The sequence below is a fragment of the Ornithorhynchus anatinus genome, chromosome 3 (genome assembly GCF_004115215.2).
Source record: "Ornithorhynchus anatinus isolate Pmale09 chromosome 3, mOrnAna1.pri.v4, whole genome shotgun sequence".
Classification (NCBI taxonomy): domain Eukaryota; kingdom Metazoa; phylum Chordata; class Mammalia; order Monotremata; family Ornithorhynchidae; genus Ornithorhynchus; species Ornithorhynchus anatinus.
Window position 1 is genome coordinate 20,471,786 of NC_041730.1, and position 51,868 is coordinate 20,523,653.

General features: G+C 42.3%; 7 protein-coding genes across 7 annotated transcripts; all 7 read right to left on the reverse strand.

Moving 5' to 3' along the window:
* Positions 1 to 781: 781 nt before the first annotated feature.
* Positions 782 to 1,720, reverse strand: LOC100680576 (olfactory receptor 4P4-like). The gene has a single exon (XM_029059214.1). It carries the CDS (start codon positions 1,718 to 1,720, stop codon positions 782 to 784), a length of 939 nt encoding a protein of 312 aa, XP_028915047.1.
* Positions 1,721 to 7,997: 6,277 nt separating this feature from the next.
* On the reverse strand, positions 7,998 to 8,936 carry LOC100083249 (olfactory receptor 4P4-like). Its single transcript, XM_029059215.1, has one exon. The coding sequence runs from the start codon at positions 8,934 to 8,936 to the stop codon at positions 7,998 to 8,000; it is 939 nt and encodes a 312-aa protein (XP_028915048.1).
* Positions 8,937 to 12,546: 3,610 nt separating this feature from the next.
* Positions 12,547 to 16,786, reverse strand: LOC100682242 (olfactory receptor 4P4-like). The gene is made up of 2 exons (XM_016227210.2): positions 15,888 to 16,786; positions 12,547 to 12,589 (listed from the first exon to the last, which is right to left on the reverse strand). The coding sequence occupies exons 1-2, from the start codon at positions 16,784 to 16,786 to the stop codon at positions 12,547 to 12,549; spliced, it is 942 nt and encodes a 313-aa protein (XP_016082696.2).
* Positions 16,787 to 23,348: 6,562 nt separating this feature from the next.
* LOC100077922 (olfactory receptor 4P4-like) lies at positions 23,349 to 24,290 on the reverse strand. Its single transcript, XM_029059217.1, has one exon. It carries the CDS (start codon positions 24,288 to 24,290, stop codon positions 23,349 to 23,351), a length of 942 nt encoding a protein of 313 aa, XP_028915050.1.
* Positions 24,291 to 29,958: 5,668 nt separating this feature from the next.
* LOC114810010 (olfactory receptor 4P4-like) lies at positions 29,959 to 30,891 on the reverse strand. The gene has a single exon (XM_029059222.1). It carries the CDS (start codon positions 30,889 to 30,891, stop codon positions 29,959 to 29,961), a length of 933 nt encoding a protein of 310 aa, XP_028915055.1.
* A 6,135-nt stretch (positions 30,892 to 37,026) lies between these two features.
* Positions 37,027 to 37,956, reverse strand: LOC100083188 (olfactory receptor 4P4-like). Its single transcript, XM_001513725.2, has one exon. The coding sequence runs from the start codon at positions 37,954 to 37,956 to the stop codon at positions 37,027 to 37,029; it is 930 nt and encodes a 309-aa protein (XP_001513775.2).
* Positions 37,957 to 47,239: 9,283 nt separating this feature from the next.
* LOC100082203 (olfactory receptor 4P4-like) lies at positions 47,240 to 48,172 on the reverse strand. Its single transcript, XM_001520022.4, has one exon. The coding sequence runs from the start codon at positions 48,167 to 48,169 to the stop codon at positions 47,240 to 47,242; it is 930 nt and encodes a 309-aa protein (XP_001520072.2). The 5' UTR covers positions 48,170 to 48,172.
* Between the last annotated feature and the right edge of the window lie 3,696 nt (positions 48,173 to 51,868).

Below are 51,868 nucleotides of genomic sequence, written 5' to 3' on the forward strand. Positions count from 1 at the left end.
GGAATTAATCTAACGGCATAGGTTGGCATCAGAAGATTTGGTGATACCCAACCCTAAATAGTCTCCTAAAGTTCTAAAAGAGTTAGTGAAGCTCCTTCTGTGCCTCACCCATCATCAGGGAGTGACCTACGCATATGGTACAGAAGAAAACAGTGAAAACTACCATTTGCTGACACCACCCAACCCATATCAAAACATCATTTCTGTTCCATAGAAGCTTACAATTAATTTTAGCATCATAATTAATTTTTCATCTCATTAAGCAGAAACTTTTCTTTTTACTGCCAGTCATTTCAAATTTAATAAGGAAATATACAATCGGGTAAGATACCCTCCCTGAGTTGGAGGAAGAAGCATCATGGCCTAATGGAAAGAGCAATGGCCAGGAAGTCAGAGGCCCTGGGCTCTAATCCCAATTCTGCCAATTGCCTGCTGTTTGTTTGACCTGGGGCAAATCACTTAACTTCTCTGTGCCTCAGTTCTCCTGTTCTTCCTCCTACTTAGACTCTGAGCCCCATGCAGGACAGGGATCGTGATCAACTTCATTAACTTACACCTATCCCAGTGCTTAGAACAGCACTTGAATCATAGTAAACACTTAACATATACCATAAAAGAAAGAATTGTAATCTGAAACACAGGTAGACATTGTGTTGTTTCCAAGCCTATGGATAAAGAAACCTGTATTTGCAGTGCAGTGGTTTGCAATGTATTTGGAAAGTACCCAAATGAATAGTACACCAAGGATAGCTAGGAGTGGAGAGAGTCAAAGGAATACATTTCACCTGCAAGATTTTCTCTCTAAACGCAGTTTACAGCACCACACCTTCCTCATGGCCGTTTTCATCGCTCTGTTCCTCAGCGTGTAGATGAGGGGGTTGAACATGGGGGCGATGACGGTGTAAAAGAGAGCAAACACCTTATCCTCGGGGAAGGTCTGGGCCGGCCGGAGGTAAATGAAGATGCAGGGCAAGAAGAGCAGCGCCACCACGGTGATGTGGGAAGCACAGGTGGAGAGGGCTTTGCGCCGTCCTTCCAAAGAGCGGGTCCTCAGACTGGCTAAAATGGTGACGTAAGAGAAGACCAAGACTACAAATGAGATCAATACAATTGTCCCTGAATTGGCAAGGACTAAATATCCAGTCACGTCAGTGTCTGAGCAGGCCAGTTCCAAGAGAGGGTAAACATCGCAGAAATAGTGATCGATCTTATTGGGGCCACAGAATGGCAAAAAAATGACAAGGAGCCACTGGACGATGGAATGGAGAAATCCTCCTCCCCAGCAAACTCCAACCACTGTGGCACACCGCTGCTTGTTCATGATGACCATATATTGCAAGGGTTTGCAGATGGCAACATAGCGATCATAGGCCATCCCCACGAGGATGAAGACCTCAACTCCACCAAATAAGTGCATGGTAAAGAGCTGCATCATGCAGTCGTCAAAAGAGATGGTTTTCTTCTCAGACAGCAAATCTCTGACCAGTTTGGGAATAACCGTGGAAGTGTAGCAGACGTCCATGAGGGATAAATGGCAGAGAAAGAAGTACATGGGCTGCTTGATAAGGGAACTGCCTCTGACGGTGATGAGGATGAGGAGATTCCCTAAAAGGATTGCAACATAGCAGGAGAGGAACAGCCCAAAGCAGAATATCTGCAAATATCTGTCACAGGATAGTCCTAAGAGAACAAATTCTGTGACATTGTTCCTATTTTCCATCCTGGGAATGAGGAATTCTTATCTGAAATGATTGCAGTAGGAAACACTGTAAATAACATTTAGAAAATTGCAGTGGCCAGTTCATTGCCCATATCATTGACTATGACTTGCAATATCGTTTCAATGTGTATGAGAATAGCACAAGAGAAATTTAATATCATTGCTGAATATACATCCTTTTCATTGGTAGTGAGAGGTTAAAAATATTTTTTTTTAATTAAGCGCTCACCATGTGCCAGGCATTGTGTTAAGAACCGTAATACAGGCTAACCAGATAGGAAACTGTCCTTCTCCCATATAGGGCTCACAATCTAAGAAGTTGGGAGAGAGGAAATTTTACCCCTCATTTTACAGCTGAGCAAACTGAGTCACACAAGAAGAAGCCTGGACTAATGGAAATAACATGGACCTGGGCGTCATGAGATTTGGGTTCTAATTCCAGCTTTGCCACCTGCCTGCTGTGTGACCTTGACCAAATCATTGAACATCTCTGTGCCTCAGTTTCCTCATCTGTAAAATGGGGATTTAATCCTACTCCCTCCTACCTAAAGTGAGAGCCCGAGATGGTATAGGCACTGTGCCTGGACTGATTATCTTGTATCTGCCCCAGTGCTTAGTGCAGTGTTTGACAATAGTATGGCTTTAAAAAAATCATGATTAAAAATAATAAAAATAATGATTATCCTTCGTTTACCCCTGTGCGTAACACAGAGTAAGTGCCTAATAAGTACCCTATCACAAATCAAGCAATCAATCATATTCATTCATTCGATCGTATTTATTCAGTGCTTACTGCATGCAGAACACTGTACTAAGCATTTGGGAGAGTACAATATCACCAAATTGTTAGACACATTTGCTACTTTATTATCACTATTGTTATTAAGAGGTCAAGTGGCTTGCCCGAGGTCCCCCAGCAGTCCAGCAGTCCAGGGGAGAGCTGGGACTAAAATCCAGGTCTCCCACTCACAGTCCTTCGATCTTCTCACTGACCCATGATGGCCAACAATAAATATATGCCTCCACGTATATCTGTCACATGAGGAGTTTTCAGAATCCCAACAATCTGATTTCCTGTCTCTAACAAAGCCGATCATTCATGGGATTCCATTAAGGACCACCTGATTAGGACCAAGAAATCACATGAAAGTGTTTATTCAGATACTTTTTAAACAGACTCTGAGATCTGCCAAAAGAGATATGGTGGGCTAAAAGATGAGTCTCGTCTGTCTCACGATGTATCAGAATTAAGATCGTGATTTAAATGAAGACCAAAATTTACAATCCATGCTCAACTTTCCAAAGAGAGTCAGCCAATTCAGACCTAGGTCTTTGCAACATGGCTTTCTTTTTATACTAAAATGACCAGGAAACTACATAGAATAATCCATGAACTAAAGCATGAGAACTGAGAGATCAAGAGAGAATGCTCATGTTATAAAAAAAGAAAAAAAAACTTACTCCTTTCTTAGTCTTCCCAAACTGATGCATTTCTGGGTGCTTGGATCTTTATTTCCAGTCATGTGAACCAAAAGGCTTTTCACAGCTGCGTCAGGATAGAACTTAAATCTCGATGGGAGTTCAACCTTCACAGTGGCTGGAGGAAGATTCTGAGAAACTGGCGTTTCTGAATCTCGAGGCATCTCTGGTTTCCCAGAAGTCAAATTTATTTCCTTGGGGTTGTCTGAGACATGATTGACCTCAGAGGAAAAAAAAAAAGAGACAACTACAAAGTTTTCTCCCTCGACCCAGCAAATATTTGGAGCAGAGCTATCTTTGGGAAGAGTTTTGCCTAGATGATGCAGCTAGCTGTTAAAGGTCCAGGGACCCTACCAGATCCCAAAGTCCCTGAAGATCTTCTTTTGAGATTGTGAGCCCCATTTGGGACAAGAACTGTGTCCCACTCAATATGCTTATATCCACCCCAGTGCTTAGTACCGTGCTTGGAACGTAGTAAGCACTTAACAAATATCATAATTATTATTATTATCAGAGGTGGTGGTGGAACAAACCTAGGAGCTTTTCTTCATCGTGTTGAAAACAAGCTTCATAAGCACTGCTATCAGTTCTTTAACTTTGCCCATATTTTTGACCTTAATTGAACTCTTTTCTGATCATTTTCTTCTCCCCAGATTATACCCTCCTAACTACACACCTGGTTCCTTTGTGGCCATCCATGCCAATTAGGTACATAGATTAATGTATGCTATTATTTAACTACTTAATGATTCATTTATCCATCTTTTCATTTTCTTTTTCAACCAATTGGAAATTATACTTTGCCAATCACCCCCAGTAGATTGTAAGATCTTTGACAGCAGGGATCACATATTTTACCTCTCTTGGAATCCTTCATTGGTTTAGAATTCTGTCCTGCACACAGTCAGAACTCAATAAATACTATAGATTGTTTCATGAACCAGCTATAGAAAGTAAATGTATAACCCTAACGGTCAGCCTAAGGAATAAAGGTTGATTCATTCTTAACTTCGAACTATTTCATTTCACCAGTTGGCTACAGAACTACACACTTATGAAAACACTGAAGGAACTCATAAAAAAAAATAAGAAAACACCATATAGAGGAACTGGTAAAGTTATAAGTAACATAAATTCTGTGGTGCTGGGCCAATATAATCCTTAATGGGTATAGACCCAAAAGCACTGGGGTAAATGGAGCGAGGTTTGAAGGCCAAGGTCTAGTATCTGGATCAGGATTTATGTTAGTGCCCTTACACTTTACCTGTTCCTCTAAATAATTGTTTTCGGTTTTTTGTTTGTTTTTAATCTCCTTTGTATCCATCTAGACTGTAAGCTCTGTGGGCAGGAATCACGTCTACCTACTTGGTTGTACTGTATACTTCCAAGTGCTCAATACAGTGCCTTGTACACGGTAAGCACTCAATAAGTAATAATAATAATGGTGTTTGTTAAGTACTTATTATGTTCTAGGCATTGTACTAAGCACTGGAGTGGATAGAAACAAAAGGGGTTGGATACAGTCCCTGTCCCTCATGGGGCTCCCAGTTTCTATCCCCATTTTCCAGATGAGGTAACTGAGGCCCAGAGAAGTGAAGTGACTTGCCCAAGTTCACATAGCAGACAAGTATTGGAGCTGGGATTAGAACCCAGGAACTCCTAACTCCCAGGCCCGGGATCTAGCCACTACACCATACTGCTGCTTCCCAAGAAAACCTGATAGGTTGAATGATGGTAAGCAGAGATGCTTCCAAGCTAAATCCCGCTCAAAGCCTGCACAGCAGCGTCGGGCTCTCCTCAGCTGAGGCCGGCCCGGCCCAGCTCCCCTCAGCTTCTCCGGGTCCAGCCCGGCCCAGCCCGGGTCTCCTCTGCTCTCTCGCATCCGGCTCTGCCCTGTTCCGCCATGCTCATTGCTGTCTCTTCAGGGTGTCGCCCCACATATCTTAAGAAAAGCCAGTTTGATGCTGCATCCCAATTCTCTCCTGAGATCTAAACACAACTTGAAATCTAGCCTAAATTCAATCATTCAATTGTATTTATTAAGCACTTAGTATGTGCAGAATGCTGATTTAACTGCTTTAGAGAGTACGATATAACAATAAACAAACACATTCAAATCATAATCCTAACTTTTGCAGAGTGATCTTGTGGATAGAACACGGGCCTGAGAGTCAGAAGGACCTGGGTTCTACTCCTGCCTCCACCACTTGCAGTCAATGTGATGATTAGACTGTAAGCCCATCATTGGGCAGGGATTGTCTCTATCTGTTGCCAAATTGTGCATTCCAAGTGCTTAGTACAGTGGTCTGCACATAGTAAGCACTCAATAAATACTAGTGAATGAATGTTGGACAAGTCATTCAGCTTCTCTGTGCCTTAGTTACTTCAACTGTAAAGTGGGAATTAAGCTTGTGAGCCCCATGTGGAACATGGACCATGTAGAACCTGATTAGATTGTATCTACTCAGCAGTAGATACAGCAGTAGACTCGTCTCTCTCATTCACCCCACACATCCTATCCGTTACCAAGACCTGCCGGTTTCACCTCTACAATATCGCCAAGATCCGCCCTTTCCTCTCCACCCAAACGGCTACCTTACTGTTACAGGCTCTCGTTATATCCCGGCTAGACTACTGTGTCAGCCTTCTCTCTGACCTCCCTTCCTCCTCTCTCGCCCCGCTCCAGTCTATTCTTCACTCCGCTGCCAGGCTCATCTTCCTGCAGAAACGATCTGGGCATGTCACTCCCCTTCTTAAACAACTCCAGTGGTTGCCTATCGACCTCCGCTCCAAACAAAAACTCCTCACTCTAGGCTTCAAGGCTCTCCATCACCTTGCCCCTTCCTACCTCTCCTCCCTTCTCTCTTTCTACCACCCACCCTGCACGCTCCACTCCTCTGCCGCCCACCTCCTCACCGTCCCTCGGTCTCGCCTATCCCGCCGTCGACCCCTGGGTCACGTCCTCCCACGGTCCTGGAACGCCCTCCTTCCTCACCTCCACCAAACTGATTCTCTTTCCCTCTTCAAAACCCTACTTAAAACTCACCTCCTCCAAGAGGCCTTCCCAGACTGAGCTCCTCTTCTCCCTCTACTCCCTCTGCCATCCCCCCTTTACCTCTCTGCAGTTTAACCCTCTTTTTCCCCTTTTCCCTCTGATCCTCCACCTCTCCCTTCCCATCCCCACAGCACTGTACTCGTCCGCTCAACTGTATATATTTTTGTTACACTATTTATTTTGTTAATGAATTGTACATTGCCTTGATTCTATTTAGTTGCCATTGTTTTTACGACATGTTCTTCCCCTTGACTCTATTTATTACCATTGTTCTTGTCTGTCCATCTCCCCTGATTAGACTGTAAGCCCGTCAAACGGCAGGGACTTTCTCTATCTGTTGCCGACTTGTTCATCCCAAGCGCTTAGTACAGTGCTCTGCACATAGTAAACGCTCAATAAATACTATTGAATGAATGAATGAATCAGTAAAGTACAGTGCCTGGCACATAGTAAGCTCTTGACAAATGCCATTTAAAAAAAAAACCACTGACGTTAACACCCCTCATTACGCTTCTGAAAATTAACTGATATTTTACCTGCCAATGAGGGACAAATAAGCTTCACATTATAACATAAAGTGGTGACAAAGATATCTGAACATTCTCATGGGGGTAGCTCCTTATTGGCCCTCTGCCTTCTACATTTTAATCTTCAAACTTCATGGATATGTGCATTATTGCCTCTAGACTTATAACAGCTACATTCCCCAGTATTTATTATCCTTTCTAGTAGGTATTCCATTTTTTTCCCATTATCAGCAGCCATCTCCCCATTCTGAGTTTCTTTCTCTTTCAAGTCCTAAATCCTTAAATCACAGTTTCAAGTGCAGAAGAAGGTACACCTAGAACACTTCCTCCTTTCCTTAAATGAAAAATATGATCTCAAACCCCTTCCACTGAGCAATTCCAGCCCTCCCCAATGCCTTTAACCTACCTCAGCCTGGTGAATTATTCCCTTAGCAAATATACACCAATAGGCTGAGGAAAGTGAAGATGACTTTTTTTTAATGCTATTTAAGTTTTGATCATGTGCCAGGCACAGTACCAAGTGCTGGAGTAGATACAAGATAACTAGGTTGGGCACAGTCTATATCCCACATGGGGCTAACTGAGGTACAGAGAAGATAAGTGACTTACCCAAGGTCACACAGCAGCCAAGTGGCAGAAACAGGATTAGAAGCCAAATTCTCTGACTACTAGGCTCGTGGTTTTTACACTAGGCAACACTGCTTCCCATTTAAAATCCTAAACGCCACCTCTCCTATGTCTGAAAAGAGTTTTCCAACCACCTTCTGTGCCTCACCTACCAGCAAGGAGGGACTGAAGCAATTTTATGAGTAGATCCCAAAGAAGACCCTGCTTTGCACATAAACATATACTAGAGACCATAACTGCTAAAACCCACGTCTGTCACCACTGCACAGCAAATACCAAAGACATAATTCCCGCTCCCTGAAGCTTACAATCAATTTCAACATCAACTGAAGACTGTAATTAGTTTTCCATCCCATTGAGCAGGAGTTATTCCTTTTTCTGAAAAGATTTTATTTGAAATGGCATTAGGTAATGTATGGCTTTATTAAATATAGACATTGAGGAGGAGGAAGATGTTTACAGACTGATAAACTGTTACAATTCACAATTCCCCTGAGCCTAAGAGAAAACTCGTGTCAAGTGTACAGAAAAGAGCTGGGTAGATGGAATAAACCAAACATAGGTGGGGAAGGAGAGGTAGCCATCTGTTTCACCTGGCAGATTTTCCTTCCAAAGTCAGCTTCCAACACCACACCTTTCTCATGGCCGTTTTCATCTCTCTGTTCCTCAACGTGTAGATGAGGGGGTTGAACATGGGGGCGATGATGGTGTAAAAGAGAGCAAACACCTTATCCTCGGGGAAGGTCTGGGCCGGCCGGAGGTAAATGAAAATGCAGGGCAAGAAGAGCAGCGCCACCACGGTGATGTGGGAAGCACAGGTGGAGAGGGCTTTGCGCCGTCCTTCCGAAGAGCGGGTCCTCAGACTGGCTAAAATGGTGACGTAAGAGAAGACCAAGACTAAAAATGAGATCAGTGCAATGGTCCCTGAATTGGAGATGACTAAAAATCCTATCACGTCATTATCTGTGCAGGCCAGTTCCAGGAGAGGGTAAACATCGCAGAAATAGTGATCGATCTTATTGGGGCCACAGAAGGGCAAAAAAATAATAAGGAGCCACTGGACCATAGAATGGAGAAATCCTCCTCCCCAGCAAACTGCAACTACTGTGGCACACCGCTGCTTGTTCATGATGACCACATAGTGCAAGGGTTTGCAGATGGCAACATAGCGATCGTAGGCCATCCCCACGAGGATGAAGATCTCAACTCCACCAAATAAGTGCATGGTGAAGAGCTGCGTCATGCAGGCACGGAAGGTAACGGTTTTCTTCTCAGATAGCAGATCTCTGACCAGTTTGGGAATTACCGTGGAAGTGTAGCAGAGATCCATGAGGGACAAATGGCAGAGGAAGAAGTACATGGGCTGTTTGATGAGGGAACTACTTCTGACGGTGATGAGGATGAGGAGATTCCCTAAGAGAATTGCAAAGTAACAGGAGAGGAACAGCCCAAAGCAGAATAACTGCAAATTTCTATCACTGGACAGACCTAAGAGAACAAATTCTGTGACGTTGTTCCTATTTTCCATCCTGGGAATGAGGAATATTTACCTGAAATGATTGTAAAATGAAACATCGTAGATAACACTTAGAAAATTTCAGTGACCAGTTGATTCTACTTATAACTGAATATCACTTACAATACTGTGTCAGTGTATATGAGAATGCTGCAAGAGAAACTTTGCATCTTATCAGGATATACATCCCTTTCATTTCTAGTGCGGTGATCAAAGTATTTTTTATTCATTAAGTGCTCACCATGTGCCAGGCATTGTGTTAAACCCCAGAATACAGGCTAATCAGGTAGAAAACAGTCCTTCTTTCACATAGGGCTCACAATCTAAGAAGTAGGGAGAGGGAAAATTTTATCCCCATTTTGTAATGGAGAAAACTGAGGCACAGGAGAAGCAGTCTGACCTAATGGAAAGAGCACAGGCCTGGGAGTCACAAGATTTGGGTTCTAATTCCAGCTCTCCCACCTGCCTGCTGTGTGAACTTGACCAACTCATTTAACGTCTTTCTGTCTCAGTTTTCCCAACTGTAAAATGGGGATTAAATTCTACCTCCCTTCTACTTAGACTCAGTGCCCCTATTTTTTTATGTTATTTGTTAAGTGCTTACTATGTGCCATTCACTATTCTAAGCACTGGGATAGGTACAAGCTAATCAGGCTGGACAGGGTCTGTGTCCCACATTTTGACATGTTGAAACAGCCCAGCTATGTAGAAAGAGGCCGGGGTTGGGAGTCAGGGGTCATGGATTCTAATCTTGGCTCCGCCATTTGTCAGCTGTGTGACTTTGGACAATCGATTAACTTCTCTGTGCCTCAGTTACCTCATCTGTAAAATGAAGATTAAGACTGAGCCACACATGGTACAACCTGATTACCTTGGATCTACCCCAGTGTTTAGAACAGTGCTTGGCACATGATAAGCACTTAACAAATACCATTATTATTATTATTATGTTTAGTGATTTGCCCAAGATCAAGCAGCAAACAAGTGATGGAGCCAGGATTAGAACCCTGATCCTTCTGATTCCCAAGCCTATGCTTTATCCAATAGGTGATACTGCTTGTCTGTACTGATTATCTTTTATTTATCCTAATACTTAGTACAGTGCTTAGCACATAGGACTTAACAAATACCTTAATAAAAATTATAAAAATAATTATCCTGAATTTTTTCCGCCATATACACAGAGAAATACTTAACAAATACCATAACTATTATAGAACAAGCAATCAATCCTATCTATTGAGCGCTTACTATGTGCCGAGCACTGTACTAAGCACATTGAAGAGTACAATATAACAGAATCGATACATACATTTCCTGCCCAATTATTATTATCATTATTAAGAGATTGAGTGGCTTGTCCAAGATCACCCAGCAGTCCAGGAGCAGAGCAGGAACTAATTATAAGAATAATAAGAACAATAATAATTATGGTACTTGTTAAGCACTTCCTATATGCCAAACACTGTTCTAAGCTCTGCGGTAAACACAAGTTAATGAGGTTGGACATAGTCTCTGTCCCACATGGGGCTTGCACTCTTAATTCCCATATTATAGATGAGGTATCTGAGGCATAGAGAAGTAAAGTAACTTTCCCAAGGTCACACAGCAGCTATGTGGTGGAGCCTGGATTAGAGCCCAGGTCCTTCTGACTCCCAGGTCTCTGCTCTATCCACTAAGCCATACTGCTTCCCATATCCAGGTATCTCCCTCCCAGCGATAGTGCCCAGCAATAAATATATTCCTCTAGAGAACATCTCTTTTGCATGAGGATGTTTCAGAATTCAATCTGATTTCTTTTTTCTAATAAATCGCACTCTCCTTTGAATCATGCCTTATCGAGGCAGTAGAGTTTATGTATGCTGATGAAGTTTAGAGCTTAGAGCTAGAAAGATATTATCTCATCGGGGTTACCCACAGTGGAAAGGTCTAAGCCAAAGCATCAAACAGAGTGGATTCACCTGTGCTGAGCAGCAGCAGAATGAGAAAAAGGGCAACAGAAAAGGGCTTCCATATTTTTTACCAAGAAAATGCTATGGACTACATAACAGAACAAGTACAGGAGAAAATGGCATGTTCTGGAGAAAACGTGTCCAAGGGGTCACCATGGCATTCGACAACAACAATAAAGCCCATCAGTCACGGGATTCCTCTAAAAACCACCTGATTAGAACCAAGAAATCACATGAGGGTGTCTATTCAGATATTTTTTAAACAGTCCTGGAGATCTGCCAAAAGAGAAACAGTGGGCCAAAAAAATGAATTTTATCTGTCTCTCAATACTTCAGAATTAAGATTGTGATTTTGGTGAAGACCAAAATTCACAATCCATGCTCAATTTTCCAAGGACAGTCAGCCAATTCGAACCTAGGTCACTGCAATCTGACTTCCTTTTTATATTAAAACAACTAGGGACCTGCACAGGAAAAACCCATGAATCAAAGAATGAGACCTGAGAAATTAAGAGAAAACTTTTGTTATAAAAAAGAAAAAAAAACCTTACCCCTTTGTAAGTCTTCCCGCAATGATGCATTTCTCTGTTCTTGGATCTATATGTCCAGTCATGTGAATCAAAAGGCTTTTCAGAGCTGCATCAGGACAGAATTCCAGTCTCAGTGGAAGCCAACTTTCACATTGGATGGAGGCACTTTCCAAAAAACTGGAGTTTCTGAATCTCAAGTCATCTCTGGTTTCCCGAGAGTCAAATTTATTTCCTTGGGGCTGCCTGAGCCGCGCAACCTCACCCATCTAGGTCTGAGCTCAGAGGGAGAAAAAAAAAAGAAAGACAACTACAAAGTTTTCCCTCTCGGCCCAACATATGCTTGGTGCAGAGTTATCTTTGGGAAAAACTTTGCCTTGAAGATGCAGTTGCTAAAGCAAAACATTTTAAAGGTCCAGGGACTCTGCCAGCTCCCAAAGTCCCTGATGATCTTTCCTATCAGAGGTGGTGGTGGAACAAATCCAGGAACTTTTCTTCATCATGTTGAAAACAAGTTTCAGTGCAGCTTCGTAGGCACTGCTATCAATTCTAAAACTTTGTCCATATTTTCTATTATAATTTAACCATTTGCTGATCATTTTCTTCTCCCCAGATTATACCCTCTCAACTACCCATTCAGTTCAGTTGTGCTCACAGCCAGCCATACAACATAGACACTATTAAAGACCTTAATGATTCATATAACCATCTTTCAATTTTCTTTTTCATCCAATTGGAAATTATTCTGTACCTCTCATTGCCAATAGTTCCTTGGGGCCAGGGATCGTGTCCTTTATCTTTATTATACTCACTTAAGGGCTTAGATCTGTGCTCTGCATACAGTAAATACTCAGAAAATACTACAGATTGATTGTTTTCTGAGCCAGTTACACAGAAAGCATATGATAACCCAAATGGTCAACAAAAAGGATAAATGTTCATTCACCTTTAAATTTCAAACTATTTCATTCTACTAGTTGGCTACAGAATTATGCAGGTGTCTTGTTCAAAGAGAAGCTTGTAAAAATGCCCTTTGGAAATAATGTTATACATCATCAAAGTGCATTGAAACTCAGGTTTACCTATTTCTAAATCATGGAAGAACTCAAATTTAAAGGAAGTGGCCTTTAAATTTTTTCAGAATTAAAGAATCAACTGGAAATTTACTCCTGGATTTTGTTTGCCCCTCCAGAGCAAAACCCACACCAGCACCCAGAGCGAAAAGCAAGTCATAAATACACAGACCAGCTGTGAGTGCAGAAGGTCTCCTCCAAGAAGCCTTCCCTGAATAACCTCTCTCTTCATTTACCTTCCCCACCCTCCCCTCCACAATAACTCTGCACTTGGCTATGTAACCTTTAAAAACTTCGGTTTTTGCCCCAGCCCCCATCATTTCTAGTACATCTCCTTATACTCTAATGTTTCCCCAGCTGTAATTTATTTTAATGTCTATCTTCCCCTGTAAACTGTCAGCTCATTATGGGCAGGAGTAATGTCTACCAATAGTAAAATGTTCCAACTGCTTAGTATAGTGGTTTGCACTCAGTAAACACTCAATAAATACGATCGAATGAAGTCCGTTGTGGGCAGGATTGTCTCTGTTCCTGTACTGTACTTTCCAAGTGCTTAGTATAGTGCTCAGCACACAGTAAGCACTCGATAAATACAAGTGAATGAAATGAATGAATGCACCGCACATGGTAAGTGCTCAAAAAACTGATTGATTGATTGATTGATTGATTGATTAACATCATCTCCTCCTGAACTCGTGTTGTGGTATTCTCACCCAGCACTGTTTTCCCAAGGGAATACTAATAATTATTATGGTACTTGTTAAACACTATGTGAGGAGCAGCATAGCTTAGTGGAAAGAGCACGAGCTTGTGAGTCAGAGTTTGAGGATTCTAATTCCCGCTCCACCACTTATCAGCTCTGTGACTTTGGGTAAGTCACTTAACTTCTCTGGGTCTAGGTTATCTCATCTGGAAAATGGGGATTAAGACTGTGAGCCCCACATCGGACAACCTGATTACCTTGCATCTACCCAGCACTTAGAACAGTGCTTCGCACATAGTAAGTGTTTAACAAATACCATCATTATTAATATTATGTGCCAAACACTGTTCTAAGAGTTGGGGTAGATTCAATTTATTCTGAGTGAACACAGTCCCTTTCCCACATGAGACTCACACTCTTATCCCCATTTTACAGATGAGGTCACTGAGGCACAGAGAGGTTAATGACTTGCCCAGGGTCACACAGCAGACAAATAGCGGTGCTGGAATTAGAACCCAGGCCCTTCTGACTCCCAGACCCATGTTCTATCCATTAAGCCATGCTCCAGTCATCCAGGTCTTAAAGGGAAACAAAGACTTCTCTCATACCCTCCTATATTCCTGTCCTTTTTGTAAGGGTTTTCTATAGTTACTGGAGGCCTAAGAGAAGTAGTAGTAATGTGATATTTGTTAAGTGCTCACTATGTGTCAAACATGTTATTTAGCACTAGAGTAGATATAAAATAATCAGCTCAATCACAGACCCTGTCTCCCATAGGACTCACAGTCTAAGTAGGAAGTAGAACAGATACTGAATCCCCATTTTAAGGACAAGGAAACTGAAGCACAGAGAAGTTAAGGGATGTGTCCAGTGTCACACTGCAACCAAGTGATTTTTATTATTATTATTATTAATAGGGTATTTGTTATTTGCTTACTGTATAAATACAAGCCGCCCCTTGCTCCTTAAGGGAAGCCGGGGTTGACATTGTATTCCATTTCTCTCCTGGGATCTAAACTTGAAATCCAGGCCAAATTCCAACCAGTGTCCTAGTTTAGTCACAGTCCTAACTCTTGCAGCATGGCCTATTGGAGATAACATGGGCCTGGGAATCAGAAGGAACTGGATTCGTATCCTGCCTCTGTCACTGGATGTGTGTGACCTTGAACAAGTCACTGAACTTCTCTGTGCCTCAGTTACATCACCTGTAAAATGGGGATTAAGTTTGTTAGTCCCATGTGGGACACAGACCTTGTCCTACTTGATTAGCTTGCATCTACCCCAGTGCCCAAGTACAGTGCCTGACACAGAGTAAGCTCTTAACAAATACCATTATAAAAAAGAAAAAAAGAAGAAAAACTCTGACCCTACTACCACGCATCATGCTTGCAAAAATCATCTTGTAGACAGTACACTACTGATTGCCAACCTGCCAAGTGAGGGGAGAATTACCTTCACATTATAACATAAAACCACAACAAAGATATCTGAACATTCTCATGGGGATTGCTCCTTAATGCTCCTCTTACTTCTACATCATATTTTTCAAACTCCATTGATATGCACATTATTGTCTCCAGCACTCTGAAAGCTACTTTTCCCAGTATTTATCTTCCATTCTAGTAGGTTTTCCATTTTATCTAAACGGCAGCCATCTCTCTATTCTGAGTTTCTTTTCCTTTCAAGCCCTAAATCCTCCCATCATAGTTCCAATTGCAGAAGAAGGTACCACCGAGAAAAGTACCCCCTTTCCTTAAATGAAAAATTTAATCTTAAATAAATCCCTTCCACGAAACAATTCCAGGCCTCCCAACTTGTTTAAAAGACCTCAGCCTGGTTAATTAGTCTCTTAGCAGTATTAGGCACCAATATTAATGCACTAAGTGATGCAAAGATGATTTTTTAATCCTTTTTTTAAGTGCTTACTGTGTGCCAGACACCGTACTAACTGCTGGGGTAGATATAAGATAATCATTTTAGACATAGTGTAGATTCCACATGGGGCTCAGAGTCTCAATTTCCATTTTACAGGATGAGGAAACTGAGGTACACAGAAAGAGGTTAACTGACTTGTCCAAGGCCACACAGCAGGGAAGTGGAAGAAAGAGGATTAGAGCCCAAATCCTCTGACTTCTAGACTTGTGGTCTTTTCACTAAGCACACTACTTCCCATTTAAAATCATAAATGCTGGTCCCCATGTCTAAAAAGAGTTTTCAACCCCCCTTCTGTGATTCATCTACCAGCAAAGAGGAACTGAGAGAATTGTATGAGTAGATCCCACTGAGAACCCTGCTTTGCCCATAACCATTTAGTAGAAAGTCTATCTGCTAAAACCCACATCTGCTATCAAAAACCGTAACTCCCTCTCCTTAGAAGCTTGTAATTAATTTTAACATCAATTGAAAACCATAATTATCTTTCCATCCCATTAAGCAGGAGTTATTTTTTTTCTTGAAAATATTTTATTTGAAATGGCATAGGATAATGGATGGCTGTATTAAATATAGGCATTGAAGTGGAGGAAGGGATGTTTACAATCTGATAAACAGTGAGAATTCTCGCTTCCCTGAGCCTAGGAGAAAAACTAGGTTGATTGTACAGAGAAGAGTTGGGTAGGTAGATTAAGCCAGATGCAGGAGGGGAAGACAGGAGATGTGGAAATCTATTTCACCTGCATGATTTTCTCTCTAAACACAGGTTACAGCACCACACCTTCTTCATGGCCGTTTTCATCTCTCTGTTCCTCAGGGTGTAGATGAGGGGATTGAACATGGGGGCGATGATGGTGTAAAAGAGAGCAAACACCTTATCCTCAGGGAAGGTCTGGGCTGGCCGGAGGTAAATGAAGATGCAGGGCAAGAAAAACAGTGCCACCACGGTGATGTGGGAAGCACAGGTGGAGAGGGCTTTGCGACGTCCTTCCAAAGAGCGGGTTCTCAGACTGGCTAAAATGGTGATGTAAGAGAAGACCAAGACTGCAAAAGAAACCAACACAATTGTCCCTGAATTGGCGAGGACTAAAAATCCAGTCACGTCAGTATCTGAGCAAGCCAGTTCCAATAGAGGGTAAACATCGCAGAAATAGTGATCGATCTTATTGGGGCCACAGAAGGGCAAAAAAATAATAAGGAGCCACTGGACCATGGAATGGAGAATTCCTCCTCCCCAGCAAACTCCAACCACTGTGGCACACCGCTGCTTGTTCATGATGACCATATAGTGTAAGGGTTTGCAGATGGCAACGTAGCGATCATAGGCCATCCCCACGAGGATGAAGATCTCAACCCCACCAAATAAGTGCATGGTGAAGAGTTGCATCATGCAGTGGCCGAAAGAGATGGTTTTCTTCTCAGACAGCAGATCTCTAACCAGTTTGGGAGTCACCGTGGAAGTGTAGCAGACGTCCATGAGGGACAAGTGGGAGAGGAAGAAGTACATGGGCTGCTTGATGAGGGAACTGCCTCTGACGGTGATGAGGATGACGAGATTCCCTAAGAGGATTGTAACGTAACAGGAGAGGAACAGCCCAAAGCAGAATATCTGCAAATTTCTGTCACTGGACAGTCCTAAGAGAACAAATTCTGTGACATTGTTCCTATTTTCCATCTTGGGAATGAGGAATATTTATCTGAAATGACTGCAAAATGAAAATATATATTTTATATTTTATATATGTAATTAAATATGACACAGTAGTGTGTTGATGTATATGAGAACCCCACAAGATAAATTTAATATCTTTGCTGAATATACAACCCTTTCATTTCTAGTGAGATGATAAAAATATTTTTATTTATTAAGTGCTTACCATGTACCAGACATTGTGGTAAGTACCAGAATACAAGTTAATCAGATAGGAAACAGTTCTTCTCCCATACACAGCTCACAATCTAAGAAGTAGGAAGAGTGGGAATCCTAACCCCGTTTTACAGCTGAGAAAACTGTAGTACCACAGAAGTAGCCTGGAAAAAACAGGGTCCTGGGAGTCACGATTTTTGGATTCTAATTCCAGCTCTGCCACCTCCCTGTTGTGTGACTTTGTCCAAATTATTTAACATCTCCATGCCTCAGTTTTTTCATCTGTAAAATGGGAATTAAATCCTTTCTCCTTCCTACTTAAACTGAGAGCCCCACATGGTACAGGGACTGTTCCTGCAATGATTATCTTGTATCTACCCCAACGATTAGCGCAATGCTTTGCATATAGGATGGCCTTAACAACTACCACAATTAAATAATAGGGATAATAATAACAATAGTGATAATAATAATAATAGTGATAATAATTATCCTGCATCTATTCTTAAGAGAAACAGTGTGGCTTAGTGGAAAGAGCCCGGGCTTGGGAGTCAGGATGTGGGTTCCAGTCCCAGCTCTGCCACCTGTCTGCTGTTACCTTGGGCAAGCCACTTCACTTCTCTGGGCCTCAGTAACCGCATCTGTAAAATGGGGATTAAAACTATGAGCCCCATGTAGGACAACCTGATTACCTTGTATCTACTCCAGCACTTAGAATACTGCTTGGCCCATAGTAAGCACTTAACAAATATCATAATAATAATAATAGTAATAATAATAATATTCTTGTGTATAACACAGAGTAAGTGTCTAACAAATACCATTATATATCAAGTAATCAATCATATTTATTGAGTGCTTAATGTTTGCAGAGCACTGTACTAGGTTCTTGGGAGGGTACATTATCACTTAATTGGTAGACACAAGCTTTGCCTGACTAGTAATATTGTTATTATGAGATTGAGTGGCTCAAGGTCACCCAGCAGTCCAGCAGTCCAGGAGCAGATCTGGGACTAAAATCCAGGTCTCCAACTAGCAATCGCATGATCTTCCCACTGGGCCCTGGTGACCAACAATAAATATATTCCTCTAGAGATCATATATGTCACATGAGAAGGTTTCAGAATTCCAACAATCTGATTTCCTGTCTCTAATAAAGCCCATCATTCATGGGATTCTTTTAAGGACCACCTGATTAGAACCAAGAAATCACATGAAAGTGTTTATTGAGACATTTTTTAAACCCTCTTTGAGATCTTCCTAAAGAGAAATGGCTGGTTAAAAAATGAATCTTATCTGTCTCATGATAGTTCAGAAATAAGCTTGTGATTTAAATGAAGACCAACATTTATAATCCATGTTCAACTTTCCAAAGACAGTCAGCGAATATGAACCTAGGTCATAGCAATCTGGCTTCTATTTTATACTAAAATGACTAGGGACCTGCACAGGAAAAGTCCAGGAGCCAAAGGGTGAGAACTAAGTGATTAAGAGAAAACTCTCATGTTATAAAAAAGAAAAAATAAACTTACCTCTTTGTTAATCTTCACACAGTGATGCATTTCTGTGTGCTTGGATCTTTATTTCCAGTTATGTGAAACAAAAGACTTTTCAGTGCTGCATCAGGACAGAACTCAGATCTCAGTGAAAGTCCAACCTTCACAATGAATGGAGGCAGTTTCCAAGAAACAGGAGTTTCTGAATCTCGAGTCATCTCCGGATTCCTGGGAGTCAGATTTATTTCCTTGGGGTTGTCTGAGCCACGCAACCTCACCCATCTATGTCTGAGCTCAGAGGGAAGAAAAAAAACAACACACAACTACAAAGTTTTCCCCTTTGACCCAGCAACTGCTTGGGGTAGAACTATCTTTGGGAAAAGCTTTGCCTAGAACAACCAGCTGTTAAAGCAAAACATATAAAGGTTCAGGGACTTTGCCAGCTCCCAAAGTCCCTGAAGATCTTCCTCATCAAAGGTGGAGGTGGACAAGCACAGGAACTTTTCTTCATCATGTTGAAAATAAGCTTGAGTATAGCTTCATAAGCACCTCAATCAATTCTATAACTTCACCCATATATTTTATTATAATTGAACTGTTTGCTGATTATTTTCTTCTCCCAGATTATACCCTCTTAACTACCTACTCAGTTCATTTGCACTGACAGCCATCCATACCCCTTAAGTACACAGAGCTTAATACGCACTGTTATTTAAAAATTTAATGATTCATTTGTCCATCTTTCCATTTTATTTTTCATCCAATTGGAAATTATTTGTGCCAGTCACCTCCAATAGATTGTAATATCTTTCAGGGCAAGGATCAACTCTTTTCCTCTAGCTTACCCCCTGAAGAGCTTATGATTGTGTTCTGCATATAATCAGCACTTAGTTAATACTATAAATTGATAGTTTCATGAGCCAGTTACAGAAAGCAAATGTATAACCCTAATGGTCAGCATAAGGAGTAAGCCTTCATACATCCTTTAACTCCCAACTATTTCATGCCACCAGTTGGCTACAGAATGATGCAGTTATGAAAACATCGAAGGAACGCACAAAATGGTTGCACATGTAATATAAACTGCTGAAAATAGACAGCAAAAGTGACTTTTTACTAGCTTCTCTTTAAGCTAGACACCTTAGCAATATTACACAGTCTACATAATTTGTGTAATTTTAGTCTGTTGCGTAATTGACATATTTGGGTTTCAAAAATTTGCAAGGAAATGAGTTAGAATTTCAGTTAAAATGATATTTAAACAATCAGCAGGAATGCCTAAGTAATGGAGAGCCTTACGTAAGTTACATTCATAAGCACTTCAGGCACTTCATGTAATTTATGTACCTGTGCAATTCACATACCTTACACGATTCCCGTACCTAATGTGCCTACTTCACCTTAAGTAATTTCCATAACTTGAGAGTCTCCCATCCACTGCCCCACTCCTCCGGCTCCCTCTGCTAACCAGAGCAATGGCGGACTGTGGTGGGGAGGAGGTTGTGGGCACTCTCCAGGCCCAAGTCCACTGCTCTTTTTTCCCTGTTCTGGAGACCCCAGTGACCCCCATCACCTCTGGGTTCAGTCTTAATGAGGAGCAAAAATTACAGCCAGATGGCAACAACCATATGACTATGGATCAGTCCCTTCAGTTCATAATAATAACTGTGGTATTTGTTAAACGCTTCCTATGTGTCAGGCACTGTACTGAGCACTGGGGTAGATACAAGGTAATAGGGTTGGACCCAGTCCTTGTCCCACACGGTGCTCACAGTCTTAATCCTCTTTTTACAGATGAGGTAACTGAGGCACAGATAAGTGAAGTAACTTGCCCAAGTTATACAGAAGACACTTGGCAGACCTGGAATTAGAATCCAGGACCTTCTGACTCCCAGGCCCGTGCTCTATTAGGCCATGCTGCTTCCCTGTGTCTTCCTACTCCTCCAAAACCACTATTCCATGCTCATCCATCTCCACATCAAACAGAAAGTCCTACCCATTTGCTTTAAGACAAACCGCCAGCTGCCTATTCCTACCTCACCTCGCTGAGCTACTCACCCCAGCCCACAAACCTTGTTCCATTTCCACCAATACACTTGAATTTATACTGGATAAAGCACTAAAATAGCCCAGCCCCACAGAATTCATGTTAATGTCCTTCCACTTGACCCATTCCTCTACATGATGTTATCTCGGTTTTTGTTTGTCTGTTTTTAATTTCTTTCCATCCTTCTAGATTGTATGCTCTGCCAACAGGCATCATATCTATTGACGACTTGGTTGCACCGTACACTTCCAAGCACTTAATAAAGTGTCTTGCACATGATAAGTGCTCAATTCATTCATTCATTCAGTCGTATTTATTGAGAGCTTATTCTATGCAGAGGAGTGTACTAAGCTCTCAAGAGAGTACAATATAACAATAAACAGACACATCCCCTGCCATTCCATTGACTGCATGAATGAGGGTGGGCAAAGATGCCTCCAAGTAGAGTCCTGCTCAGAGCCTGTAGGGTTCACCTCCGCTCTGATCAGTCCAGCCCGACCCAGTACCCTTCAGCCCTGCCCCATTCATTCCGGTCCTGCCCGGGTCTCTTCAGCTCTCTCCGGGCCACCAGACCCACACACTCAGCTCCATCTCTTCAGGGTGCCATCCCACATTACTTAGGAGAAGCCGGGTTAAAGACTTTAGCCCAATTCTTTCCTAGGATCTAAACCCAATTTGAAATCTAGCCCAAATTCCAACCAGAGCCTTAGTTGGAGTCATAGTCTTAACTCTTGCTCTGTGATCTAGTGAAGAGAACACAGGCCCCCACTCCAGACCTTATTTTACTCTGCTGCCCAGATCATTTTTCTACAAAAGACATTCAGGGCATGTTTCCCCACTCCTCAGAGAACTCCAGGGGTTGCCCATCCAACTCTGCAACAAGCAAAAACCTCTCTCCATTGACTTTAAAGCCCTCAATCACTTTGACTCCTACTACCTCACCTCGCTACTCTCCTACTACAATCCAGCCTGCACACTTCATTCCTCTAATGCTCACCTTCTCACTGTATCTCAATCTCGTCTATCTCACCGCTTTTCCCTCATCCAAGTCCTGCCTCTGGTCTGGAACGCCCTCCCTCTTCAAATCCAACAGACAATTACCTTCCCCCTCTTCAAAACCTTATTGGAGGCACATCTCCTCCAAGAAGCCTTCCCTGACTAAGCCCTCCTTTCCTCTTCCCACACTCCCTTCTGTGTCACCCTGACTTGCTCCCTTAGTTCATCTCCCTTACCAACTCCATGGCACTTATGCACATAGTCATTTTATTTATTTATATTAATGTCTGTCTCCACCTCTCTCAACTATAAACTCAATGTAGGCAGAGAATCTGTCTGTTTATTGTTGTATTGTACTTTCCCAAGCTATTACTGCAGTGCTCTGCCCACAGTAAGTGCTCAGTAAGTACAATTGAATTAATGAATGACCTGGGAATCAAAAGGACCTGGGTTCTAATCCTGTATCCTCCACTTGCCCCTTTGTGACATTTGTGAAGACACTCAACTTCTCTGTGCCTCAGTTACCTCATCCATAAAAGGGACTTTAAGCTTGTTAGCCCCATGTGGGACACAGACTGTGTCCAACCAGATTAGCTTGTACCTACCCCAGTACTTAAGTACAGTGCTCAGCACACAGTAAGCACTTAACAGATACCATTTAAATAAAAAACCCTCTGATCCTAGCACCCTCATCATGCTTCCAAAAATCAACTTGTAGGCAGTACACTTCTAATTGCTTACCTGCCAAGTGTTTAATAACGTCACATTATAACTTAATACTGTAACAAAGATATCTGTACAGTCTCATGGGGATAGTTCCTTAATGCTCCTCTGATTTCTGCATCATATTGTTCAAATTCCATGGATATTGTCTCTAGTATTTGGAAAGCTACTTTTCCCAGTATTTATCTTCCATTCTAGAAGGAAGTCCTAAATTCTCACATCCCAGAAGGTACCACCTAGGACACCATCCTTTTTCCTTAAATGAAAAACATGATCTCAAATAAATCTCTTCCATTAAGCAACTCCAGGCTTCCCCAACTCCTTTAAATGATCTCAACCTTGTGAGTTATTCCTTTAGCAAAAGATATGCACCAATAGACCGAGCAATGTACTAAGTGTTGGGATAGATAAAAGATAAACAGGTTGGACACACACTAAATCCCACATGGGACTCAGAGTCTCAATTTCCATTTCTCAGATGAGGTTACTAAGGCACACAGAAAGAAGAAAAGTGACTTGCCCAAGGTCACACAGAAGGCAAATGGCAGACCAGGATCAGAACCCAAGTTCTCTGACTCCTAGACTCTCTTTCCACAGGGAAGACTGTTTCCCATTTAAAATCTTAAATGCCAACCCCCGATGTTTGAAAAGCATTTTCAAACCCCTCTCATCAACCAGCAAGGAAGAAGTGAGGCAGTTGTATGAGTAGAACCCACTGAGACCCCTGCTTTTGTACATAAGCATTTAATAGAAACTATATCTGCTAAAACCCACATCTGCCATCACTGTGCAGCACACATCAAAGACGTAACTCCCTCTCCCTAGAAGCTTATAATTAATTTTAACATCAAATGAAGACCGTAATTAGCTTACCAACTCATTGAGCAGGAGTTATTCCTTTTCCTGAAAATATTTTATTCTAAATGACATAAATAATGGATGGCTGTATAGACATTAAGAAGGAGGAAGGGAAGTTTACAGTCTGATAAACAGTTAAAATTCAGGTTTCCACTGAGCTTATGGGGAAAAAAAACAGGTCTATTGTACAGAGAGGAGCTCGACATACAGAGCAAGTCAATAAGAAGAGAAGGAGATGTGGATATTTATTTCATCTGCCCGATTTTCCCTCCAAACGTGGCTTCCAACACCAAACCTTTCTCATGGCCATTTTCATCTCTCTGTTCCTCAGCGTGTAGATGAGGGGGTTGAACATGGGGGCGATGACGGTGTAAAAGAGAGCAAACACCTTATCTTCAGGGAAGGTCTGGGCCGGGCGGAGGTAAATGAAGATGCAGGGCAAGAAAAATAATGCCACCACGGTGATGTGGGAAGCACAGGTGGAGAGGGCTTTGCGACGTCCTTCCGAAGAGAGGTTCCTCAGGCAGACTAAAATGGTGACGTAAGAAAAGACCAAGACTATAAATGAGATCAATACAACAATCCCAGAATTGGCAAGAATTAAAAACCCAATCAAGTGAGTATCTGTGCAGGCCAGTTCCAGGAGAGGGTAAACATCGCAGAAATAGTGATCGATCTTATTGGGGCCACAGAAGGGCAAAGAGATTGCTAGGAGCAACTGTACCATGGAATGGAGAAGTCCAGCTCCCCAGCAGATTACCACCATCGTGTTGCATCTCTGCTCATTCATGACGATCATATAGCACAAGGGTTTGCAGATGGCAACATAGCGATCGTAGGCCATCCCCACAAGGATGAAAACCTCAATACTGCCAAAGAAGTGCATGTCAAAGAGCTGCATCATGCAGTCGCCGAAAGAGATGGTTTTCTTTTCAGACAGGAGATCTCTGACCAGTTTGGGAGTCACCGTGGAAGTGTAGCAGACATCCATGAGGGACAGGTGGAAGAGGAAGAAGTACATGGGTTGCTTGAAGAGGGGGCTGCCTCTGACGGTGATGAGGATGAGGAAATTTCCTAAGAGGATTGCAATGTAACAGGAGAGGAACAGTCCAAAGCAGAATATTTGCAAATTTCTATCACTGGACAGACCTAAGAGAACAAATTCTGTGACATTGTTCCTGTTATTTTCCATCCTGTGAATGAGGAGTATTTATCTGTAATGATTACAAAGGAAATGTCATAAATAGTATGTACAGAGTTGCAATAGTTTTTATTATATGTCATTTCTCACCTAAACCTAATAACCAAACTCCATCAGATAACATATTGGCAAAAATGGGAGCTTTCACATCAAAATTTTCAAATCCTCTCTATTCAACACCTCCGTCCTTCAAGTGAAAACATTCTGCAAAATGAGCCCCATTCAAATCTTGTCCATAGGAAAAAATATCGAGGAAATTAATGGCCAATGCCTTTCAGATGAATATTAAGGTCTCGGGTGCCATACCTCATTCTATCAGTTATAGCCAGCTGAAAAAAAAAATTTTTGACTCAACTGAAGCTATTTCACATTTGGGGGAAAAAAATTACATATTGATATATAAATAATCACATTCTGTCACTGTTAAACTTCAGAGGAGTTGATGTGTTTGGGATGCCTTTAAAACTTGCCTGATGGAACCTGAAGTTCTTCAGAGACTGAACTGAGGGAAGAAGCTATCAATTCTAGAAGCATCGCATTTTTTTTACTGATTATTGTGTGCAGAGCATTGTACTAAGCAATTGGGAGAGTACAATATAAAAGACACTCCCTGCCCACAAGGAGCTTAAACTCTATAAGGAGAGACAGAAATTTTAAAAATACAGATATATACATAAAAGCCTGAGGAGGGAATGAATAAAGGGTACAAATCCAAGTGCAAGGGCAATACAGAAGGAAGGGGGAGTAGGGGAAATCAGGGTTTATAATCTTAAAGAGGAAATAGAACAGGTCAACCCCATTTTTATCAATGAGGAAACTGAGTCATAGAACAGTTCAGTGACTTACCCAAAGTCTCACAGCAAACAAGTGGTAGAGGGGGGACTAACCCCAGGTCTCCTGACTCCAAGTCCTGTGATCTTAGTGGATGGGGCACAGGCCTGAGAATAGGAACGTCATGGGTTCTAATCCTGGCTCTGTCACTTGTCTGCTGGGTGGCCTTGGACAAGACACTTCATAATAATAATAATAATGTTGGTACTTGTTAAGCGCTTACTATGTGCAGAGCACTGTTCTAAGCACTGGGGTAGATACAGGGTAATCAGGTTGTCCCACGTGAGGCTCACAGTTAATCCCCATTTTACAGATGAGGTAACTGAGGCACAGAGAAGTTAAGTGACTTGCCCACAGTCACACAGCTGACAAGTGGCAGAGCTGGGATTCAAACCCATGATCTCTGATTCCCAAGCCCTGGCTCTTTCCACTGAGCCACGCTGCTTTTCTGCTTCACATCTCTGTACCTCAGTTCCCTCATCTGTAAAATGGGGATTGACACTGTGAGCCCCAAGTGGGACAGGGACTGAGTCCAACCTGATTTTGCTTGCAACTACCCCAGAGCTTAGAACAGTGCTTGGTACATAGTAAGCGTTTCACAATTCTCTCTTTATATGCCACTGACTGACTTTGGATATGACAAAAAAAAGAGGTGATTGATATTGCTATATCAAATGTTTTGGTTTTTTTCTGACAAAGTCTGAGTACAGTGGACACAAGACACCATACTAACATAGGAAGGGGGTGATTCAAAGCCTGAAATGTGAATTTTGGTCCAGATGACTTCCCCCAGCGAAAGATATAGTTTACACAGCTTCATCTACTGTGCTAAAATCAGAACGTGTATGTGACTTTCAAGGACCTGATGCCAATTTCCCAGCAGATAAATGCTAGAATGAACAGAATTTTATCCCAAAAGAATATATCTCTTACCCAGGAAAATGCACCAGTCCTTGAAAAGGAAATTCTCTGTTGCACTCAAAGACAAACCTCATTATGGGCAGAGAATGTCACTGTTTATCGTTGTATTGTACATTCCCAAGTGCTTAGTACAGTGCTCTCCACACAGTAAGTGCTTAATAAATAAGATTGAATGATGAACAAAACCCTTTTTTATAGATAGTCAATACCTAGAACAAGGAGATAATAAGAATCAGTATGACAAACATACTCCCCTACCATCTCACTAAAGGATTTCTCGGTGGTTCTCTGGTCAGTTTGCCAGTTCCTTTCTTGGGAACCATTAAAGGTTTTCAGGGCAACGTAGAAAACACTGCTGAATCTTTCGATTACTTAAAAAAATGAAGTACTTACAGAGAAGCAACTTCTTAGAAACCAGAGGTTCCGAGAATCAAATTCTGGTTTTCATGAGTGAAACTGGGAAAAAGTCTCTCTGACCTTTTTCTTCATCCAGTTGGGTCTGAGTACAGAAAACACTCAATGAGGCTAAGCCAGGAGCTCCCATCCTTGATTCCGCTAATGCTCAGAGCAGAAACTGTCTTGGGACAATCTTTGCTGAACAGACTCGGTATATTTAAAGGCACTTAAAGGTCCAGGGAATGACTTACGGGGAAGACTCCAGGGAGGGAATCTGGAAATTTGCCCCATTGGTAATAATATTTGTTAAGCTCTTATTACGTGACAGGCACTGTAGTAAGCATTGGGAAGATGGAAGCTAATCAGGTTGGACACAGTTCTTGTCCCACATGGGACTCACAGCATTACTTCCCATTTTACAAATGAGGTGACCGAGGCCCAGAAAAGTTAAGTGACTTGCCCAAGGTCACACAACTGACAAGTGGTGGAGCTGGTATTAGAACCTACTCCCAGGTCCGTTATCTATCCAGTTGTATCAGAAATATCAGAATCAACAAAATAACAATAATAATTATTATTTTTGTATTTGTTAAGTACTTACCATATGCCCGTGTCTTTTTGGGGATTGGCTCTAACTTGGATGTGGATGTGCTGTCAATCCAGAAACTTTCTCTCATGCTCTTGATTTCCATTTTAGTGAACTGTTTGACCTCTGCACCATTCTGTCTCAGTCTTCTGTTTCTGAGCTTTGAGCAAGGACAACATATTATAAAGAGAGATTTGCTCCCTTTACCATTGGTCTTTTTGGAAACAATCATTGGGAACCACACGGCTGAAATCAGGCAAGTTCTGGGTGGGAGGCATTTGTAGAGTTGAGGAGCTAATTTCTTCAAAGATAGCAAAGATAATCTTGGATCCTCTTCTCTCCCAGTTTCTTGAATTACTATATTTCATTTTGGTAAACCCATCTCGAAGATGCAGAGTACCAAGGGCAATTTATACCCAACCTTCAACCTTCTCCTCCACCTAACTTCCCGTCACAACTGATAGCACAGCTACCCTCCCCGTTCCTATCACCCACAATTGTGGGTTTATCCTTGATTCCTCTCTCATTCCCCATAGTCATTCTAAATTCAAATCCTCCTTAAGAGAAACCTTCCTCCATATACCCAAGTTCCTGGAGGAAGGCAGGAGGAAAGTGGGGAGTAACAGGATGGATGCAGGAAAGGGTAGAGCAAGGCACAGTGAGAATCAAACATTCATATTTATTGGGTGCTTATCTTGTGCAGAGCACTTTACTAAGCAAAGAGTATAATATAAGAGAGTTGGTGGTCACAGTCCCTGCCCCCAGTAAGCTTACAATCTACGGGGGAGGACAGACATTAGTATACATAAATAATTATGAATATGTACACAAGTGGTGGAAGGCTGAGGATAGAGTAAGTAAAAGTTGCAAATCCCAGTACAAGAAGGATGAGGAAATGAGAGGGAGTAGGGAAAATGAGGGTTTAGTCAAGGAAGGCCTCTTGCATGAAATGTGAGTTTGATTAGACTTGAAGGTGGAGAAAGTGGTGGTCTGTCTTAAATAAAGGAGGAGGAAGTTCCAGGCCAGAGGCAGGATGTGGGCGAGGAGTCAGTGATGAGACAGACGAGATCAATTTACAGTAAATATGTTGGTGTGAGAGGATCGAAGTAAGCGTGCTGGGTTCTAGTAGGAAATCAGGGAGGTAAGATAGGAGGGGACAAGGTTGTTGACCGGTCTAAAGCCGAGGGTAAGGTGGTTCTGTTTGATGCAGAGATGAATGGGCAACCACTAGAGGTTCTTGAGGAGTGCTGAAACAAGGACTGAATGGTTTTGTAAAAAAATGATCCAGGCAATGGAGTGAAGTATGGACTAGAGTGGAGAGAGGCAGGAGGAAGGGAGGTCAGAATGGAGGCTGATGCACTAATCAAGGAGGGATAGGATAAGATCTTGGATCAAGATATTAGCAGCTTGGATAGAGAGGAAAGGATAGAATTTAACTATTTGAGAAGGTAGAACCTACAGGATTTAGTGACAGTTAATATGTGCATTGAATAGGAGAGATAATTTGAGGAGAAGGCCAAAGTTACAGCCTGTGAGACAGAGAAGCAGCATGGCCTAGTAGATAAAGCACAGGGCTGGGAATCAGAAGGATCTGGGTTCTATTTCTGGATCTGCCACTTGGCTGCTGTGTGACCTTGGGCAAGTCACTTAACTTCTCTGTGTCTCAGTTACCTCATCAGTAAAATAAGGATTAAGACAGTGAGTGTTGTGTGAGACATGAACTGCATCCAGCCTGATAAACTCATATCTACCCCAGTGTTTAGTGCAGTGTCTGGCACAGAGTAAGTGTTTAACGAATGCCATTTAAAAAAAAGGGAAGATGGTGAAAGTGATGGGAGAGTCACAGGGAGGAAATGGTTTGGGTGGGAAAACAAGGAATTCTGTTTCAGACATGTGAAATTTGAAATGTTGGCTGGACACCCAAGTAGAGATGTCCTGAAGGCAGGAGGAAATACAAGACTACAGGGAAGGAGGAAGACTGGGGCTGGAGATGAGCTTGGGAGGGGCAGAGGGAATAAACTGGGTTGTTGTGACAAGACCAGACATGTAAGGGTAATACGGCTGGAGATTCTTGAAAACACTGGGAAGCAGTGGAAAGAGCATGGGTCTGGGAGCCAGAGGACCTGAGTTCTAATCCCGATTCCCCAACTACTTGCCTGCTGTGTGACCTTGGGCAAGTCACTTAACTTCTCTGGGCCTCAGTCTCCTCAACTGTAAAATGGGGATGAAATGCCTGTTGCCCCTCCTATTTAGACTGTGGGCTCCATGTATATGTCAGGGAATGTGTCTACCAGCTCTGCTACACTGTATTCTCCCCAGTCCTTACATAGTCAGCACTTAACAAATACCCAAAAAAGGAGGTTTTGCTTATTGCATCTAACTCCTGGGCATCATACAAAGATGACCAACTAGGAAGTTCACCCTGAGAGACGGTAATCGTGGAAATGCCCGGATCTGTTGGTCAGTAGTGGTGTCTCCTGAATTTGGTGGTATGGATAATAATAACAACAATAATAATAATTGAATTTCGTGATTTGTATACCTTTAGAGCCGAATGTAAAGTTCATTCATTCGTATTTAATGAGTGCTTACTGTGTGCAGAACACTGTACTAAGCGCTTGGGAGAGTATAACACAACAATAAATAGATATATTCCCTGCCCACAATGAGCTTACAGTCTGGGGAGGTGGGGGGATAGACATTAAAATAAATTTCAGATATGTACATAAGTGCTGTGGGGCTGGGAAAGGGGAAGAACACAGAGAGCAAATCAGGGTGACGCAGAAGGGAGTGGGAAAAGAGGAAAGGGGGGCTTAATCTGGGAAGGCCTCTTGGAGGAGTTGGGCCTTCAGTGAGGCTTTGAAGAGAGGGAGAGTAATTGTCTGTCAGATTTGAGGAGGGAGAGAGACAAAGGTAAATGAGATGTTACTGGTTCTGTTTTTTTCTTAAGAATGCTTTCTTGTACCATACTTTCCTTATGGCAGTCTTCATTTCCAGATTTCTCAAGGTGTAGATGAATGGATTCAGCATGGGAGCAAGTACAGTGTAAAGCACAGCAAACACTTGATCCTCATTGATGGCGTTAGGAGGAAGAGTGTAGGTGAAAATACAAGGGACAAAAAATATAACCACAACAGTGATGTGGGAGCTGCACGTGGAAAGGGCTCTGTAACGATCTGAAGCCGAATATGTTCTTAGGTTATATAGTATGACAGCATAAGAAATCACCAAGATGAAGAAAGTTACCAAAGAAACCATCCCTGAATTGGCAACCACTAAAATGTTGATAGTATGGGTGTCAGTACAGACCAGTTTCAGAAGGGGCTTGACATCACAGAAAAAATGATCTACCTGATTGAGGTCACAGAAAGATAAGTTGGCTACCATGAGAGTTTGGGCAAATGAATGCAGAAGGGCTAACCCACAGGCAGCCAGGATTAATAGGTGGCATGTCAGCTTGTTCATGATTGCCATGTAGCGTAGGGGTCTGCAGATCGCCACGTAACGGTCGAAAGCCATTCCCACGAGAATGAAGATCTCAACCCCGCCGAAGAAATGCACAGCAAAGAGTTGAGCCATACAGTTGGAAAAAGAAATTGTTTTGCTCCCACCAAGTAGGTTTCGGATCATCTGGGGAACAACAGTGGAGGTATAACAGAGATCCATGGCAGACAACAGACTGAGAAAGAAATACATAGGCTGGTCGATCAGGTGGCTACATCTGATGGTGATGAAAATGAGAAGATTTCCCAAGAAGACTATAAGGTAACATGTTAAGAACAGGATGGAGCACAGTGTTTGTACCTCCAGGTTTGGGGAAAATCCCATGAGAACAAATTCAGTGACGTTGTTGTCCATGTGTTCCGTGAAATCAGTGAGGGTGCAGGAAAGCTTTAAATGCTCTGAAATAATACCAGATATACAAAATTAATCAATTGTTTTCAATGGCTCGTTCATGTAAGTGATTCCTTACCTTAGAGGACTGTGGTTCTAATCCAAGCTCTGTCATGTACCCACTGTGTGACCTTGGGCAAGTCCCTTCACTTCTTTGTGCCTTAGTTTCCTCATCCACAAAATGGGGATTCAATACCTGTTCTCCCTTCTACTTAGACTATGAAGCCTATGTGGGATCAGGTTATCTTGCACTTACCCCAGTGCTTAGCACAGTGCTTACCAAATAGCGGCACAAGAAGCAGCATGGCTCAGTGGAAAGAGCACAGGCTTAGGAGTCAGGGGTTGTGGATTCTAATCCCAGATCCTCCACCTGACAGCTGTGTGATCTTGGGCAAGTCACATAACTTCTCGGTGCCTCAGTTCCCTCATCTGTAAAATGGGGATTACGACTGTGAGCCTCACGTGAGACAACCTGATTACCCTGTGTCTACCCCAGCACTTAGAACAGTGCTCGGCACATAGTAAGCGCTTAACAAATACCAACATTAGTAGTAGTAGTAGATAGATCATTATCTTAGAATATTTTCATTCCAATTCAGAACTTCAATTCAACTTGACTGCTGCACCACAAAGCAAGTTGTAATCATTTCTAAAAATAGTGAAATCTAGAATGAAACAAAAATATTCCAATTGCTAAATGGTACAGGAGGAATCCCTCCAGATACGAGAAGAGGTTCGTCATACCGTACAAATGTTCACCTGATGAATGGGCCTGCAGAGTGAGGGAGTAAGATGACTCACAAGATCTGCAATCCACGGAAGCTTTACCGAGGCATCTGTAGAAGTCAAAGGGGAAGACTTGACTTCCTGCCGAATGCCATCTTGGCCGCCTCCTCCCAGTCATCTCCCCAACACATTCAACCCCTGGCAGCTGAGCTCCTCATCTTCCCTTTGGTCACTGCCCAGTGATGTTGTAACGTAGATAGTTGGTTCCAAGCAGCTTATCTCACCCAATGACCTAGGTCAACACCTGTGGCCAGGAGTATCCCAAAGGAATCTGCAGCCTTGAGAGGCTTTCTGGAGGCCAAGGAATTTGGCAACGAGAATCAGTGTGGCCTAGCGGATAGAGCATGGGCCCAGAAGTCAGAAGAACCTGGGTTCTAAACCTGGCTCTGCCACTCATCTGCTGTTGTGACCTTGGGAAATCACTTCACTTCCCTGTACCTCAGTTACCTCATCAGTAAAATGAGAAGTAAAACTTGTGAGTCCCATATGGAACGGGGACTAAGTTCAACCTGATTACCTCATATCTACCCCAGTGCTTAGCACAGTGATTGGCACATGGTAAGTGCTTAACAAGTACCATAAAAAAGAAGAATGAAGAAGAGAGAAGATTTGGAAGAGCAGGAAGAGAAAAAGGAAGAGAAAGAGGTCCCCAATAAATATTTCCAAGGCTAGAAAAGGCAGTAAAATGAAAATTCCTTTTGAAGTAAACAAGAATGACATAGAAAAAGAGAGAGAGAGAGAGCATATTTCCAAAATTCACTTTACCTTTAGATGAAAAGATTTCAGTGATGTTAAAACATAGTCTTTTTTTCTTTTTTTCCTAGGGAAAAAATGCTCTAGGAAGGTTGATTTCCATGCCCCAGCCTGGGTAGTAAGGCTGCTGTGGGAAAGGGGATAGGATCCTCCTACAGTGAGGTTTCTAAACACTGCACCTGTCAGCTCTGAACAGATATTTGGGGACGGCCTCGATAGGGCAATTTTTTAAGCGTCATCTTCTTCCTTCCTTGTCATCATCCGCATGACCAGCAATACCTGAACATTGGGTCTGAACAGCTGTGCCGGAAAGTTCCGCCCAGGACCCTGTCAGTTGCAGCTGCTCATAAACAGAATCCATGTGGCAAACAAAAATAATGCCACATCTGAACACACCCTGGTGTGTTTGGGGGTGAATGAATAGAATACCTTTTTCCCATGGGCCAAAGTCTTGAAAGTCCTGTCCTGTCCAGGTGAAATTCCTTTATGGAATTGCCCCCCACTAGTCAAAGATTCATGTTCTTTTCCTCCAAGTGTATCCACTGTGGGCAGGAAAGGTGTCTGTTCGTTGTCGTACTGTACTCTCCTAAATGCCTGGTACAGTGTTCTGCACACAGTAAGTGTGCAATAAATACAACTGACTGACAGGTCCAGCTTACCCTAGAGCCAGCTGAGGTGCCCGTCACTCCTAAAGGACAGCAATAATTTCTTAGAAGTCAAAATGGCCTGAGCCTGCTAAGTCATTCTTTCTCATCTTCCTGAGATCAAGAACAGAAAAGTTGGTAGGTGGCACCCAGTTCTCTGCTGAATCAGTCCAAAAAATCAGCCGGAAAATACTTAAAGGCATCTGAAGACTCAAAGGAACCAGTCTCCAAGGGGCCTCATAACGGTCCAGCCATAGTGAATGAGCCTAATGAACTTGGTATCAGTTTCATCATCTGATGAAGGAAGCTTACCTGTTTTTCTTTTCAGTTGCTTCCTTTCTAATTCAGGTAACCAAATCTCAGCTATTGCCAGAGAAGCAGCGTTGCTCAGTCGAAAGAGCATAGACTTAGGAGTCAGATGTCATGGGTTCAAATCCCAGCTCAGCTGCTTGTCAGCTGTGTGACTTTGGGCAAGTCACTTGACTTCTCAGTGCCTCAGTTACCTCATCTGTAAAATGGGGATTAAGACTGTGAGCCCCACGTGGGGCAACCTGATCACCTTGTATCCTCTCCAGTGCAAATTCTATTATTAATAATAATATTAATACATACTAAAAAATCCAGAAGAGCCAAATGAAAGGCCAGCATGATGAGTTCTTCTCCTCATCTTCTCCAACTCACCCTTCCACTCTCTCTCTCTCTTTTTCTTAATGGTATGAGCTAAGTGCTCACTATGGGCCAGGCACTGTACAAAACAAAGGGGTAGACACAAGATCATCAGGTAAGACACTATCCATGTTCCACACAGCACGCACAGTCTTAATCCCCATTTTATAGAGGAGGTAACTGAGGCACAGAAAAAAGAAATGACTTGCCTGAGGCCACTCAGCAGATAAGTGGAGGAGTCAGGATTAGAACCCAGACCTGTGCTCTTTCCACTAGGCAACATTGCTTCTCTTCTTTCTTCTCCCTTCTAGTTCCCTTCATATTTACTCCAACTATATTGTTTCTGCTTTCTACTAATCAGTTCCTTCTTGCCTCATCAAATTGTGCATTCCAAACACTCAGTATAGTGTTCTGCACATAGTAAGCACTCAATAAATATTATTGAATGACTCTTAGCCTCCCCTCAAGTCCTCTTGATCTAGTCTTGAGCCCCACGTGGGACAACCTGATCACCCTGTATCAACCCCAGCACTTAGAACAGTGCTCAGCACATAGTAAGCACTTAACAAATACCAACATTATTATTATTAGTCCTCCCCTAAACTCTATGTAGAGGTGTGTGTTTGTACTGAGAGAGCCAAACATCTCATTCACTGAACTAAAATCAGATGGTCAGTGGCCAAGTTAACTTAAGAGATCTGATAGGTTTGGTTTGTGAAACCCCTCAGCGACAGGGTCAGGGTCTAATTCCCACCCCCAGACCTTAATACAGTGGTCCCCACACAGTGAGTGTTTAACAAATGCTGTTACTACTACTCTAAACCATTCCTTTGATTTCAAATGTTGGGAGAGTCAGTGTCTTGTTGCAAATGTATCTGTTCAGGTCTTAGTCCCTTTATTACGTTTTGTTGTTGATGACCATGGCAAGATTCCATCATAAAGCGTGCCATAAAGGTAGACAAGGTGTATTTTCATTGATTAATCTCTATATACAAGTCCCCATTATTGCCTAATACCATACACATGTGGCTGGTTAATGAATGATGCTTGAATCTTTTTTGGCCATTTGTGGACTGCCATAGGCTTAGATTGCAATGGGTTTGGAGTTTAAAGCTAAAAAGGACCATCATTTTAGTCTTAACCTAAACAATTATAATCTAAAGTTGGAACTAGTCACATAGTGTATGGTGATGGAGAGAGAGACAGGGAGGAAAAGGGAAAGGGAGAGAGGGAGAAAGGGAGAGGGAAGAAGGGAAAGAGGGAGAAAGAGAAAATTGCAGCACTCTCACCCACTATATTGCTATACTGTACTTTCCCAAACTCTTAGTACAATGCTCTGCACATAATAAAGGGCTCAATAAATATGATTAATTGATTGTTAGGGTCAGAAAATATACATATATGTATATATATTTATGGTAGGGAAATAGTAAAGAATAAATCATCTGCTTCCCTCTTTAGTTTCCAATTCTGCTTTATCAGCCTGAGGGATTATTGCAGTCCACTTTTCTTAGTACTGGGAAATTGGATAATAACAATAATAATAAAGATAATAATATTCATTCAGTGTCTAGTAGGTGTCCAATAATAATAATAATGGTATTTGTTAAGCGCTTACTATGTGTCAAGCACTGTTCTAAGCACTGAGGGGGATACAAGGTAATCAGGTTGTCCCATGAGAGGCTTACAGTCTTAATTCCCATTTTACATATGAGATAACTGGGGCACAGAGAAGTTGGGACTTACCCAAAGTCATACAGCTGACAAGTGGCAGAGCCAGGATTAGAAGCCATGACCTCTGACTCACAAGTCCGGCTCTTTCCACTGAGCCATATTGCTTCTCTAAGTGCAGGGGTAGAGACAAAATAATCAGATGGACATAGTCCCTGTTCTAGACAGGGATCACAATCTAAGGGGTTGGGAAAGCAGGTCTCTGATTCCTCTTTTCGGCTGAGGAAACTGAGGCTAAGAGCAAGTAAGCAACTTGTGGAAAGTCACACAGGTTAGTGATGAAGCTGGGATTTGAACTTGGATCTCCTAACTCTGAGTCCCGTGCTTCTTTCCATTTGGCTACACAATTGGGATAAGGTGTTCCAGTCTTGATATCTTCCAGGCCTACTTCCTTTCATGCAATGAAGGGGAAAAAAATCACCCAGTTTTATGAATATTAAAGGCAAAATTGAGACCGAAAGCCAGCAATGGTCCTCTAACGATTTCCTTCAAGATCAGTTTTCAAGTGAATTTATGTTGGATTTGCAAGCTTTAGCATATTAACAATAATAATTAATTATGGTATTTGTTAAGCCCTTACTCTGTGCTGGCCACTGAATTAAGCCCTGGATACTAGTCTCTTAATTTTTCGGAGCCAGGGTCAGAAGTGTGAGGGAGAAATTATGGTAAATGCAGGGAAGACAAATGCAAAATCTGCAGAGCAAATGAATTTTTCAGGTCTGAATATTTTTGAAAGTTATTTGCAAAGGTAACTTAGTGTCTCACTGAGGGGAACCATGATGCCACAAGCACATTGAAAAGAATCAAACAAAAAACCTGGTTTTATTTTTTTATTACAAGACAATGACTGTTCCAGTAGCCAATACACATGCAAATAATAATAATGATAATAATAATAATGTTGATATTTGTTAAGCGCTTACTATGTGCAGAGCACTGTTCTAAGCGCTGGGGTAGATATAGGATAATCAGAGGTTGTCCCACATAAGACTCACAGTATTAATCCCTATTTTACAGATGAGGAAACTGAGGCCCAGAGAAGTGAAGTGACTTACCCACAGTCACACAGCTGACAAGTGGCAGAGCTGGGATTTGAACCCATGACTATCACTGACAATTGTTCTGAAGAAGGACAGGAAGAGTTCCATGATCTTGAAGATTTTGGAAGAGGGGTAGCCTTTACAGAAGCCCACCACAGAATGGATGATACCTGTGTGATGTTAACCCTGCCACAAAGAGACCAGACATGCTGATGATCATTTGATCTACACGATATCAAGGATCATGTCTACTAACTCTGTGGTACTGTATGCTCCCAAGCACTTAGTACAGTGCTCTGAACACTGTAAGCACTCAATAAATACCACTGATTGATTGGTACTAGAAGAGGGCCTGAAAAGACAACCTGTGGGTATGCTAATGTGGACTAATGTGGGCAGAAAACACAAGCTAATGCTGATGCATAATGCTGTGCTAAAGTGTACAGAAAACATGAGATACGGAAGTCAATTTTATGCGTTTATTTTCTTTCTGATAACACTTTCCTATACCATACCTTTCTCATGGCATTTTTCATCTCGGTGTTTCTCAGCGAGTAGATGAGGGGGTTGAACATGGGGGCGATGATGGTGTAAAAGAGGGCAAACACTTTATCCTCGCTGACGGAATCGGCCACGGGAACGTAAGTAAAGATGAGGGGCAAGAAAAACATGAGTACCACAGTGATGTGCGAACCACAGGTAGAGAGAGCTTTCTGCCGACCCTCTATGGAGTGTTTTCTCAGGACGGATAAAATGATGAGATAGGAAACAATCAAGGCAAAAAAGGTTAGTAGGGACAGTACACCAGTGCTGACAATGATTGAGACATTAGCAAAATAGGTCTCGGTACAGACGAGCTTCAGCAGAGGAAACACGTCACAGAAATAGTGGTCGATCTGATTGGGGCCACAGAAAGGTAGCCGCACCATGATGAAAATCTGTGAGATCGAATGCAGAAAAGCCCCTACAAAAGAGGCCAAGACCAATGAGCGACAAGTCTGCCGGTTCATAACAATCAGGTAGTGGAGCGGTTTGCAGATGGCGACATAGCGATCGTAAGCCATGGCAACTAGGATGAATATCTCGGCCCCGCCGAAGAAGTGAGCCCCAAAGAGTTGGACCATGCAGGAGTTGTAGGAGATGGTTTTTCTTTCTACCAGTAGGTCCGCGATCATCTTTGGAGCAACTGTGGAGGTGAAGCAAAGGTCCATGACAGACAAGGAACTAAGGAAAATGTACATAGGCTGCTGACTAAGGTGGCTGTTTCTGATGGTGATGAGGATTAGAAGATTGCCCAACAAGATGGCTAGATAACAGAGTAAGAACAACACGAAACAAGTTACCCTCCCCTCTTCATTTGGGAACAGACCCCTGAAGACAAACTCTGTGATGTTGTTTGAATTCTCCATCAGGTTGACCAAGGTGATGTGTGTACAACTGATGGATATTTACCTGAATTGGGCAAAATGAGAAATACCAAATATTACTAATTTTGAAGCTCTAGCTCAGAACACAAGTCCTCACCCTGAATAGAAATGGAGGGAGACTTCTGTACTATTAAGAATTCATTAAAATATAATAACAATGATGATCATGATGATTATGAAGCTAGTGAGGAAGACACTAGGAGGTTTCCAGTGCTATAGCCACAAGGTAATCAAATCAAACGCAGCCCAGATTTGGGCAAGTCCCATAGCTTCTCGGTGCCTCAATTTCTCCATCTGCACAATGGGGATAAAATACCTGTACCCCCTTCCTCTCAGACTGTAAGCCTCCAGAGAAGACAGGTATTTTATCCCCATTGTACAGGTGAAGAAACCGAGACACTGAGAAGTTAAGGAACTTGCCCAAGGTCCCCCAGCAGGAAAATGGCAAAACTAGAACTAAAAACCAGAGTCCTGGACTCTTTCTACTAATTAATACCTCATCCCTTAATATTTGCTGAAATCATTTCTCAAAGTGAAAACATCCTGGAAAGACCACTGGATCCCCTACAATTCATGAAGTTCAAATTCTCATTGCTCAGAACCTTCAAATTTACTGTAAACATTTCAAGATATAAATGAAGTCTGTAACATTTCTCATCCTCACTCTCATTACGTATTTTCAGGATGCATTTTTTTTCCAAGTTTATTATATTGTGGAGGCAAGTTAAAAATTACTTGGTAGTTTTACAGAGTTTCTCCTAGTATTTTCTCATATGAGGAGATCTGAGGTGCAAGTTGGATGCCAGGGCCGAAAAGAGAGTTAAAGGGGGATGCATAAGCAGTCATAAAGACAGAAAAATAAAGAAACAATGATAAAGGAGGGAGGGCAGGAGAGAGCTGTCTGATAAACTTAGATTCATCTTCAGAAGAGTCCTATTGGCAAGACTCTAAGCTTTACATTAATATAAAAAAAAAACTTCTTTGACATGTGAAGAGCTATGGGTAGAACATTCCAGAGAAGTGATCTGGGAAACAGAATGAAGTATGGACTGGAGGAAAGAGTGAATGGAGGCGGGGAGCTCAGTGAGGAGGCTGGTAGAGTAATTATGTCAGGATAAGACAATTCATTCATTCATTCAATAGTATTTATTGAGCGCTTACTATTGTGCAGAGCACTGTATTAAGCACTTGGAATGTACATTCAGCAACAGGTAGAGACAATCCCTGCCCATTGACAGGCTTATAGTCTAATCAGGGGAGACAGACAGACAAAAACAATAGCAATAAATAGAATCAAGGGGATGTACACCTCATTAACAAAATAAGTAGGGTAATAAAAATATATACAACTGAGCAAATGAGCACAGTGCTGAGGGGAGGGGAAGGGAGAGGGGGAGGGGAAGGAGAGGGGGAGGAGCAGAGGAAAAGGGGAGCAAGTGCCTAGACCAGTGTGGTGGCTATTTAGAAGAAGAGGAAGAGGCCAGTTCTGAGACTGCTGTAATAGTAAAACTCAAAGCATTTGGCAACAGCCTGAATTTTAGGGTTGAAAGAGAGGGAGGAGTTGAAGACATTGCTTCTGTTGCATTATTCTCACATAGAGGAGTCATCCAAAAACATGATTTTAGCTACTTCCTGATAGCCCCAAACTATCTCTGTAGACCTGACCTCCTACACACTAGCCAATCCCCCATCTCCTCCTGCCTCCACATCATGTCCATTTGTTCAAGTCTAAAATTGAATTTCTCAGCTTCCCTTCTAATCCTCTTTTCCAAACTGCTGATCTACAATCAATCAATCAATCAGAGGTCTTTACTGAACACTTCTGTGGGTGAAAAAACTGTACTAAACGTTGAGGAGAATACAATAGAGCTGGTGAACGGGATCCTTGCCCTCAAGGAGTTAACAGTACAGTCAGAGAAACAGATATTAAAATAAAGTACAGGTAGGGGATGCAACGGAATATGAAGATATGTGAAATAAATGGGGAGGTGAGGGTTGGGATCGAAGTCCTTAAATCTCCATTGACAACACCACCCTTCTCCCTGTATCTGAAAGTAACATCCTTCGTTCCTTCTTCACTTTCAACCCATATGTCACGTTGTTTCCCAGATCATCTTCCTCTTTACTCTAAGCTCATTGTGGACAGGGAACATAATAATAATAATAATGTTGGTATTTGTTAAGCACTTACTATGTGCCGAGCACTGTTCTAAGCACTGGTGTGGATGCAGGGTCATCAGGTTGTCCCACGTGGGGCTCACAGTTTTAGTACTCATTTTACAGTTGAGGGAACTGAGGCCCAGAGAAGTTTAGTGGCTTGCCCAAGGTCACACAGCAGACCCCAAGCCCAGGCTCTTCCCATTAAGCCACGCTGCTTTGTCTATCACCTCCCTTACATTGTATACTCCCAAACACCTAGTACAGTGCTCTGCACACAGTAAGTGCTCAATAAATACGATTGATTGATTGATCTTCCTGAAGCTAAGCACTTTTCCCCCTCCTCAAAACCCTCTAATGTTTGCCCACTTCTCCCTACGTCAGACAGTAAATTCCTACTATTGGTGTTCTCCATTTTTCATAACGGCCCTTCTAACTTGCTACACTCCAGGTTTTTTTTTTATTTCATTTTGTTTTTTATGGAATTTGGTAAGTACTTACTATATGCCATGCAGTGTACTAAGCATCGGGGAGACACAAGCTAATCAGGTTGGACAAAGTCCATGTCCCTCATGGGGCTCACGGTCTTAGTCCCCATTTTACAGAAGAGGTAACTGAGACCCTGGGAAGTGAAGTGACTTGCCCAAGGTCACAATAATAATAGTGTTGGTATTTGTTAAGCACTTACTATGTGCAGAGCACTGTTCTAAGTGCTTGGGGAGATACAGAGTAATCAGGTTGTCTCATGTGGAGCTCACAGTCTTCAGCCCCATTTTACAGAGGAGGTCACTGAGGCACAGAGAAGTGAAGTTTCTTGCCCACGGTCACACAGCTGATGAGTGGTAGAGCTGGGATTCGAACCCATGACCTCTGACCCCCCAGCCTGGGCTCTTTCCACTGAGCCACAAAGGAGACAAGTGGTGGAGCTAGGATTAGAAGCCAGGTTCTCTCATTCCCCGGTCTGCACTCTATCCACAAAGCTACGCTGCTTAACGATTCCTACTCTTCGCTCATCTAGAATCTCCGCCCTTCTCCAGCCTATCAATCAATCGTGTTCATTGAAAACTCCTATCTCTTGCTCTCCCTGTCCCCACAGCTTGAAACTTCTTTCCTCCACAAATCCATCAGAACTCAACAATCTGCATGTCAATAGCTTGCCTAAAATCCCACCTTCTCCAAAAAGCCTTCCCCCAATTTCTGACCACCAGCCCGAGTGACATAAACCTTACAGCCAACTCTAACACTAGTGTGTTTATTTCTAAACCATCCTCAGCAACTTATACATCTTCTAACCCATCTTCAGCATTTGAATGTGATATTCAAATATTTGGTTTTGATTGCCCAGCTTGCAAACATTATTATGCCTGCTTCCCTTATAGGGGTGGCGGTCCCCGTGAACAAGGAATGTGCCTTCTGTTCCTGTCGTACTTAAAGTGCTGAGCACTGTACGTTGTTCTCAGCAGGATCTCAATAAAAACCATTACTGTTATAGCTATTGTTTCTACAGCTAGTCCTAAATGAGACAAAAATATTTTTAAAAACTTACAGTTTTTGAACCTGCCAACTCCAAGACGTTTAATTGGCTTGTCCAACTCTGTCCCGAAGGCAGGTTAAATCTTCCAATTCAGCATGAAAAACAGCACCAGAAAAAATGTCCAGACGTTACAGCCATATTCACCACAGACAAACACTTGCGTCATTTGGATCTCAGCAGCTGTCCCTTTAATTCAGCCCGTCAATCAATTAGTATTTATTGGGCACTTACTGTGTGCAGAGCACTGTACTAATTTCTTGGGAGAGTATAACAGTTGGCTCTCGGATTTGCTTTCCAGGCATCCCTGGTTGAGAGGCCAATTTTAACGGGATGGAAAGATTTGAATCTTTTGAGCTAATATTTGTCAGGCGCTTATCTCTTCACTCCCCAAGCAGCGATGGATGTTCTTACAGGAGTCAGTAAGCCTCAGAACACACAGACTTTGGAGTTTCTGAGAAAGCCTGCACTAAATGGATAGAGAGGAATATTTAGAGAGCAATATTTAAATTCCCTTGGGAGTCATGCCCGAGGGTATTTCACTCCTGTTTCTTCAGAAAAGTTGGATAAAGCATTGCACCATGTATCATTTAGATGCTGTATAGAACTAATCTTTGATTCACTGGGGAATCTTAACTCACCTTTTCAGCCTTCCTTAATCATGCATCCAGTCCACCTCACATGCACAGTAGTGGTAACAGTATTTAAATTCTTACCGTGTACTGTACCTCTGTACAGTGCTTAGAGAGTTGGTAATTAGACAAGGTTCCTGTCCCTTTGGGGGCTCATACAGCATCAATTGTATACATCGTGCTGTTTCATTAAACTTTCATTGACATTCCTTGCTAAAAAACACTAATATAACAATAATAAAAATAACTGTGAGATTTATGTCTCTCAGGCCCGCAATCTCGGTGTCATCCTTGACTCGTCTCTCTCGTTCACCCCACACATCCTATCCGTTACCAAGACCTGCCAGTTTCACCTTTACAATATTGCCAAGATCCGCCCTTTCCTCTCCACCCAAACGGCTACCTTACTGCTACGGGCTCTCGTTATATCCCGGCTAGACTACTGTGTCAGCCTTCTCTCTGATCTCCCTTCCTCCTCTCTCGCCCCACTCCAGTCTATTCTTCACTCCGCCGCCCGGCTCATCTTCCTGCAGAAACGATCTGGGCATGTCACTCCCCTTCTTAAATAACTCCAGTGGTTGCCTATCAACCTCCGCTCCAAACAAAAACCCCTCACTCTAGGCTTCAAGGCTCTACATCACCTTGCCCCTTCCTACCTCTCCTCCCTACTCTCTTTCTACTGCCCACCCCGCACGTTCCGCTCCTCCGCCGCCCACCTACTCACCATCCCTCGGTCTCGCCTATCCCGCCGTTGACCCCCGGGCCACGTCCTCCCGTGGTCCTGGAATGCCCTCCCTCCTCACCTCCGCCAAACTGATTCTCTTCCCCTCTTCAAAACCCTACTTAAAACTCACCTCCTCCAAGAGGCCTTCCCAGACTGAGCTCCTCTTCTCCCTATACTCCCTCTACCGCCCCCCCTTCACCTCTCCACAGCTTAACCCTCTTTTCCCCCCATTTCCCTCTGTTCCTCCTCCTCTCCCTTCCCATCCCCTCAGCACTGTACTCATCTGCTCAACTGTATATATTTATTACCCTATTTATTTTGTTAATGAAATGTACATCGCCTTGATTCTATTTAGTTGCCATTGTTTTTACGAGATGTTCTTCCCCTTGACTCTATTTATTGCCATTGTTCTTGTCTGTCCATCTCCCCTGATTAGACCGTAAGCCCGTCAAACGGCAGGGACTGTCTCTATCTGTTGCCGACTTGTTCATTCCAAGTGCTTAGTACAGTGCTCTGCACATAGTAAGCGCTCAATAAATACTATTGAATGAATAAATACTATTGAATGAATTTGTTTAAACCCTTACTGTGTGTCAAGCACTGTGGTAAGTACTTGGGTAGAGTCCAGGTAATCATTCTCCTGAGGTGCTTTCATCTTTAATACTAATCTCAGTTAAGGATAGTTTGGAATGCAATGAGATATATTGGTGATTATTAATTTCAAATTGCAGGTAATTTTTTAAGGGAAAAGTCTCTTAGAAAGAGCCTTTCTTGGCTATATTCCCATTTCAAAAATTAGAAAGTGGAATTACCGGGAAATTGGATGTCTTACTCAAGGTGAAACAATGGAGGTCTGTTCAGTTTGGAATTAGAATGCAGGTTTCTGGCCCCAAAGACCTTATTGTCACTCTGCTCAGTACCTGTTCTATAAAAAAGTGGCTTGTTAATCTTGAACCTTACTTCTGTGGGTGCCCCCTCATTCTAGTATTCAATCACTGATATTCGGTGAGTGCTACTTCTGTGACGAATACTGTCCTAAGCACTTGGAAGAATACAATAGAGAAGCAGTGTGGCTTAGTGGAAAGAGCCCAGGTTTGGGAGTCAGAGGTCGTGGTTTCTAATCCCACCTTCACCCCTTGTCAGCTGAGTGATTTTGGGCAAGCCACTTAACTTCTCTGTGCCTCAGTTACCTCAACTGTAAAATGGGATTAAAACTGTGAGCCCCAAGTGGGACAACCTGATTACCTTGTATCTACTCTAGCATTTAGAACAGTGTAATCACATAGTAAGCACTTAACAAATGCCATCATTGTTATTATTAGTTGGCATGATGATCCGTACCCTTCAATTGCTGATAATCTAGTGGAGGAGACAAAAATAAATCACAATGGGGGAAGCAATGTAGTGTGTTGGGATTTTTTTACTGTTCAAACTTGTCTTGATATAGGTGAAGCACGGAGTGGGTTTTAATAAACTGTTGAATCCCCCACAAAGGGAATTAAATGCAATAGGAAAGATGCCATGTCAATTCAAATCAACCTTTCCTTCCATTGGAGGTCAAGATTATAGTACTTTCCAGCTCAGTTAGGAAGGAGTCATTGCAATCATCTATATTCATCAATCAATAATCAATCATATTTACTGAGCACCTACCATGTGCAGAGCACTGTACTAAACAATGGGGAGAAAACAATATAACAGAGTTAATAGACACGTTCCCGGTCCACAGCGAGCTTACAATCTACAGGGATTTGGTCAGCAATGAATCCTTCTTCCCTCCTCCACCCCTTGCCATGTTACAACTCTCAGTTCTGTGCTCAAAGAAGTGCCAGCCTGACCCCTCTCATCACCATCATCCTCATGATCATCACTAGGCCTCTTCTCTACTTTTTACATCTGTACATCTTCCGTACGTTTTAGAGCATATGATAAAAGTATGAGGCAAGACCCCTGCCCTCAAGGAACTTACACGCTAAAGGGGTAGAGGAGAAAAGACAAAGTATTCTATTAATCAGTCAACCAATAAGCAGAGCAATACAGAGCACCGTTCTAAGGACCTGGGAGAGTACAGTGAAGTTTTTGTTTTGTTTTATTTTGTTTTAATAGTCTTTGTTCTGTACTTGCTATTTATCATGCACCATTCTAAGCATTGGGGTTGATACAAATGAATCAGGTGAGGTACAGTCGCCATTGCACATGGGACTCACAGTCTGAGTAGGTGGGAGAACAGGTATTGAACCCCCATTTTGCAGTTGATGAAACTGTGGCACAGAGAAGTTAAGTAATTAACCCAAGAACACACAACAGGCAGGTGGTGGAGTCAGGATTAGAATTCGGGCCCTATGGCTCCCAGGCCCGCAACAAGGTTCTGCTGCTTCCTAGCATGAGAGGCAGGATCCCTGGTCTCAGTGACCTTTCAAACTAAAAGGGAAGACTGATATAAAGTCATTTACAGATGGGAGGTAGACAAAAATGGAAAGATGGATATGAAGATGAGTAACTGCTTAAAAGGATGTAATTCAGCATATATAAAGGCAATTAGTGAATGTGCATTCAAATGTGTTGATGCAAATGTTGGAAGTATATAACTTAAGGAGAAGAAAATTAATTGGGGAAATTGTCCCGCATAAAATAGCTAAAAGAGAGCATAACTAAAGATGGACATAAATATCTTATTTTGTTTCAGGATCAAACTCTGGCCTGGAGGAGAAGCCCATATATTTGAGGAGGGAGAATGTGGAAGAGAAGAATAGCTAAGCCTGTGCTCTGCCCTTAATTAGGCCTCTCCAGGGATGATTTAATGACAGCATTTCATGCTTACTTTCACTGGGTTGGGCATGGTTTTGTAAAAAAATCTAAAACATCAGTTCTTGACTGATGTTGCTGCTTGCTTTGTCTATAATTACTTTAAACCGAGCCAGTCATTCCTGACTGCTACATAGCAAAATAATTGATTGACAGTTTCTCAGCTGTATCGCAACTGCACCTCACTGGTCAATCAATAGCATGTACTGAGCACCTATGTTCAGAGCACTCCATCGCATGCCTGGGAGAATACAACAGAACTAGAGTACCTGATGCATTATGGGTAGGACAAATCTCCTACATTCCTACCACAGGAATGCCGTCAGAAGCCTGGGAACCCAGGAATTTCTTGAACCTGCTCAGGGACAAAGTTTCTCTGCTCTACTTCGCTTCAGAAATAGACACATGAAGTCTGGATGCTTTTTTAAAAAATCATATTCTGAGGCAGACAGCAATAATATCAAATAACATCAGCAGTGAGAATCAGAAGGAGCAAGTGAGAAGAAGGAAAGGCAAAAAAAGAACGCTGCCAATGAGGGAGAGGAAAAATAAGGTGACCAGTTTTTCCTGTTGTTTCATCTTTCTCCCAATCTTCCAGTCTAATGAAATGGAAATGTCAGGAAGGTTACAAGACTAAGCTAGCCCCCCAAGAGTCCTCCGGACCACTGGGGCCAACTGAGGACTAGTTCTCTTGGCATGACCCTGGGTTACCATTCTGGCAACTCCAGAAATGATTCAGTCTCTAGACAAGAGAGCAGGTGCCCAGGAGACCCACTGTTTATCTGAGTGGCTACAAGCTGCGATGGGAAGATCTCCTCATGGTAGAGTGCCATACCAGCTTAGGGAACCCTGCAAAGGCCCTCCCCAGGCCAATAGAGCAGTGGCTAAAACCATTAAAATTCCTTCAGAAACATAAAACACGTGACCTGCAGATTGAAGGGCGTGGACAGGATTATTATTATTTTTTTTAGTGCTTACTCTGTGCCAGGGACTGCATTAAGCGCTGGGGTAGATAGAAGCTAACCTGGTTGGACACAGTCCATGTCCCTCATAGGGCTCACAATCTTAATCCCCATTTTACAGAAGAGGTAACTGAGGCCCAGAGAAGTTAAGTGACTTGCCTAAGGCCCCAGAGCAGACCAGTGGTGAATCCAGAATTACAACCCAGGCGTTCCTAACTTACAGGCTGATGCTCTAGCCATTAGGCCATGCTGCTTTGGTGTGACCAAAGAGATTAGGGGATGCTGAAGGACATTCTAGACTGTGAGCCCACTATGGGTAGGGATTGTCTCTCTTTGTTGCTGAATTGTACTTCCCAATTGCTTAGTACAGTGCTCTGCACACAGAAAGCACTCAGTAAATATGATCGAATGGATGAATGGGAATGCACGATGGGAATCAGAAGCAAGAAAGTGTTTATTTCCCCCGAGAAAACACCCTCCTGCACCACATCTTCCTGATGGTGCTTTTCATCTCTGTATTTCTCAGCGTGTAAATGAGAGGATTGAACATGGGGACAACTATGGTGTAAAACACAGCAAGTACTTTGTCAGCCATGAAGGTGGTGGCTGGCCGTACGTAGATGAAGATGCAGGGTCCAAAGAATAAGACCACCACGGTGATATGGGAACCGCAGGTGGCCAGGGCTTTGCGTCGACTGTGAGGGGAGTGTGTTCTTAGGGAAACTAATATGACTATGTAAGAAATAAGCAACACCACAAAGGTGAGCATGGCGATCATTCCTGTGTTGGCCATCACCAAGAGGCCTACAACATAGGTGTCAGTGCAGGCGAGTTTCAGCAGGGGATTCACATCACAGAAAAAGTGATCGATCTGATTGGGCCCACAGAAGGGCAACTGGAGGGTGAGGAGCAACTGAGCCATCGAATGCACGAATGCCACAACACAGGCGAGAAGCAGCATGCCGTTGCAAGCCCGCCGGTTCATGATGACTGTATAGTGCAGTGGCTTGCAGATGGCCACGAAACGATCATAAGCCATCCACACCAGGATGAAGATCTCAACACCGCCAAAGAAGTGAGAAGCAAAAAGCTGGGTCATACAGTTCGGGAAGGAAATGGTCCTTCTCTCCACCATCAAGTCAGTGATGAGTTTAGGGGAAATGGTGGAGGCGTAGCAGAGATCCACAAGGGACAAGGACCTGAGGAAGTAGTACATCGGCTGACTAATTAGGTGGCTGAACTGGATGGTGAGGAAAATGAGTAGATTTCCCATCACAATGCCAACGTAAAGGAGCAGGAACAGCCCGAAACAGATAACCTGCACCGAAGGATTTGGGGAAAGTCCCAAGAGAATAAATTCTGAAATATTGTTCTGGTTTTCCATGAGATCAGCAAAGGCTCGTCCTGGAAGTTGTGACTTTGCCTGAAATGATAAAATATTGCAACATAATCAGTAGGACAAAGCATCCTTATCTTCACTGTAGCTCTCTAAAGTTCTCTCGCATGAATCTAGCCTGATCATACTTTTTGACTCTCAAAGTCTGCCCTTTTATTTGTGATTTTTTAATCGGCCTCGAAGACGTCGATAGACATGGTTTTCTTCAGTCAGACAAGCATCTTGTGAAGGAGTTTGAAGTAGAACTCAAGGAGCAGAATTTCCAGGTTAGGCAGGATTGCTTCACCTGTTCACTGAAGACACTGATAAAAAGAAAGAACTGAGTTGTCTAGGCTCAGGACCCCAGGTTCGAGTCTTATACGACTATGCTTAATACAGTGCCTAGAACTCAGTAAGTGCTCAATAAATGCAATTGAATGAAACAGAAGACTCCAGACAGATTTTCAGCCACAGATGGTAAAATGGACTGCTCCAAAATTACATCTGGCCAGGCTACCTAGGCTAAATGAAAGAGGTTCCCTAAATCCTAAGCCAAATGCTCAGTTATTTCATCCAAGTCAGGAATCCACAAAATGAAAATCAAAGGGAACAGTTAAACGTTTAGGGACTCTCTACATTTTCTTACTGTGGGAACACTGGGCAGATTGAAAAATAATTATCCTTGGGAAAGTATTTTGAACCCAGTTACAGAAGGCATATTAGGCAAACTCAGACCCCTATGACATTAGGTGGAGTTTTAGGACTTCATTAGCCAGAGGCTGTAAAATCTAGACTCTAAGCCCTGTACAAAGAGTTCGGGAGAGTACAATACAACAGAAAATATCGAAGGCCTGCATTCCATTTGCTTTTCATGGCTTTGGGGTGGAATTTAAAAGTTCCTTAATCTAGCTGTCAAAGGGAAAAATACCATTTTATAATCAATCAAGAATATTTATTGACTACCTATTGCATGCAGAACATTATGCAAAGCACTTGGTAGAGTTCAATGAAGTTCATACACGTGACCCTGCCCTCAAGGAGTTTATAATCTAATAAATAATTATAGTAGGTGTTAAGTGCTTACTCTGTACCAAGCACAGTTCTAAGCGCTGGGGTAGATATAAATTCATCAGGTTGGACACAAATGGATCACACTCTTAATCCCCATTTTTCACAGATGAGGTAAAGGAGGCACAGAGAAATTAAGTGACTTGCCAAGATCTCACAGCAGACATGTTGCAGAGCTGAGATTAGAACACAGGTCCTTCTGACTCCCAAGCCCATGCGCTAGCTATGAAGCCACACTGCTTCTTGATCTAGAAGGGTTAGACAGACACTAAAATAATTTACAAAGAAAGTACAGGCAGTAGGAAGAAGGAAAAGGAGATCTGTGCATGAGTTCCTAATTAATTAAATGGGGTATATAAACTAAATATAAGTGGAGAAGCAGTGTGACCTTATAGAAAGAGCACTGGTCTGGGAGTCAGAAGACCTGAGTTCTAATCCCTCCTTGGCCACTTTTCTGTTGTCTGGCCTTGGGCAAATCATTTTACTTCTCTTTGCCTCAGTTCCCTCATCTCAGTTCCCACTCCTATTTTGACTGTGACCCTCACGTTGGACCTGATGATCTTGTATCTACTCTAGTGTCTAGTCCAGTGCTTGGCTCATAGTAAGTGTTTAACAAATAGGACAATAATCATTTTATTATTATTATATGCTTCAGGCAGTTGTGAAAACACCAATGTTTAGGCAATACAGAATTTTAAATTATTTATTTATATTAGTATCACTCTCCCCCTCTATACTGTAAACTTGTTATGGACAAGGAACGTGTCTGTTAATTCTGTTGTACTGGTCTCTCCCAAGCACTTAGTACAGTGCTCTGGACATGGTAAGTGCTCAAGAAATAAATAAATGATTGACTGCAGAAGTGTTGAAGTGGGAGTAAAGGAGGCTATAATCTGGAGAGATTAGAAATGAACTGACAGAGCCTCTTGAAGAGGTATTACTTTGGAAGTGTTTTGGCAGTGGGGAGAGCTGCAGTCTGTTGACTTTGAAGAAGGAGAGAGTTCCAGGCAAGAGGAAGAGCATCATCAAGAGGGCATCATTAAGAGATCAGAGGTGGGATGATAATGAGACATGATGAGTGGTTTGATTTGAGAGGAATGAAGAGTGTGAGCTGGAGTGTAGAGGGAGAAGAGAGTGGATGAGTTGGTGGGACACTGCTGACAAAATGCCTTAAAACCAGTGGTCAGGAGTTTCTCACCGATACAGGGAGAAATGGGCAACCATTGGAGGATTTTGAGGAGCAAGATGTGTGCAGTACAACATTTGAGAAAAATGATCCAAGCAGCAGAGTGAAAAGTGGCCTGGAGAGGGGAGACACTGAAGGGTGATCAGCAAGGAGGCTGCTGCAGGAATGTAGGTGGATCTGACAAGTGCCAAGACTAATATGGTGATCAATTCGATGGAGGGAATGGGCTGGATCTTGGAAATATCATCGAGGGAAAAATACAGTAGGATTTGATGACAGACTTTAATGATGTGTACGTCTCTATGGTTCTATTTATCTTGATGTCTGCACCAGACTGCTTGTTTTGTTTTGGTCTGTTTTGCTTCGCTGTCTCCCGTGTTTAGACTGTGAGCCCATTATTGGGCAGGGATTGTCTGTCTGTTGCCGAATTGTACATTCCAAGCACTTAGTACAGTGCTCTGCACATACTAAGCGCTCAATAAATACTAATGAATGAATGAATGACTAAACATCAAGGATGAAAAGAAGTGAGAAGTCAAAGGTGGAATAATGATCTTTAGTAAATATTTAATAGAGTAGTGAACTAATAGAATGGTAATAGACAACCCCAAATTTACATTTACATATTTCTGTATATTTGGTGAGATATAGAAATTAGAGGAATGTTGCTATGATTCCAGAACCACAGAAACACAGACCGAGAAAGATAATGGAAGCTAAATGACAATTCATTTAAAAAGCAGGATTCAGATCAAGTGACCTACATAGGACAAGTGAATGGAGAGTGTGTTTGGAACTGGAATCATGGCTAGAAGACAAAGACTTCTTTATATGATAAAAAATCCAAAATATAAGTTTTGCTAAAGGAAAAAGATGTCTTAAAAACTCCTTTCAGAACACTGAGGATGTAAAATCCAAGCAAATTATGGAACTCTTTTATGAATAAAATTGCATACCATGGCTTCTACTAAGATAATAAGATGGAAATAATTAAAGGAAAATAAAGGTGAAACAGAGGAAAAATATCCTTACCAAGATGAAAATCCTTCCTGAAGAGGGGTGTGAATGTCATCTCATGGCTTATTTCCAAGCAGGTCAAATAATGAAATAAGAGGAATATGATGGGAAGAAATCTCAGCCCACTCGAGAAAAAAAGACTGTGAAGAGCCAGGCTTGAAAAGTCACCTCTGTCCAACCTGCTGAAACCAATTTGTGGATCTTGTTTTTTGTTCTTCACACTCAGATAAGCAATCTTCCAAATGGCAAAAATCCATGAAAGCTGAAGGGTCAGTTTCAGGCCAGTATTCATTTGACATATAAGTACCCAGGATCACACACCTTACCTTGCAGCCAGAGGTCAGATAGACATTACTCTCACAGATTGTGGATCATTCATTTTCTTCTTTTGGAAAGAAGTGAACACAAATTTAATAATATTGGAAATACCTGGCCCT

Excerpts from the sequence above, each read along its gene's own strand:
- LOC100083188 (XM_001513725.2), bottom strand. The coding sequence starts at position 37,956 with ATGGAGAATTCAAACAACATCACAGAGTTTGTCTTCAGGGGTCTGTTC.
- LOC100077922 (XM_029059217.1), bottom strand. The coding sequence starts at position 24,290 with ATGGAAAATAACAGGAACAATGTCACAGAATTTGTTCTCTTAGGTCTG.
- LOC100682242 (XM_016227210.2), bottom strand. The coding sequence starts at position 16,786 with ATGGAAAATAGGAACAATGTCACAGAATTTGTTCTCTTAGGACTGTCC. Across the intron at positions 12,590-15,887 it reads ACGGCCATGAAGAAGGTGTG|GGGCAAACAAAATCCAGGAG; the intron begins GTGCTGTAACCT and ends TTTGCTCTGGAG.
- LOC100680576 (XM_029059214.1), bottom strand. The coding sequence starts at position 1,720 with ATGGAAAATAGGAACAATGTCACAGAATTTGTTCTCTTAGGACTATCC.
- LOC100083249 (XM_029059215.1), bottom strand. The coding sequence starts at position 8,936 with ATGGAAAATAGGAACAACGTCACAGAATTTGTTCTCTTAGGTCTGTCC.
- LOC100082203 (XM_001520022.4), bottom strand. The coding sequence starts at position 48,169 with ATGGAAAACCAGAACAATATTTCAGAATTTATTCTCTTGGGACTTTCC.
- LOC114810010 (XM_029059222.1), bottom strand. The coding sequence starts at position 30,891 with ATGGACAACAACGTCACTGAATTTGTTCTCATGGGATTTTCCCCAAAC.